Genomic DNA, 72089 nt, shown 5'->3' with positions numbered 1-72089 from the left:
TGACCACCGGGGGAGCCCAGAAACCAAATTCACAACAGCACAGCCGACCGCACTCAGCACAGCCACGCACAGCCGCCGCCCTCAGCACAACCATGTACAGCCAAGCACAGCCGACCGTACTCTGCACCGCCATGTACAGCCGCCGCACTCAGCACAGCCACGTACAGCCGCCCGCACTCAGCACAGCCACGAAAAGCTGCCCGCACTCAGCACCGCCACGTACAGCCACCACACTCAGCACCGCCGCACTCAGCACCACCATGCACAGCCGACCGCACTCAGCACCTCCACACACAGCCGACCGCACTCAGCACCGCCATGTACAGCCGACCGCACTCAGTACCACCACGTACAGCCGCCACACTCAGCACCGCCGCACTCAGCACCGCAACGCACAGCCGACCGCACTCAGCACCGCCACGCACAGCCGACCACACTCAGCACCGCTACGTACAACCGACCGCACTCAGCACCACCACATACAGCCGCCGCACTCAGCACAGCCACGCACAGCCGCCCGCACTCAGCACCGCAACACACAGCCGCCGCACTCAGCACTGCCACGTACAGCCGCCACACTCAGCACTGCCGCACTCAGCACCGCCACGCACAGCCGACCGTACTCAGCACCGCCACGTACAGCCGACCGCACTCAGCACCGCCAAGTACAGCCGCCACACTCAGCACCGCCGCACACAGCACCGCCACGCACAGCCGACCACACTCAGCACCACCACATACAGCCGACCGCACTCAGCACCGCCAAGTACAGCCGCCACACTCAGCACCGCCGCACACAGCACCGCCACGCACAGCCGACCACACTCAGCACCGCCACGTACAGCCGCCACACCCAGCACCGCCACACTCAGCACCGCCACGTACAGCCGACCGCACTCAGCACCGCCACGCACAGCTGACCGCACTCAGCACCGCCTCGTACAGCCGACTGCACTCAGCACCGCCACGCACAGCCGCCTCCCTCAGCACAGCCACGCACAGCCGACCGTACTCAGCACCACCACGTACAGCCGCCGCACTCAGCACAGCCACGTACAGACGCCCGCACTCAGCACAGCCATGCAAAGCCGCCCGCACTCGGCACAGCCATGCACAGCCACCGCACTCAGCACAGCCATGCAAAGCCGCCCGCACTCGGCACAGCCATGCACAGCCACCGCACTCAGCACAGCCATGCACAGCCGTCGCACTCAGCAACAGCACGCACACCTGCCACACTCAGCATGCCACACTCAGCACAGCCACGCACAGCCGCCGCACTAAGCAAAGCTACCCAAAGCCGCCCGCACTCAGCACTGCCACGCACAGCCACCGCACTCAGCACAGCCACGCACAGCCGCCGCACTAAGCACAGCTACCCAAAGCCACCCGCACTCAGCACTGCCACGCACAGCCGAACGCACTCAGCACAGCCATGCACAGCCGCCGCACTCAGCACAGCCACGCACAGCCGCCCGCACTCAGCACAGCCACGCACAGCCGCCCGCACTCAGCACAGCCACGCACAGCCGCCGCACTCAGCACAGCCATGCAAAGCCGCCCGCACTCGGCACAGCCATGCACAGCCACCGCACTCAGCACAGCCATGCAAAGCCGCCCGCACTCGGCACAGCCATGCACAGCCACCGCACTCAGCACAGCCATGCACAGCCGTCGCACTCAGCAACGGCACGCACAGCCGCCACACTCAGCATGCCACACTCAGCACAGCCACGCACAGCCGCCGCACTAAGCAAAGCTACCCAAAGCCGCCTGCACTCAGCACTGCCATGCACAGCCGCCGCACTCAGCACAGCCACGCACAGCCGCCGCACTAAGCACAGCTACCCAAAGCCGCCCGCACTCAGCACCGCCACGTACAGCCGACCGCACTCAGCACCGCCACGTACAGCCGCCACACTCAGCACCGCCGCACACAGCACCGCCACGCACAGCCGACCACACTCAGCACCACCACGTACAGCCGACCGCACTCAGCACCGCCACGTACAGCCGCCACACCCAGCACCGCCACACTCAGCACCGCCACGCACAGCCGACCGCACTCAGCACCGCCACGCACAGCTGACCGCACTCAGCACCGCCTCGTACAGCCGACCGCACTCAGCACCGCCACGCACAGCCGCCTCCCTCAGCACAGCCACGCACAGCCGACCGTACTCAGCACCGCCTCGTACAGCCGCCACACTCAGCACAGCCACGTACAGACGCCCGCACTCAGCACAGCCATGCAAAGCCGCCCGCACTCGGCACAGCCATGCACAGCCACCGCACTCAGCACAGCCATGCAAAGCCACCCGCACTCGGCACAGCCATGCACAGCCACCGCACTCAGCACAGCCATGCACAGCCGTCGCACTCAGCAACGGCACGCACAGCCGCCACACTCAGCATGCCACACTCAGCACAGCCACGCACAGCCGCCGCACTAAGCAAAGCTACCCAAAGCCGCCCGCACTCAGCACTGCCACGCACAGCCGCCGCACTCAGCACAGCCACGCACAGCCGCCGCACTAAGCACAGCTACCCAAAGCCGCCCGCACTCAGCACTGCCACGCACAGCCGCCCGCACTCAGCACAGCCATGCACAGCCGCCACACTCAGCACAGCCACGCACAGCCGCCCGCACTCAGCACAGCCACGCACAGCCGCCCGCACTCAGCACAGCCACGCACAGCCGCCGCACTCAGCACAGCCATGCAAAGCCGCCCGCACTCGGCACAGCCATGCACAGCCACCGCACTCAGCACAGCCATGCAAAGCCGCCCGCACTCGGCACAGCCATGCACAGCCACCGCACTCAGCACAGCCATGCACAGCCGTCGCACTCAGCAACGGCACGCACAGCCGCCACACTCAGCATGCCACACTCAGCACAGCCACGCACAGCCGCCGCACTAAGCAAAGCTACCCAAAGCCGCCCGCACTCAGCACTGCCACGCACAGCCGCCGCACTCAGCACAGCCACGCACAGCCGCCCGCACTCAGCACAGCCACGCACAGCCTCCCGCACTCAGCACAGCGACGCACAGCCACCCACTCTCAGCACAGCCATGCACAGCCGCCTGCTCTCAGCACAGCCACGCACAGCCGCCCGCACTCAGCACAGCCACGCACAGCCGCCCACACTCAGCACAGCCACGCACAGCCGCCCGCTCTCAGCACAGCCACGCACAGCCGCCTTCTTTCAGCACAGCCATGCACAGCCGCCCGCACTCAGCATAGCCACGCACAGCCGCCCACACTCAGCATAGCCACGCACAGCCGCCCGCACTCAGCACAGCCACGCACAGCCGCCCGCACTCAGCACAGCCACGCACAGCCGCCCGCACTCAGCACAGCCACGCACAGCCGTTTGCACTCAGCACAGCCGCCCGCACTCAGCACAGCCGCCCGCACTCAGCACAGCCGCACTCGGGCAGTAGAGCCTGAGAGAGAAAGATGGGAGCAACATATGGCAGAATGGGAACAGGAACAGGCAAAGTGGGTGCAGCATATCACAACAGAATGGGGGCACAGGATGGGAGCAGCACATGACAGAATGGGGGTGCAGGATGGGAACAGCACATGACAGAATGATTGCGCACGATGGGAGCAGCACATTACAGAATGGGGGTGCAGGATGGGAGCAGCACATGACAGAATGGGGGCACACACATGACAGGATGGGGTGCAGGATGGGAGCACATGACAGGATAGGGGCGCAGGATGGAGCAGCACATGACAGGTTGCGGGCGCACACATGACAGGATGGGGAAGCAGGATGGGAGCACATGACAGGATGGGGATGCAGGATGGAGCAGCACATGATAGGATGGTGGTGCAAGATGGAAGCAGCACATACCAGGATGGAGACCATATACCAATATAAATGCTCGCCACCCGGGCGTAGAATGGGTTCAATAGCTAGTATATATGGTCATATAAGGGCCTGATGTACCAGATCGTTTTTTATTTCTGCACTAGATTCAATGTGGTTATGGTGTTCTGCAATTATTTATCCATATAGTTTGAGGTAAGGTTGGATACCTGTATGTGTATGGGATTTAAGGGTAGGGGTACTACTTAGGAATCCCCTATTGGTGTGCACACTAGGGTTTTTTAGGGATAAAAGGGCAAGCCGCCGAGGAGCGGGGGCGCCATATTGCGTTCAAGAGGGTGCCAACCTCCGCAGGTAGGCAGGGATCAGGCAGGGATGGGTAGGACACAATAGGGACACCCATACCCCTCCTTCCCCCTGCCACCTATCGTGAGTGTATTTAGTGTAGTGGTATGTTTGCCTGGTGTTAAAGTTTTAGGACATTGTTGCATTTTACTCAATCTAAATAAAATAATTATTTTATGGCATTAGTTTTTTTGTAAGACGAAAGGAGTACAGGCTTTCAATGAGATGAGCCCTGGTATATGCGGACTCTCTAAAGACAGCCAGGCCAGGGAACGAGAGTACCAACTGACCCTCATGTCTCCACAGCTAGTTTTAGTTTTGTAAATTCTAGGTTGTTTTAAGTGAGTTATATAAATAAACAAAAAAAACATGTAAAACGCCAAAAAAAATACAAAAAAACAGTGTTTTATTACTCCTCCCTTGCCTCTTCCAGCCATACTGCCACAACCACATATTCCTTCACTTGTACCTACTCCTCCTTATTCTAGATAGTTAGTTTTAGCTTTGTAAATTCTAGGTTGCTTTAAGTGAGTTACAAGCATAATAAATAAAAATAAAAAAGCATGAAAAAAGAAAAAAGTACAAAAAAATTCAAAGAAACAGTGTTCGATTACTGCTCCTTTGCCTATTACATCTATACTGCCGCATCCATCTTTTCCTCCACTTGAGCCTTTGACTTGTTGTTTTAAATAGCTAGCTTAGTTTTGTAAATTGTAGGTTATTTTAAGTAAGTTCCATGACAAAAAAACTGTGCTGGATTACTTCTCCTTTGACTACTTATTTGTTTTACTCAGCTATATAGCGCCATTAAATCCACAGCGCTTTACAGATAATATTGGCACTGTCCTCTTTGTGGCTCACAATCTAACTTCACTAATAGTTAGTGTTGAGCGATACCTTCGATATTCAAAAGTATCGGTATTGGATTGGATCGGCCGATATCCAAAAAATATCAGATATCGCCGATACCGATACCCGATACCAATGCAAGTCAATGGGACACAAATATTGGAACGTAAATAAGCCCTTTCTGTCCTTCTACTGTATATGCTGTTCTGGAGGGGGGAAGAGTGTGGGCGGTGCGTGGGCGGAAACTGTGAATGTCTGTGTGTTCGGGCGGGGTCTGTGCGGGCCTGCCTGGGACTCTATGTGGCGTGCCGGGGCTGTATGTGGGCTGCCCGGGCTCTATGCAGCATGGGGGGGTCTCTGTGCGGCGTGGGGGGTCTCTGTGCAGCGTGGGGGGGTCTATGTGCGGCGTGGGGGGTCTCTGTGCGGCAAATCGGGGCTCTGTGCGGTGAATCGGGGCTCTGTGAGTGTGTGCAGGCATCGTCTGACTACAAGTCCCATCGGATGATTCCTGCTACACTGACAGTGATTGATACATTAGCCAATGATGGGCTAATGTGTTGAATGAAAAAAAAAAAATACTCCATACATACTCCATACATACTCAATACATGCTACATACATGCTACATACATGCTACATACATACTCCATACATGCTACATACATACTCCATACATGCTACATACATGCTACATACATGTTACATACTACATACATGCTACATACATACTACATACATGCTACATACATACTCCATACATGCTACATACATGCTACATACTACATACATGCTACATACATACTACATACATGCTACATACATACTCCATACATGCTACATACATGCTACATACATGCTACATACATATTCTATACATACTCCATACATGCTACATACATACTCCATACAAATTCCATACATACTCCATACATGCTACATACATGCTACATGCATGCTACATACATACTCCATACATACTCCATACATGCTCCATACATGCTACATGCATACTCCATACATACTCCATACATACTACATCCATACATACTACATACATACTACATCCATACATACTCCATACATACTACATCTATACTCCATACGTACTCCATACATACTACATCCATACATACTACATACATACTACATACATACATACATACTCCATACAGTACATTCATACAGTACATACAGTACATATAGACATACAGTACATTAAACATAGATTACATACTTACCATTACTTGTCATTTTGATCACCGAAGCCAGTGTCAACCTGTAAAAAAATATGAAAAAAACAAACAACCAATATACTCCCTGTCCGCAGAAATCCAAGAGTGTCCCACGACGATCTCCCGTGGAGAATGGCAGCAACAGCTGTTGCAACCGCTCTCTAGGGGCTCCAGAAACACAATGACGGGAGGAAGGTATTCCTCCACCGCTGTAAAAAAAAAGTCCCTAGTCTGACTTATGGCATTGCTGTATGAGAAATTTTCCCAGGCAGCAATTGCCATAATGTGAGACTTTGAACTATAGTAACCTCAGTGATGCACTGCAGGAGCCAAAACAAGGGAGAGAGAGAACCACTCCAAAAAACTACACACCACTATACAATACAAGCGAATAAAAAGGTAAACTTTATTGATACACCAATAATAAAAAGATCTAAAAAGGATATCACACAATCCCCAAGATGATCCCGCCAAGATAGTAGAGGTCAAGAAAAATGCATGTCCTATATACACGTGTTATAACAAAGCAAGATATAATGCAAAATGACCATATATCACATGACCCTTAAGGTTAACAAATGTTTCATAATAGAAGAGGATACAATGCAAAAATGTCCGTGAATCACATGACCTCTTAAATATACAGATCGTCAATAAGCCCCCCGGGGGTTAAAAATATATATATAGTACATGTTTGTACCAAGGGTGAAAGGGCACGACCGAATAGCTAAGTAGCCAGTAATATACCCAGACAAAATATTGAATATAGTTTGTACCTGTATGCCAAAAAAATATCAATACGCCTATGGTATAAAGAAAGTGGTGCCAGTAAATGCTCTGCCACAATCTGTGACACAATAACCATATCACAGCGGCATCAAACTAGGTCCTGTGCCAAACCATGTGCAACTCAGCGTATATAACAATCTATAACCACAGACACCACACATGAGCGGTATCAATCAAGGTCCTGGGTCCGGCCATATAGGGAGCCCAAGGCAATAGGATGCTGCCACCGGGGGAAAAAATACCAGAAGGCAGGGATCAGCGTGGGGAAAGACCCAACGCGTGTCGCCGTTACTCGGACGGCTTTGCCAGGGGAAAAGTGCTAGGAGAGCGATCAATACTGGTTAAATACCTTTCAGTGCAGTCAGGTAAACGAGCGAGGTACGCCAGAGGCCGGAACCGGATGTGACGCATGAAGGGCAGAGGAGTGTGTGCAGGCAGATGTCTCTGCCAGTACTGCACAATGCGCATGCGCCAGATTTTTTCAATGCAGCGCATTGTGAGTCAAAATTTACTTTCATAGCCACATGTTATGTTTATTAAACAAACAATGAAGCACAAATAAATGACAACTCGGAATCTGTATGAAGGAAAAACACATAAAATTATGTGTAAATCCCTCAAGAAGGGAAGTACATATGCCATAAAGACGGATGCCAGGGTAATCAAGAGACATGACCATAAAAAGGCATCCACGTAGGTAAGAGGTCTCCGAGTATAGAGAGGACCCCAAGAAATGCCCCAGACCAAGGTATAGGTGTTATGGAAATATTAGGGTTGGATAAATATATCCCTGTGTGTGCTGCGGCCGCTCCCAATTAGACTGAGTATTTTGAGCGCTCATCAAGAATGGACTGTACACAACTGTGACAGAACAACATTCCATCAATACTGATACTTTATTGTACATACATAGTTTTATATTTTCACATAGAAAGGAGTGGTTAGGGGTTGTCAGGGGTGGTTAGTTAATTATCATATTGTCTAGCTCCTCTGTCATTGGTTATCTAAACATATATGGAATATTGTGATTAATGCTCATATGACTGCTGATCAAGCAACTAAACTCGAGTTCTCTGTCTAGGACAAAGTGGAGACACCTGACCAGCAGTCACCAAACATCTGACTCTCTTCTGCTTTTAGGGATGGAAAACCCCATATGATCTGTCTGGGTTATATCAGTTCAGTTCGTGTCAGCCATTTTAAACCATTGATTATAATGTATATATTAGATTATAGAGGAGTATACATGCAAGTGAGATCTACATGATATATATATTTCTATCACAAGCCCCCCTTAGATATCACTTGCCCTAATCCTAGCCTCCTGTCCCAAAGCGCTGCAACTCTTTTGTGCTGTTGGCGAACTGACACAAGCCTAACGCCTGTGCCCCACTCCATACAGACTTTTCGCAAATGGGCGGTCAGGAGATCTGTCCCTAACGGGGGTTCGTTGCAATCAGTCTCTTAGTCAATAGCATGTGTAGTGAGCGATGTGTAGTCTTTATCAGGGAGGTCATCTGTTCGGTCAGGCAGGGCATCCACGACATCATTCTGGCTTGGGTGTCATCTTCTGGTAGGGGAGCTTTCTTGCCATGCGATGAGTGGATCCAAGTGGGTCTTCCATCCAGTTTCACAGAGTTTGGTGTCATCAGCAGCACTTGAGCAGGATCATCAAATCTGGGATCGAGTGGTGTTCTCCTTACAAGCTTTTTCACCAACACCCAGTCTCCTGGCTTCTAGGAGTGCATACCGGACACTGAATCTGGATCTGGCAATGAAGAAAAAAACTCGAGAATGGATGTTAGCAAGTTTCTTGGTGATTTCAATTACAAAAGCAGACAAAGTATCATATTACATAATCAGCTGCTAAGGGAAAGGATACCCCTAACCTGGGACTAGACACAAACAAAATTTCATATAGTGACAGCTTTGCTGGGCCTCTGGAAGTGTGCCTAACACTGAGTAGTGTGATTGGGAGTGTGTAGGCCTAAGTCTGACCCTACTGCTGACTAGATCTCTCATGTGAGGTTTGCTGTGAATGTGGGTCCCTGGTCACTCTCTATCACTTCTGGGACCCCATAGCTGCATATCTCGTATCTGAGAGTAGCTTCTTTGCAGTAGTCTTTGCTGACCGGTTCTTCACTGGGAAAGCTTCTGGCTGTCATCCTGAGAACATGTCCATGGCCACAAGGGCATATTCGAATCCTCCACTTGGCGGCATCTTGATGTGGTCTATCTGGATCCTCTGGAAGGGGGTACAGTGGTCTGGCAAGTTGATGTGTGGGAACTTTCTTCATTCTTCCAGGGTTGCATTTGCCACAGGTCAGACAGCTGTTTATGAACTTGGCTGTTAGGGTGGAGATTTCTGGAGTGAACCAGTAAGCACCAATCGGATCATTCATCTGTGTCTTTAATCTGTGTGTGGGCCCATGTGCCCACTGGACCACCATAGGGTACATGCTTCGGGGTAAACAGGGTTTGTAGTCCATTTAGTATACCCTTCCTTCTTCATGTGTTGCTCACTTCTGCATCCAGCATTCCATCTTGTCCTTTGGGGCTTGCTCTTGCAACTTTTTTGAGCAGATCCCAGGATGTCATCTTGTCAGGTTTCCTGTCTTCAGCCGTCCTGTAGTAGCCGTCCGGCTCTACGACCTCTTCCACTTGTCCATATTGTCTTTCCTTGACTGTTTCTTTGGCTGCCATATCCGCCATGTTGTTGCCTCGTGCCTCTACTGTGCTTAGTTTTCCATGCGCTTTGACTTTTAGTACTGCCACCACTTTTGGAAGTTGAAGTGTGTTCAGCAGGTCCTTAATGGCTCCATTGATGCTTCACGGTTGTTCCGCTTGCTGTGAGGAAGTCCCTTGCAGCCCAGATGGGTCCGAAGTCGTGTGCTATGCCATGCAAGTACCTTGAATCGGTAAACATTTTCTCAGTCTTGTCTTCTGCCATCTGGTAGGCCTTCATCAGCGCTATCAGTTCTGCTTCCTGGGCTGACAGACTGGGCGGCAGACTTCTGGACCACAGGATCTCTTGATTGCTGGTCGCTGCACCTCCCGTGTGGAATCTTCCTTCATCATCTGCAAATCTGGAGCCATCCACATAGAGGATCAACTCTGGGTTGGTCAGTGGCTCTTCTGCCACCTTGGGTAGTCCTGCTGTTTCCTGTTGCATGATGCTGAAGCAATCATGGTCATCCGTCCGGAGCAAATTCAGATCCCTGCAGAAGGTATCATGCAGATTTTGATCAGACTTTTTATCTGAGGATCCGTATCTGTATCCCCCCTTGGGAGTGGGAGTAGAGTGGGCGGATTGAGGACTGTGCATCTGGAGATGGTGACATTGTTGGGCAGGAGTAGAGAGCACTGGAGGCGAAGATGCCTGGCGGTGGAGAGATGTTTTAGCTGGGTTTGGTTGAGGATTGCTGAGATGTCATGCAGAGCTGGGATTTCCAATGGTTTTTCCACTGATGTCAGTAGTCCTGTCCAGGAGGGCGTGTGCTGCAACTGCTGCTCTCATGCGGGAGGAAGAGGCTTCCCTTGCAACTGGATCCAGGCAAGCTGAAAAGTAGTCCGAAAGTCTCTGCTTTCCCCCCTGAAGCTGTGTCAGGACTCCAGTAGCAAGGCCTTCTCTTCTCATCAAGTAGAGACGGAATGGCTTCTTGTAGTCAGATAGGCCTAGTGCTGGCGCTGAGACTACAGAGCCTTTTAACTTCTTGAACGAACTGAAGGCCACATCTGTCTGGAGGAACGGGGTCACACTGACGTATTCACACAGAGGCTGCATTAGGACGGAAGCATCAGGGATCCAGGCTCTGCAATATGAAACTAGACCAAGGAAGGCCTGTAGCACCTTTGGAGTTGTCGGAGGGACCATCTTCTCCACTGTGGTCTTCCGGTCATCTGTCAGGTGTTTCGCCTGGTGAGCAATACAGTGTCTCTGGAACGTAACTTGCTTCAGACACCACTGGACTTTGTTCTTTGAGATCTTGCAGTGCTGCTCCGCCAGGTAGAGTAGGAGATACAAGGAATGGGCTTTACACGTGTCAAAGTCAACTGCACAAAGGAGTAGATTGTCCATGTATTGTAGCAGGGTTACTTCTGCTTGTTCTGTGACTCAGTTGGTGAGAACTGTGGACATTGCTTTGGTGAACTGTGAAGGGCTGTTCTGGGCCCACTGTGGCATCACTGTCCATGTGTGGTGTCCCCCCTGGTGCATTAAGGCAAACAGGATCTGGTCTTCCGGATGAACTGGAACACTGGAGAAAATGTTTGCCAGGTTGTTCACTGTGAACACTTTTGCTGTGGCAGGCACATTTGAGAGCAGAGTGTGCGGATTCGGCATAATTGCAGTTTCAAACACTGTGGCGTCATTCACAGCTCTCAGGTTATATACCATTCTGAACTTGGCTGGCTCTCCTTTTACAGTCTTTTTCTTGACGGGGAAAAGCGGGGTATTGCAAGGCGATGTGCGAGGAACAATTATTCCTATTTCCAGGTAGACCTTCAGTTGGTCAGAGGCAGCTTGACTCTAGGCCTGGCCTGGGCCTTACGAGGGTACGGGGTACATGGCTTGAGTGACACCCGTACTGGGGCAACTTGAGGTTTTCTCACGTGCTGGGGTCCCTTAGACCATAGACTTTCTGGTACTACATCCAGTACCTCCTTGGGTAGGCCTCATCGATTGTTTAATGTTCTTGTAGGGCCGCCAGCATGACTCTTCTCGGGTCAGGGATGAAGAAAGTGTCACTGTCCCATCTTCCTGGAACACTGTGGTTGCCTTCAGCTTCTGCAGTAGGTTCGCTCCCAGCAGGTTGAGTGGCAGGTCCTTTACACCACAAACTGGGACAGGATAGAGTGTCCTGGCTGAGTGCACACGCTCAGTGGCTTTGTAAACTGAGAATGTCTGACTTGACCATCAATGCCCATGCGAGACACAGAGGATTCTGATAGGCAGGTGGGATCAGCGAGTTCCACAGGTGTCATCACACTTCTGGCTGCACCACTTTGGATCTGACAACGCCATCCATTTTAAGGGTAATTTGAGGTACTGGTCTTGCAGATGAAGTTTTACATGTCAGGAGCGTAGTGTCTTGCGGACCTGGCTTGCTTGCCCCTGTCCTTTGGATGGGGTACTTCACTGCTTTCTGCACTTCCTCCTTGACCTGTTTCTCTGGACCAACTCTTGGATTGCATGGGTCCAGTCTCTTCGGGGGCGTGGGTGCCCTGCACTGGTTCTGGAAATAGCCAAACTTGCCACAGATGTAACTCTTGACACTTCTTCTGTCTTTGTAGGGTGGTTGCTCTTCCAGGTCAGTGGTCACCATGAGAGGGGCTGTCTTCTGCACCCCTGGTTGAGACTCAATCCCTTTGGCTACTGTGGACAACGGCATGATGGGTACTGTAGCGGCAGCGGGGTCCGGCCTGCTGGCTGTGGCTGCGGTGGTAAGATGGGGCCTGCAGGTGCATTCGTGGTGAGGCCCGGGGGTGCCATGAGACTGGCGGCTGCATCCAACCCAAGGTCTTGGGGCGTTACAGGGGCTGTGGCTGCATCTGCCATCACTTCTTCCCCCTGCTCCAACATAGCTTCTCCCCTTTGCTACCCTTATTGAGGTCGGTGTCTCCTCTCTGGAGTCTGCAGCGGTTCTTCCGGTGTGTTGATCGGCACTTTGCAGCATCTTCACCTCTGGCTTCTCTTCTGGTGTTCTCAGCAGCACGGCACCCGTTTCCTTCTTCGCGCTCTTTGCGGTGCTATAATGGCGGCAGTTTTGGTGACAATCGGCAATAAACAGTCTCCTAGGCGCACATAAAACATTTTTTCTGGGTCAGTCCACTGCTATTGACCTGTTCCTAGGCCTAGCCACTATCAGTGGTTTCCTGATTGGCTGTCTCAGTCCATGCCCAAAGGCCTGTGTATCTGGTCATGAATGGTGAAGCCCAAGTCTTGGAATACTTGCATTACTCTGCAATGAAACTTCTTTACAGACTCTGTCTTTTCTTGGCTCATGTCATGGCTCACTCTCTGAGCTGTTCAATTAGCTGTGGCCCTGACTTCCAAGCGTGTATGTCTGATTCTGCTGGAAGTTTGAATTGTTCCTTCATGATTGGCCAGAGTGCATCACCTGCTTCTATTTTCATTCATGGCCCAGAGATCATTCCAGCTGGCTGCATATGTTTACTGCTTCTGCTACATTCTTCGGTAAAATGGCATGGGATGCATCCCTGGGTCTGGAAGATTGTCATCTGACTTGAAGTGCAGTGCACATAGTGTAATGGTGGTGCCTCTATCTGCCCCTGCATTCTTGGTGCCTGTGGGTTTCTTTTCTAGTACTAGACAGCATGTATGATGTTCCCTCTTCATCTTCATCAGAGGAATAGTTGTGATAGCTTGTACTGGGGTTGTACACTGACTGATTTTGAACTTAGAAGTTGCTTTTTTATGTGAGGATGTCTCCCCCCTTGCTGAAGCTATGATGGATTAGGATTATAGTTTCATGTTGGTGTGAATGTGGATGTAGGCAGCTCTGACCGGTGCTGAAGCTGTACATTATCAATACATGGTGATATCAAAGTTCATGTAAAACCTTAAGGGTTACAATATTGTTGACTGTGAAATGAGGTAACGGAGGATCTGTCAGTGAGCTCCTTCTGATATCACTCCTCCCCCCTCTGCACCCAGGGCTGAGCTGACTGCTGCCTGATATGTCTGGGGCTGCCCACTGTAGGGGGGGCTTTCACCTTCTTTCCCCGATATCACAAATGGCAATGGCTAGACTGTGCCAGGGACATGGAAAGGGAACCTTGTGCTGTAAGCACCATATTGTTTGAATTGGGCGTTGGCCCAGCCGGCAACAAGGAGGGAAAAAGAGGAAGAAGAAGGGGGAGGGGTTGAGGAGTGAGACAAAGGAATAGTAGGAAGGGAGAGAGAGAGAGAGAGAGAATGTGGAGAGAGAGGGAGGAGAAGAGAGGAGTGGGAAGGAGGGGAGAAAGAGGGTGAGGAGAAGAGGGAGTGTATGGAGGAGAGAGATAGAGAGGGGAAGAGAGAGACAGAGAGAATGTGGAGAGAGAGGAGAGAGAAAGGAGAGAGAATGCGGAGAGAAAAAGACTGACAGAGAAAAAAAAAGGAGGATAGATGAGAACAACAAGAATAATAGAGAGGAGCAATTATGCCTTCTCCCTGTAGGGAGAGACGGGGCGCACCACATACTGTGCAAAAATAACTACCTATACCATGGATTCTGCTAAAAGCAGACTGCGCAGATTCTCCCGTCTCATACCCACAAAAATCACTTCCTGATTTGCTCACATAACTTTCTGTACCATCTAAACGATGTAAGCTCTGCTGCCACTTCATACCATGTATTAGTATTCAGCAATCTAACATCAGCTACTGTAACTTCCCTTATTTTCCTTTCTACGTCATGCCACTCCGCAGCTTGAAATCTGCCATTCTAATGAATTTCACGTACTTTATACCTTCCAAAAATCTTCACATACTTAACACCTTCGTGTCCTGTCACTATCTAGGGGCTGTTTTCTCATCAGGAAGTAAAAAGACTTTCCTGTTGCTCGGCCACTTTATTCCCCATAGCAAAAGCAAAAAATGAAAATGAAAAACACACAAAAATGAAAAAAGAAAACAGTACAAAAAAACTTCTAAAAATGAGTATATAAAACACTAAGAAAAACTCAAAACGATAAGAAAAACCGTCAAAAACTTAGTTCACAACCAAAAACTCAAAACTTTGATACAAGAGTAAAGAAAAAAAAACTTTTTTCAAAAATATATATAAATAAAAAATAAAAAGGTAAAGAGATTGAAGATTGAGGAAAACTTAATTAAAAAACTTTAAAATGCCGCAAAAAGAAAAAAGACCCCCTAAGAGAGTTAAAAAAATTAAAAATGAAAACGGCTGTCAGTCAGAGACACACTTCCTCTTTATTCCGTATGCCATTGCAATAATATCAAATGTCACTAAAATCACATTTCTGAAAACACGTAGGTCACATCAAAAAATGATAGATACAATTTAAATTTCACTTCTTCACAAAAAAACTACACATACCCAGCATTTCAGCTGAAAACAGTCAGAAAAAAAAAAAACTGTGACAGTTTGATTTACAATGCATATCTCTCTGCTAAACAGCACGGAGAAAGAGGAAGTTCGGACAAGAAAACTATTTCTGCTTCTTAAAGCGGCAATAGTACATGACACAAACAGATAGACAATCCGAGAGATGCCCTTTTAAATTCTGTGACACATGCAGGCTGCGCTGGGAACAGACTACTGCCAATCGCACTGGACGCACCTGCGCCCGGGCCACCTGAGTGCTTGAGAAGCACAACAAGCGGGAAATCTACCACCCCGGTCCGGACGTCCTGACTGGATCGCCGGCACTACGGGAATCTGCAGTAGCCCTCTTAAGTTATCACTACCCGTGCCTGGAACATGGGACTACCTGCCCCGGAACTCTGCGTGTTCCTCCTATGCACGGGAATCCTGCAATAACTTATCGAGCGATTTGACCTCCTGCGGTCTGTTTCTCAGCAACCACAAACAAAAGTCACTTTTTCCTTCTTCTCTCGGATTTTACACAAATACATATACACGGTACACAGCAGACACCTCCCAGGGTGGATTCGTGGCTACGGATTTTTTACACTACCTGGGAATTTGTGACCACATCTGACTGGCAAGAGGCATAGACAAGGACTGGGCACAGGGGACTTTCAGGTAAGATGATAACATTTTCTTACCTTACTTATGGAGCTGCGCAGTCTCCTGCCCCTGTGCCAGGCCACGCTACGACTTCCGTATCTCCAGTCAGAAGGATCCCTTGCGTTTCATCCGAGCCGTTGGGCGCCATTTGTTATGGAAATATTAGGGTTGGATAAATATATCCCTGTGTGTGCTGCGGCCGCTCCCAATTAGACTGAGTATTTTGAGCGCTCATCAAGAATGGACTGTACACAACTGTGACAGAACAACATTCCATCAATACTGATACTTTATTGTACATACATAGTTTTATATTTTCACATAGAAAGGAGTGGTTAGGGGTTGTCAGGGGTGGTTAGTTAATTATCATATTGTCTAGCTCCTCTGTCATTGGTTATCTAAACATATATGGAATATTGTGATTAATGCTCATATGACTGCTGATCAAGCAACTAAACTCGAGTTCTCTGTCTAGGACAAAGTGGAGACACCTGACCAGCAGTCACCAAACATCTGACTCTCTTCTGCTTTTAGGGGTGGAAAACCCCATATGATCTGTCTGGGTTATATCAGTTCAGTTCGTGTCAGCCATTTTAAACCATTGATTATAATGTATATATTAGATTATAGAGGAGTATACATGCAAGTGAGATCTACATGATATATATATTTCTATCACATAGGTCCATTGGTATAGATGACTGCCCATGGAAAGGAGTAGCCCGCAAAGAAGGCAAATTAGAAGCCAAACTAAGCCCTATGGTGGATACACCACATAACGGATATTAGAATAAAGAATGTTCCACCAGAAGTATAGGGGCCATTCGGAGGGTGAGAACGACTAATTCAGGACCCAAGCACATTGTTAATGAAACCTATGGCATACAGGTACGTAAAGCAAACCTGTCCCTGTTTCAGGATGGCAAGAAATAGTTGCAAGAGGCATACCAGATAGCCAATTGTAAAAAAATCATTATTGTAAAGATGGTGATAAAAAAACAAACAAACAAACAAACAAAAACCCTCTCCCCCGCTAGGGAATAACAATACCTATAGCATATGCAAGCACCAACAAATTTAAAAAATACAAATAGATTTAGGGTGCGTAATACATACATAGCCCACTTGAAGAAACAAGAGTCCTTTTTGATTCTCCTTTTTTTTTCCTCTCTGCGCAATGCCCGCACATATTGCCCAATTGGAGTCACAAATTTCACGTGAGTATAGCAAAGTCTTTTTCATCTCTCCATTTTTTATATAATATTCCACCCCCTCTTCCTTTGTCCAGGCTTGCACAAATTTGTACTGAAGAGCATGTATGGGTCCTCAACCATAATTTTCTCCATATATTGGAGATGGTCACTCTGTTCAGAGACCAATGGAGATCAGTAAAGACCAAAGCCAGTCCTGGGAACAACCTAGAATGGACATATAGAGAAGGTTATCCATCAGTGATTCAACCCAAAAGCCCGTAAAGAGGAGATCCTCATTTATGCCAGATGGAGCTGTAGAATGCAGCAAAAAAATCCATCGGGCTTCTGCTTGTAAAAGCTTGTTCTCAAGCGATCCACCTCTGCCCGAACCCCTGACATGCTCCAGATCCACTATCCTGGTGCCAGAGCATCTGCCCGCATGATGTAATAGATAATGATATGCCACTGTAGTAAGATCTTTGCTCTTGCGAGAGTCCGCAGATGCAGTATTGATGGTAGAAAAATGTTTTTGAATGCGTCGGCGTAGCTCTTAGGACGTCTGTCCCACATATATGAGTGGGCAAGGAGAGATGATTGCATAGGTAACGTTTGTAGTCTTGCAATTGATGTAGGCCTTCAAACCATGTTTCGTCTGATCAGTAGGGTTATAGAAATTATCCCTAACGGGATGCATGTACTGGCAAACGTTACAGTTACCACAAGGAAAGGAACCCTTGAGTGAGATACCCTGATTCAATCTTGTAGTAGGCCTGGTGTAATGGCTTCTTGTGAGAATATCTCTCAGGTCGGGTGCCCTCCTAGCAGTTATCAATGGCCGTTCACTGACAATCTGTGATGTCACTAAATCTGTTGTGACTATACCCCAGTGTCTCTGTAGAATTTGTCTTACCTGAGACCAGTGTCAGGTGGTTTCTTTCTGGACTCCAGGAGGGAGACTTGTGACTGAAGATTAGCTCTCTGATATGCTTGAGAGATGCATTTGTGAGGATAAGTCCTCTTCTTAAACCTCAAAGTTAGGTCCTGTGCTTCTTTACGAAAATCCTCGTCAAACGTACAGTTCCTCCTGGCTCTCAGGAATTGCCCTACGGGAACACCCTTCTTTGTGTGGGGTGGATGGAAGCTGCAAAACTCCAATAGATTGTTTGTGGCGGTAGGCTTACAATATAAGCAAGTGGATAAGGTACCATCCTGACATTCAACATTGAGATCCAGAAAGTTCACTGAGGAGGAAGAACACGAGGAAGTCAAAAAAATATTGAACATGTTGTCATTTAGTGAATTTATAAAGGTCCCAACCTCTGTTGTGAATTCTGTTTGTGGGCTCCCTCTGGTGGCTACTGGTGGTACTGGTTGACTTTTGTCTCCCATCTCCAGTGCACCTGTTTCCATCAGGAAATGGGACTTTCCTATATAGTCTGGCTTCTCAGTCATTTACTTGCCGGCTATCAATGTTACCAGAGCTCCTCTGTTACTTGCTACCTGCTCCAAGTCTGCTGATTCAGATAAGTTGGATCTTTTGTATCTTTTTGTCCAGCGTGCATTTATATGAACCTTGCTGCTGGAAGCTCTAGTGAACTGAAAAGACCACTCCGGTGTCATGAGTTGATACCGGAGTTTAAAGTCATTTCAGGATGGTATTTTGTAGGGTTTTGAGTTGACCGCGTAGTCCACTTTTGTATTTTCTGCTATCTAGTTAGTGGGCCTCTCTTTGCTGAACCTGTATTCATACTGCGTATGTGTTTTCTTCTTAACTAACCGTCATTATATGTTGGGGGCTACTATCACTTTGGGGTTTTCTCTGGAGGCAAGCCAGGTCTGTGTTTCCTCTATTAGGGGTAGCTAGATCTCCGGCTGGTGCGAGACGTCTAGGGATAAAACGCAGGTACGTTCCCCGGCCACTGGTAGTTGTGCGTGAGGTTCAGCATCGCGGTCAGCTTAGATTCCATCTTTCTAGAGCTAGTCCCGTTTTTGCCTATGTACCTGCCATTGGGAATCATGACAAACCTCATCCTGGGATCCTGACCATATGAAAAAGACATCATCGATGTACCTGCGCCAACATCGTACCTTCAATGTATACCACCTGGAATTGTAGACAATAGTGGACTCCTACCACCCCAAGAAAAGGTTCGCCAGGGCCGGGGCACAGCGGGCCCCCATTGCCATGTCGGAGACTTGGAGAAAAAAATTCCTATCAAACAAGAAAAAATTGTGTTTAAGAATGAAATCAAGGAGGTCTACAATAAAAGAGTCGTGCATCCTGTCACAGTTCTGTTGTAAATCTAAGAAAAGTACCGCTCGTAGACCATGATCATGGTCAATATTCGAGTATAGAGACTCAACATCACATGTGACCATGACCTCAGTGTGTCACTGAGGGTCCTATAGAGCAGTGACATCACCCGATGTCACTGTTCTATAGGGGAGATTGTCGTGGGACACTCCTTATTAATTGGACTATGGCAGACAGGTAGTGTACGGTTTATTATTTTACGTTTTTTGCAGGCGCTGAAGTATGGTAAGTATGGTGAAATAAAGAATATTAAAATACTTTTTCCTAATGTGTGCGTGTTTTATTAACCCTTTCTTACTATTGGATTAATAATGGATAGGCGTGTTATTGACGCCTCTCCGTTATTAACCCGGCTTAATGTCACCTTACAATAGCAAGGTGACATTAACCCCTTATTACCCCATTTTCCACCGCTACACGGGAGTGGGAAGAGAGGGGCTAAGTGCCGGAATTGGCGCATCTTGCAGATGTGCCATTTCTGGGGCGGCTGCGGACTGGTATTTGTAGCTGGGGGGCAATATCCATGGCCCCTCTCTAGGCTATGAATATCAGCCTACAGCTGTCTGCATAGCCTTTCTGGCTATAAAATATAGGGGGACCCCACATCATTTTTGGGGGGTCCCCCTATTTTAATAGCCAGTAAAGGCTATGCAGACAGCTGCAGGCTGATATTCATAGCAGGCTACAAATATTGGACCCCGGCCGTCGGCTTTTCCCCTCTGGCGCAGAAAATTGCGCGGGAGTCCACACCGTTTTTTTCCATTTTTTTTTTTATTCAACGCTCATAAAAGGCCTCTTTCACACCTGCGTCGGTACGGGTCCGGCTATGCGTCGGACCGACGTACCGACGCACGTTGTGAAATTTGTGCACGACGTGGGCAGAGTATGCAGTTTGTCAACGCATCTGCTGCCCATTCTGAAGTGCGGGGAGGAGGGGGCGGAGTTTCTGCCACGCATGCATGGTAGAAAATGGCGGACGCGACGGACAAAAAAACGTTCACTTGAACTTGTATGTAGCATGTATGTAGTATGTAGCATGTATGTAGCATGTATGTATGTATGTAGTATGTAGCATATATGTAGCATTTATGTAGCATGTATGTAGCATGCATGCAGTATGTATGTAGCATGTATGTAGTATGTATGTAGCATGTATGTAGTATGTATGCAGCATGTATGTAACATGTATGTATGTATGTAGCATGTATGTAGCATGTATGTAGCATGTATGTAGTATGCATGGAGTATTTTTTTTTACATTCAACACATTAGCCGGATGATGGGACTACTACTGTCCAATCATTGGCTAATGTATCAATCACTGTCATTGTAGCAGGCATAGCCCGATGGGACTTGTAGTCCCATCGGATGATGCATGCACAGACACAAAGACCCCAGGCAGGCCGTACAGACCCCCCGGCAGGTAGCACAGACCCCAGAGAGGCCACTCAGACCCCCCCGGCAGGCCGTACAGACCCCCCGGCAGGCCGTACAGACCCCCCGGCAGGCTGTACAGACCCCGGAGAGGCCACACAGACCCCCCAGCAGGCACGCACAGACCCCGGAGAGGCCGTACAGACCTCGGAGAGGCCACACAGACCCCCGGCAGGCCGTACACACCCCCCGGCAGGCACGCACAGACCACCCACGGTCCCGCACAGACCCCGTCCACACAGAGACACGCAGTCTCCACTGTTGTGAATTCCGTTCTCGGACTCCCTCCTGTGGTCATGAATGATACTTTGGTTAGTTCTGCTCTTGGACTCCCTCTGGTGGCTTTGAGCGGAACTGCTGGTCACTGAGGTTGGCTTTGTCAGCTGCTCTCGTTTATTGCTATGCTGGCTTCCCTATTTAACTCCACTCAGATCGTTACTTCATGCCAGCTGTCAATGTTTCAGTATTGGTTCAGATCTCTCTTGGACTTCTCTGAGGACCTGTCTACTCCAGCAGAAGCTAAGTCTTTGCTAGTTCATTTGTTGTTACTGCTTCCTGAATATATTTCTTAGTACTGCTAATTTCTAGTCCAGCTTGCTATCATGATATTCCCTTGCTAGCTGGAAGCTCTGGGGGTGCAGAGTGGCACCTCCACACCGTGAGTCGGTGTGGGGAGTCTTTTGCTTACTCTGCGTGGTTTTTTGTAGTCTTTTGTGCTGACCGCATAGTTCCCTTTGTCTATCCTCTGACTATTTAGTTAAGTCTGGCCTCCTTTGCTAAAACCTGTTTCATTCCTGTGTTTGTGACTTTCCTCTTAACTCACAGTCAATATATGTGGGGGGCTGCCTTTACCTTTGGGGAATTTCTCTGAGGCAAGGTTAGGCTTCTATTTCTATCTTTAGGGGTAGTTAGCTCTTAGGCTGTGAAGAGGCGTCTAGGGAGAGTTAGGTACGCTCCACGACTATTTCTAATGTGTGTGATAGGAGTAGGGTTTGCGGTCAGCAGAGTTCCCACTTTCCCAGAGCTTGTTCCGATTACTAGTTTACTGATCAGGTCATTCCGGGTGCTCCTAACCACCAGGTCCATAACACTCCGCCCACGCACTGCCCACACTCAATTATACTGCATTTTTGCACTGTGGCAACTTCTGATTCTGGTATCCGATATCGCAAAAATATCGGAACTCAGTATCGGAATTCCGATACAGTGAATATCAGCCGATACCCGATATTTGCAGTATCGGAATACTCAACACTACTAATAGTATGTCTTTGGAGTATGGGAGAAAACTAGAATACCTAGAGGAAACCCCCACTAGCAAAGGGAAAAGATACAAACTCGTTACAGATGTTATCCTTGATTGGATTTGAGATTCAGTGAAATAATTAGGACCAGTAGAGATGAGCGAATTAGGAAAAACTTGATTTGAACTAAATGTCCCTTATTATGCCTTTGGTCCTCTCTACATCCTAGAGCATCATAAATGTAATATGTAAAATAAAAAAATAATTATACTCATCCTCAGATCACTTCTCCAGCGACCCACCCCATCTATGCTTGCTGAATCTTCTAATCCAACACCACTCACATTGGAATCTTTGGTTTTCACGGTGCCCGGGAGGGTTTTGTACAAGCGTCTAGGAGGTCAGCTTTGTTGTGACATCAAAAATTTGTGCCATGACCTTCCATGCACATGCGCAGATCCCTACTGGGTGGTGTGACACCCAGTAGACTGGCACAGTGCAAGAGGCCTGAAGATTGAGTTGAGGATTGGACAGGTGTTAGTGAGTAGCAGAGGGGCTATGCATTTATTGAACACATATTTTTAAACAATTTTGAATAGAATTAAATTGCAGTTGAATTCATTTGCCCATCCCTAAAGACCGGTATAATGCAATGTTTTTTAGTCTTTGCTTGATATTTTGATATGAGGAAAGCATGACATCATTGCATACATAATTTATGAATACCCTATGAATGCGTTGAGCTGTGCCAACTTTCTTAACTGTCAATTAGCACTCAACTCCTTAGAATTGTTCTAATTTCATCTTGATTTTTGTAGTGCTTCTAAAGGCAGTTTCTTGACAGACACCTAAGTGTGGTTACAACAGAGGCATATTTGTTATGTACATTCCATATGTATAGTAGATGTAAACAAGTCTATGCACCTCTGCTAAAATGTCAGGTTTTTGTTATGTAAAAAAAGTGATGGCAATAAGAATCATTTCAGAACATGTTTCATCTTTAATGTATAATTAAATTGAAAAACAAGCTGAAATCTTTTTGGGTGGAAAAAGAAAAATAAAGAATTAAATAGTGTGGCAAAAATGCTCAAAATTCCTGCAGCTCCTTTAATGTTGCTCAAAATTATTTTTGTCTTTTCATCAATTTTTGAGGAATGTCTGGTTCTTAGCAAAATCACTGTTGTGCCAAATTTAAGTCACTTCTTGATGACTGTCTTTACAGTGTTCCACTAAATATCTAATGCCTTGGAAACATTTTTGTATGTTTCTCTTGACTGAAAACTTACAACAATGAGATCCATTTGCAAAGGTTGTCGTAGAGAAAGAGCATGAATGCAAACTTAAACAAGAAAAGCAACCTTATATTTCAGAACTCCGCTGTAGGCATGATGCCAGAAGAAAGCTTGTATATATGCTCTTTTTCGACTGCAATCTGTGCATCTGATTAAGGTCAATGATTTGACCAAAACTTTATGCTTTTACTGCGGATTACACCTATGAATGAAACACCTTGAATTGCATTTCTTTTTGCATGCCAAGTTCTTCACAATTACCTTTATTAAGAATAAATATTGACTATGCTTGCTTTTCCACTTAAGATCAGCTTAATACAAAGAACTGCTTTCCAGATATTATTGCTAACACTATATGGTAACATACTTATAATAAAATATAGATATATTTATAGCCTTGCATTACTATTATTCCATCAAATACCATTTTCTTTATTAATAAATATAAATGTGATGGTGACACAACCCTTCCAAATACCACCATGCAGATGTGTTTTCCCTTACCATTCCTTTTGCCTTAACCCCTTACTGACCTTGGACAGGATAGTACGTCCGAGGTCAGCTCCCCTGCTTTGATGCAGGGCTCCGCGGTGAGCCCGCATCAAAGCCGGGACATGTCAGCTGTTTTGAGCAGCTAACATGTGCCTGCAATAGCGGCGGGTGAAATTGTGATTCACCCGCCGCTATTAACTAGTTAAATGCCGCTGTCAAACCCAGACAGCGGCATTCAACTACCGCATCCGGCCGGGCGGCCGGAAATGACGTCATCGCCGACCCCCGTCACATGATCGGAGGTCGGTGATCCTTCAGAATGGTAACCATAGAGGTCCTTGAGACCTCTATGGTTACAGATCCCCGGCAGCTGTGAGCGCCACCCTGTGGTCGGCGCTCACAGTACACCTGATTTTCTACTACATAGCAGTGAACAGCAGATCGCTGCTATGTAGCAGAGGTGATCATGCTGTGCCTGCTTCTAGCCTCCCATGGAGGCTATTGAAGCATGGCAAAAGTTAAAAAAAAAATTAAAAAAAATGTGAAAAATAATAAAAAAATATAAAAGTTTAAATCACCCCCCTTTCGCCCCAATCAAAATAAATCAATAAAAAAAAATCAAACCTACACATATTTGGTATCGCCGCCTTAAGAATCGCCCAGTCTATCAATAAAAAAAAGTATTAACCTGATCGCTAAACGGCGTAATGAGAAAAAAATTTGAAACGCCAGAATTACGTTTTTTTGGTCGCCGCGGCATTGCATTAAAATGCAATAACGGGCGATCAAAAGAACGTATCTGCACTAAAATGCTATCATTAAAAACGCCAGCTTGGCACGCAAAAAATAAGCCCTCACCTGACCCCAGATCACGAAAAATGGAGACGCTACGAGTATCGGAATATGGCACTTTTTTTTTTTGCAAAGTTTGGAATTTTTTTTCACCACTTAGGTGAAAAATAACCTAGTCATGTTAGGTGTCTATGAAGTCGTACTGACCTGGAGAATCATAATGGCAGGTCAGTTTTAGCATTTAGTGAACCTAGCAAAAAATCCAAACAAAAAAACAGTGTGGGACTGAACTTTTTTTGCAATTTCACTGCACTTGGAATTTTTTTCCCATTTTCTAGTACAGGACATGGTAAAACCAATGATGTCGTTCAAAAGTAAAACTCATCCCGCTAAAAATAAGCTCTCACATGGCCAAATTGACGGAAAAATAAAAAAGTTATGGCTCTGGGAAGGAGGGGAGTGAAAAACAAACACGGGAAAACGGAAAATCCCAAGGTCATGAAGGGGTTAATATTCCATGAAGAGTTTTGTGAATTGATCAGCTTTGAAAAAAGAATGATTTGACGTTAATCTGTAGCAAAATGTTAAGCTAAATGTGTCAATATGTGGCAACTGAGCAGTTGTTATGTGAGTTGCAGCCTGTCAAGAATGTTGCTAACATTCTACAAATGCATTGAATTTGTATGTGAAATATTAAATATTTTTGGGGGTTTTGGAATACAGCTTTAGCAAAAATTAGGAGACTACCACATCAAATCCCTGTCATGGGCAGCCCAATCTCCAGACCTGAACCCCATTGAAAACCTCTGGAATGTAATCAAGAGGATGAGGGATAGTCACAAGCGATCAAACAAAGAATGACTGCTTAAATTTTTGTGCCAGAAGCAGTGTGAAAGACTGGTGGAAAGCATGCCAAGACACATGAAAGCTGTGATTAAAAATCATGGTTATTCCACAAAACATTGATTTCTGAACTCTTCTAGAGTTAAAACATTAGTATTGTTGTTTCTAAATGATTATGAACTTGTTTTTGTTTCATTATTTGAGGTCTGAAAGCACTAAGTTTTTTTTAAAAAATTTTGACCATTTCTCCTTTTCAGGAAAAAAATACAAACTTTATTGCTTGGAAATTCCGAGACATGTTGTCAGAAGTTTATAGAATAAAAGAACAATTTAAATTTTACTCTAAAAAATATATCTATAAGGAGAAAAATCAGAGAAACTGAAAATTTTGCAGTGGTCTCTTAATTTTTGCCAGAGCTGTATTTCAACCTCCATTAAAATATATGTAGAAAATGCATAATAATACGAGCTCCTGTCAATAAAACAAAAATAAAACAAATTTTCATTGATTTGCTCATCACTAGCGTAATGCATATTTATCTTTCAATAACACAGGTCAACAAAAAAAATTTTTTTTTCTGGTGTCCAAAATATTTTAATGAATTTGGGGTATTTTTGGGGTGCTGATTCTGAATATGCTATCAGTTTTGCCAGATTGGCTCAAGTTTTTGACATTTTTGGTATCTTATTTATAGCACTTGTTGGTAAATGCGACGCATCATCTCATTAATTTCTTTGGATTAGTACTTGAACTGAGCAGTTCTCAATATAGTTTTGTGTTAATTAGTGTTCTAAAAGTTTGTTCATAGCTTGATTTTTGCACTAACTTTATGTTGTTATCTGTTTTCCAGTGAAAAGCATGAACTCATCAAGAAGAAGTTGTCTTATTGATCCAGACTCATTCTTTTACATTTGTGGTGAATACACACTGCCAAAACATAGAAGAAACATAACAGACTTCGTAAAAAAAGTGTATTTTGCCTATTTTGGGGTTATGCTTGGGGACCAAGACAAGTTTTGGGCACCACACATAGTGTGCAAAGCATGTATCGAATTATTACGAAAATGGAGCAAAGGACAAAGAAAAAGCTTCAAATTTGGTGTTCCAATGGTGTGGAGAGAGCCAAAAAATCATCATGATGACTGTTATTTCTGTGCAGTGCAAGTGCAAGGATTCAATAAGCATAAGAAACGAAAATGGGAGTAACATGGAATCTGCAAGAAGGCCTGTCCCTCATTGTGAAGATGTGCCTGTACCTGTGTTTACCATAAATAACAGTCATCATGATGATTTTTTGGCTCTCTCCACACCATTGGAACACTGTTATGGTTCTCAATGGCAAGAGAACATAGCCCAGCATACATAGGAACTAGCTCTTGGAAGGATGGAAACTTAAACTGACCATGAACTAAACCTGCCGCACAACTAACAGTAGCCGGGTAGCGTAGCCTGCGTTTTATCCCTAGACGCCCAGCGCCGGCCGGAGGACTAACTAATCCTGGCAGAGGAAAATATAGTCCTGGCTCTAGAGAAATTTCCCCGAAAGGCAGACAGAGGCCCCCACATATATTGGCGGTGATTTAAGATGAAAATGACAAACGTAGTATGAAAATAGGTTTAGCAAAATCGAGGTCCGCTTACTAGATAGCAGGAAGACAGAAAGGGTACTTTCATGGTCAGCTGAAAACCCTATCAATACACCATCCTGAAATTACTTTAAGACTCTAGTATTAACTCATAACATCAGAGTGGCAATTTCAGATCACAAGAGCTTTCCAGACACAGAAACGAAACTGCAGCTGTGAACTGGAACAAAATGCAAAAAACAAACAAGGACAAAAGTCCGACTTAGCTGGAAGTTGTCTGGTAGCAGGAACATGCACAGAAAGGCTTCTGATTACAATGTTGACCGGCATGGAAGTGACAGAGGAGCAAGGTTATGCACACAAGTTCAATTCCACCAGTGGCCACCGGGGGAGCCCAAAATCCAATTTCACAACAGTACCCCCCCCTCAAGGAGGGGGCACCGAACCCTCACCAGAACCACCAGGGCGATCAGGATGAGCCATATGAAAGGCACGGACCAGATCGGAGGCATGAACATCAGAGGCAGTCACCCAAGAATTATCCTCCTGACCGTATCCCTTCCATTTGACCAGATACTGGAGTTTCCGTCTGGAAACACGGGAGTCCAAGATTTTTTCCACAACGTACTCCAACTCGCCCTCAACCAACACCGGAGCAGGAGGCTCAACGGAAGGCACAACCGGTACCTCATACCTGCGCAACAATGACCGATGAAAAACATTATGAATAGAAAAAGATGCAGGGAGGTCCAAACGGAAGGACACAGGGTTAAGAATCTCCAATATCTTGTATGGGCCGATGAACCGAGGCTTAAACTTAGGAGAAGAAACCCTCATAGGGACAAAACGAGAAGACAACCACACCAAGTCCCCGACACAAAGCCGAGGACCAACCCGACGCCGGCGGTTGGCAAAAAGCTGAGTCTTCTCCTGGGACAACTTCAAATTGTCCACCACCTGCCCCCAAATCTGATGAAACCTCTCCACCACAGCATCCACTCCAGGACAATCCGAAGATTCCACCTGACCGGAGGAAAATCGAGGATGAAACCCCGAATTACAGAAAAAAGGAGACACCAAGGTGGCAGCGCTGGCCCGATTATTGAGGGCAAACTCCGCTAAAGGCAAAAACGCAACCCAATCATCCTGATCTGCAGACACAAAACACCTCAAATATGTCTCCAAAGTCTGATTCGTCCGCTCGGTCTGGCCATTAGTCTGAGGATGGAAAGCAGACGAGAAAGACAAATCTATGCCCATCCTAGCACAGAATGCCCGCCAAAATCTAGACACGAATTGGGTTCCTCTGTCAGAAACGATATTCTCCGGAATACCATGCAAACGAACCACATTTTGAAAAAACAGAGGAACCAACTCGGAAGAAGAAGGCAACTTAGGCAGGGGAACCAAATGGACCATCTTAGAGAAACGGTCACACACCACCCAGATGACAGACATCTTCTGAGAAACAGGAAGATCCGAAATAAAATCCATCGAGATGTGCGTCCAAGGCCTCTTCGGGATAGGCAAGGGCAACAACAATCCACTAGCCCGAGAACAACAAGGCTTGGCCCGAGCACAAACGTCACAAGACTGCACAAAGCCTCGTACATCTCGTGACAGGGAAGGCCACCAGAAGGACCTTGCCACCAAATCCCTGGTACCAAAGATTCCAGGATGACCTGCCAACGCAGAAGAATGAACCTCAGAAATGACTTTACTGGTCCAATCATCAGGAACAAACAGTCTACCAGGTGGGCAACGATCAGGTCTATCCGCCTGAAAATCCTGCAAGGCCCGCCGCAGGTCTGGAGAAACGGCAGACAATATCACTCCATCCTTAAGGATACCTGTAGGTTCAGAATTACCAGGGGAGTCAGGCTCAAAACTCCTAGAAAGGGCATCCGCCTTAACATTCTTAGAACCCGGTAGGTATGACACCACAAAATTAAACCGAGAGAAAAACAACGACCAGCGCGCCTGTCTAGGATTCAGGCGTCTGGCGGACTCAAGATAAATTAATTTTTTGTGGTCGGTCAATACCACCACCTGATGTCTAGCCCCCTCAAGCCAATGACGCCACTCCTCAAAAGCCCACTTCATGGCCAAAAGCTCCCAATTCCCAATATCATAATTCCGCTCGGCGGGCGAAAATTTACGAGAAAAAAAAGCACAAGGTTTCATCACGGAGCAGTCGGAACTTCTTTGCGACAAAACCGCCCCAGCTCCGATTTCAGAAGCGTCGACCTCAACCTGAAAAGGAAGAGCAACATCAGGCTGACGCAACACAGGGGCGGAAGAAAAGCGGCGCTTAAGCTCCCGAAAGGCCTCCACAGCAGCAGGGGACCAATCAGCAACATCAGCACCCTTCTTAGTCAAATCAGTCAATGGTTTAACAACATCAGAAAAACCAGCAATAAATCGACGATAAAAGTTAGCAAAGCCCAAAAATTTCTGAAGACTCTTAAGAGAAGAGGGTTGCGTCCAATCACAAATAGCCCGAACCTTGACAGGATCCATCTCGATGGAAGAGGGGGAAAAAATGTATCCCAAGAAGGAAATCTTTTGAACCCCAAAAACGCACTTAGAACCCTTCACACACAAGGAATTAGACCGCAAAACCTGAAAAACCCTCCTGACCTGCTGGACATGAGAGTCCCAGTCATCCGAAAAAATCAGAATATCATCCAGATACACGATCATAAATTTATCCAAATAATCACGGAAAATGTCATGCATAAAGGACTGAAAGACTGAAGGGGCATTTGAAAGGCCAAAAGGCATCACCAAATACTCAAAGTGGCCCTCGGGCGTATTAAATGCGGTTTTCCACTCATCCCCCTGCTTAATTCGCACCAAATTATACGCCCCACGGAGATCTATCTTAGAGAACCACTTGGCCCCCTTTATGCGAGCAAACAAATCAGTCAGCAGTGGCAACGGATATTGATATTTAACCGTGATTTTATTCAAAAGCCGATAATCAATACACGGCCTCAAAGAGCCATCTTTCTTAGACACAAAGAAAAAACCGGCTCCTAAGGGAGATGACGAAGGACGAATATGTCCCTTTTCCAAGGACTCCTTTATATATTCTCGCATAGCAGCATGTTCAGGCACAGACAGATTAAATAAACGACCCTTAGGGTATTTACTACCCGGAATCAAATCTATGGCACAATCGCACTCCCGGTGCGGAGGTAATGAACCAAGCTTAGGTTCTTCAAAAACGTCACGATAGTCAGACAAGAATTCAGGAATCTCAGAGGGAATAGATGACGAAATGGAAACCAAAGGTACGTCCCCATGCATCCCCTTACATCCCCAGCTTAACACAGACATAGCGTTCCAGTCGAGGACTGGGTTATGAGATTGCAGCCATGGCAATCCAAGCACCAACACATCATGTAGATTATACAGCACAAGAAAGCGAATAATCTCCTGATGATCCGGATTAATTCGCATAGTTACTTGTGTCCAGTATTGTGGTTTATTACTAGCCAATGGGGTGGAGTCAATCCCCTTCAGAGGTATAGGAGTTTCAAGAGGCTCTAAATCATACCCACAGCGTTTGGCAAAGGACCAATCCATAAGACTCAAAGCGGCGCCAGAGTCGACATAGGCATCCGCGGTAATAGATGATAAAGAACAAATCAGGGTCACAGATAGAATAAACTTAGACTGAAAAGTGCCAATTGAAACTGACTTATCAAGCTTCTTAGTACGCTTAGAGCATGCTGATATAACATGAGTTGAATCACCACAATAAAAGCACAACCCATTTTTTCGTCTAAAATTCTGCCGTTCGCTTCTGGACAGAATTCTATCACATTGCATATTCTCTGGCGTCTTCTCAGTAGACACCGCCAATTGGTGCACAGGTTTGCGCTCCCGCAGACGTCTATCGATCTGGATAGCCATTGTCATGGACTCATTCAGACCCGCAGGCACAGGGAACCCCACCATAACATCCTTAACGGCATCAGAGAGACCCTCTCTGAAATTCGCCGCCAGGGCGCACTCATTCCACTGAGTAAGCACAGACCATTTACGGAATTTTTGGCAGTATATTTCAACTTCATCTTGCCCCTGAGATAGGGACATCAAGGCTTTTTCCGCCTGAAGCTCTAAATGAGGTTCCTCATAAAGCAACCCCAAGGCCAGAAAAAACGCATCCACATTGAGCAACGCAGGATCCCCTGGAGCCAATGCAAAAGCCCAATCTTGAGGGTCGCCCCGGAGCAAGGAAATCACAATCCTGACCTGCTGAGCAGGATCTCCAGCAGAGCGAGATTTCAGGGACAAAAACAACTTGCAATTATTTTTGAAATTTTGAAAGCAAGATCTATTCCCCGAGAAAAATTCAGGCAAAGGAATTCTAGGTTCAGATATAGGAACATGAACAACAAAATCTTGTAAATTTTGAACTTTCGTGGTGAGATTATTCAAACCTGCAGCTAAACTCTGAATATCCATTTTAAACAGGTGAACACAGAGCCATTCCAGGATTAGAAGGAGAGAGAGAGAGGAAGGCTGCAATATAGGCAGACTTGCAAGTGATTCAATTGGAAGCACACTCAGAACTGAAGGAAAAAAAAAAAAAAAAATTTTTCAGCAGACTTCTTTTTTCTCTCCTTTCTCTGCCAATTAATTTAACCCTTTGTGGGCCGGTCAAACTGTTATGGTTCTCAATGGCAAGAGAACATAGCCCAGCATACATAGGAACTAGCTCTTGGAAGGATGGAAACTTAAACTGACTATGAACTAAACCTGCCGCACAACTAACAGTAGCCGGGTAGCGTAGCCTGCGTTTTATCCCTAGACGCCCAGCGCCGGCCGGAGGACTAACTAATCCTGGCAGAGGAAAATATAGTCCTGGCTCACCTCTAGAGAAATTTCCCCGAAAGGCAGACAGAGGCCCCCACATATATTGGCGGTGATTTAAGATGAAAATGACAAACGTAGTATGAAAATAGGTTTTGCAAAATCGAGGTCCGCTTACTAGATAGCAGGAAGACAGAAAGGGTACTTTCATGGTCAGCTGAAAACCCTATCAATACACCATCCTGAAATTACTTTAAGACTCTAGTATTAACTCATAACATCAGAGTGGCAATTTCAGATCACAAGAGCTTTCCAGACACAGAAACGAAACTGCAGCTGTGAACTGGAACAAAATGCAAAAAACAAACAAGGACAAAAGTCCGACTTAGCTGGAAGTTGTCTGGTAGCAGGAACATGCACAGAAAGGCTTCTGATTACAATGTTGACCGGCATGGAAGTGACAGAGGAGCAAGGTTAAATAGCGACTCCCACATCCTGATGGGAACAGGTGAACAGAGGGGATGATGCACACAAGTTCAATTCCACCAGTGGCCACCGGGGGAGCCCAAAATCCAATTTCACAACAGAACACCAAATTTGAAGCTTTTTCTTTGTCCTTTGCTCCATTTTCGTAATAATTTGATACATGCTTTGCACACTATGTGTGGTGCCCAAAACTTGTCTTGGTCCCCAAGCATAACCCCAAAATAGGCAAAATACACTTTTTTTACGAAGTCTGTTATGTTTCTTCTATGTTTTGGCAGTGTGTATTCACCACAAATGTAACAGAATGAGTCTGGATCGTTAAGACAACTTCTTCTTGATGAGTTCATGCTTTTCACTGGAAAACAGACAACAACATAAAGTTAGTGCAAAAATCAAGCTATGAACAAGCTTTTAGAACACTAATTAACACAAAACTATATTGAGAACTGCTCAGTTCAAGTACTAATCCAAAGAAATTAATGAGATGATGCGTCGCATTTACCATCAAGTGCTATAAATAAGATACCAAAAATCTCAAAAACTTGAGCCAATCTGGCAAAACTGATGACATATTCAGAATCAGCACCCCAAAAATACCCTAAATTCGATGAAATATCTTTGGCACCAAAAATGCTGTTGACCAGTGTAATCAATTTTATAAATCAATAATAATATTAATAGACTGTTGTGAGATGCATATCTGGTAACGCATTAAGCAATTAAACCCTTAGTCAAATAACATAAATCCTTGAAAACCATTAGTATGGTTTATATCTTCTTATTTCACTATAGCAGATTTGTTGGAAAATATTATAATCATTTGAGAATTATGACATAGCATAGATCTACAAAAGAAATGGAAAACATGTTTGCTTCAACTCTGCCTTAAGGGCAAAAAGCAACTTCTTTCAATTCTTATGTTTGCCTATGATTTAATTACATTACTTTGCTACTGGATACCTTGTCAAGCATCCAGAACTTCATAATCATCCCAATGTCCTTTTTCTAATAGGGACTTTTCCTGCAAACATGACTTCAAAGAAGACCCTGGGAGCTTGGATGAAACTGATCAAAGTCATCTGGGTCAGAGACTCACTGTCATTCTGAGCTTTGTAATTATAACTAATACATTCACATATGTTCAGATATAAGACTGACATGTGTCTTCTGCTTCTCCCTGTCTGACGACAAGCCCCTTCATGCAACATATAATTACTAAATCTTTTTCTGCTCAGTGACAACTGGGTAATGTTAGAATATATTATTTAGACATTTTTTCTGACTTCTTCCCTGCTAAATTCTATCTTGAAATTTAACTCAGAAATGTGATAGCTGTCATTTATAGATTTGCACATATAAAACAAATCCTATGAGAAAACAATATTTGGTAAATAAGAGACAGTTGTAGTGAATTCAATATTAATAAATACTTGAATCTTTTGAAATTTAAATTTGCTAGTTGTGTTGAAATTTTCCCCAAAATTTGATTTGCAGTCAATTGATTTGCTTCGAATGGCCAGTACTGAAAAGCATTTAATTGAAGAAAAGAAATGTAACAGTCTAAGTTACATTATGACTGTTTTGAACACCATAAGAGCTTTTTATTGCTAACATAGCCTTAGAAATGTTAAAGCGACCTCAGCATATGTGGCTATATATAAACTAATGTTATAGGCAGACCTTTTAGGCTTTTCAAATTTTAAAAAAGGTCCAAAAATTATCCCTTTTTGAGATAACATTCTTGCCTTACTAGTCTTTATACACAAGCCGTGTACACAAAAGAAACCATAATATTTTGACTAATGGTGGTCCAAAAATTGTTGCATGAAGAAGCTTTAAATTGTTAACAAGCTATTAAAAAATGTTTTATTATAGTTTGAGATCAGTAACAGGTTTTCTGTTTTGAAATAAAAGAAGCAAAGGCTTCTTTGCAAGCACTTAAATAATTATACTTCATATTATTGGAATAAGGAAAGAGTTTGCTATTTGCAACAGGAAGAAAGTATGAGTTTTTGCCAAGCAATCCAAAAATTATCCCATTTTTGGGGAGCAGGAATAGGTTTGTTGTTGTGAAAATGGAGAAGCAATGGCTTTCTAATAAAAACTGTGAAGAAATTATCCATTTTCTGAGAGCAGCTTCAATTTTTTGTTTACCCTGAACAGGATAGGGTTCTAAGAAGCAGTACATTATAATTATAGAACACAATTGAAAAGAAGGAGATAGCAATGTATTGGCAGTGGTGGTGAATGTGGCACCAAATACGCATTATTGAATGTGAAGAGGCAGACAAGTAGACTTCTGGCCAGCACTCACAACTTTAGCAGCAGCAGTGCAGTTTAGCTATAAAACATAGTGGACAGGCAGGAACTTTGTGGCTTGCATGGCTGTCAGCTGGGATAGTGGCAGCAGAATTCGAACAATAGAGGATAGGATGAAGCAGATAAGGAGATGTCTACCATGTTATATATATATATATATATATATATATATATATATATATATATATATATATATATATATATATATATATATATATATGCATGCCCCCATGCTGCCCACATTTATATAACGTGGAAAAAAGATCACAAAGATTTGACTGGTATTAAGCTCATGGTTCTTATGGCAAACCCCGCTCAAGTTATAAGACATAGAGATCAATTAAAACATGTTTATGTCTCCAAAATAGCTTTTATTATTACAGCCTAAGTCTGCAATGAGATAAGCAAGTTGGCTTGACATTTAATTTGCAAACTGCTTTGTTGGAACAACAGTAAGTATTTGTGTATTACAAATTAAAAAATACCATTTTTATGTAAATCACTCAAAGCTTCCTGAAGCAGTAAATTTAAAACAATTATTTGTTTGGCTAACATAAAGTATGAACAATTCTAAGAATTGGGCTGATGGCAATAATTGTCTAGTAGAAGGTTGCATGGTGGAAGATGGTGAGAATATTAAGGATCTACTATTTTTTGCTAAATATTACATATTAAAAACTGCTTACACTTTATCCTGATCTTCTGTTCTGTAAACATTGCATAAAAGGCTTTAATACACAGATTTTATTTTGAAGCTTAAATTTGACATGTATGTTTAAACCATTAACAGGTTTTAATTATTTTAGTGTTTTGAAATATTGAATTCTAGTTTTTTTGAAGGACTCATAAACATGGAATTGAGTTTCAGTTAACAATGTGAAGTGCTGTAGATAAAGTTAAATGTAACACATTCCTGCTACAGACAATTTTAAACTTTCTGTCCACGCCAAATTTTTCACATCTGATATAACCCTATATGTGGTAATCATTCTGCAATAGTGCTACATATCTCAAGCATTCTGACATTCCTATTATGACACATTCTACTACATGGCAGTAATTAATTTAGATTAGTAGGATTTGCATTGATTTCTGAAAACATTTGAAATTTGACGAGAATGTAGAAAATTTAGCAATTTTTGAACTTTGCATTTTTATGTCCTTAAAACAGATAGACAGTTCATAAACATAATTTACCATGTCTACTTTATGTCATCATTTTTTTTCTTTTAGTAGGATGCTAGAAGGCTTTTTGCATAAATTTTTCATTTCATCATGAAATTTACAAAACTTGTTTTTAGGGCCACTTCAGTTTTGAATGATGTAACTGTAAGAAAATACCCAAACAAGACTATATTTAGCAAAAACTGCCACCTTCAATGTATTCACAATTGCATTCAGAAAGTTTGCAGGAAGTTTGTGTTAATTGTTCGGGTGCTTTATAGGAATTAACAATGGCAACATGGAAGGTAACATTTAAAAACTACATTTTTTTAACTAAAATATTGCTTTACCTCGACATTTTTAACTTTTACAAGGGCGATAAGAGAAAATACAGTATACATCACAAGTTCTAGCGCAGACTTGAAGCTATGTTTTAATACAAGTAATTTCATGGCTATGACGATGTGATCAAGGATACAAAATTGTTTGGCCACAGGTAGATCTAATCTTTTTTCTTTCATTGTTTGGTGATGAGAATTCATCCTTGTTTGAAGTTTTTGACCTGTCTCCACCACCTGGACATTTGGTACATGTGATTAAGTACACTACTGTACATTAAATGTTAGGCAGCTGAAAGTACCTGGGATCTTGTAGTCCTCATGGGAGATGGGGATCCCTGATCACAACATCATGGACATGAAATTACTTGTACTAAAAGGTAACTAGAAGTCTCAGAGAGACAGAAACATTTTAGAGTACAAACATAACAACCTTTGACACACTCAGTGCAAGAAACAATGTGTTGCATGGATTTATGTCAACTAAGGAATGTGCTACTCAGACCATTTGGGGCATCACAATCATGGACAAGTCCTCAATCACAAGACAATAAAACTTTCACACTCCTTATCTATGAACTGTTCCAATATTTACAGCCACAACTGCTTCTCTCTCTCCCATAGTGATAGTTCTTGCATTATCCTATGTACTGCTGTGTATAAATATGTGATTCTCCAGAATTTATTTTAGTCTATGCCTGATGAAGAGGACTGTGTTGTCTCAAAAGCTTGCAATTTGTTACCATTTTTTCAGTTAGCCAATAAAAGGTATCAACCACTGAGGACTCTCAAATTTTAATATTATTCAAAGAATATAAATTTAAAATACAATATCTTCTTAAGGAAATATTGTTACAGAAAATGTTCACTTTATATTCATTTACTTCAATTAGGTGGAGCAACATTTCTGTAGACAATATTTTTGCAGTTTTCCATAGTTATCTGATTTTGTTTTATGATGTATGTTTTGGGAATCATATTTACCGTATTTTCCGGCGTATAAGACAACTTTTTAACCCCTCAAAATTGTCCCAAAAGTCGGGGGTCGTTTTATACGCCGGGTACGGTGTGTGCAGGGAGCGATCCTGGATGTTCCCAGGGTCTGAAGGAGAGGAAACTCTCCTTCAGGCCCTGGGATCCATATTTATGTAAAAAATAAAGAATAAAAATAAAAAATATGGATATACTCACCCCTCCGAGAAGCCTGGCTGTCACCGCTGCAAGCGTCTGCCTCCGTTCCTAAGAATTGCAGAGCGTGAAAGACCTTCGATAACATCACGGTCAGGTGACCGGTCACATGAGCGGTCACGGACCAATCACAAGACGTCATCGAAGGTCCTCCACGCTCTGCAATTCTTAGGAACGGAGGCAGACGCTTGCAGCGGTGACAGCCAGGCTTCTCGGAGGGGTGAGTATATCCATATTTTTTATTTTTATTCTTTATTTTTTAGATGAATATGGATCCCAGGGCCTGAAGGAACCAGACCCTGGGAACCACACGCCGTATAAGATGACTGGGCGTATAAGATGACCCCCATCTTATACAGCAGGCATATCCCAAATTCCATATTTTATATGGAAAAGTTGGGGGTCGTCTTATACGCCCAGTCGTCTTATACACCAGAAAATACGGTAATGTTTTTTGGTTCTCCACTCATTATTATATATTTTGAATTTATTTCTTCGAACCTTTAATTACCCATTTATGAAAAACTAAACAGCCGCCAACAATTACACTCCAACCCTAACAGCTTGTACATGGAAGCAGTGCATTCTGCATACAGTACAGTGCATTGTGTATATTCTCTATTTTTTTCCTTATTATAATTAGGCTGCTTTGATTCTTTCTGTGTTCAATTTCAATACCTTTATTTCTTCAATTCCTATGTCTAAGTATGTGCAGAATTCAAATAGGCAATGTACAATTTGTTCCCCATTAGAGAGACTAATTATTCCTACATTAATTGTGCTATCATTTCTTTGTGCGGCACTCATTGTTATAAAATTATCTCTACACTCTGCCTGTATTGCACATTGGTTTTCCAATCTTTATACATACTAAATAGAACAATTATGAAGTGTGTTCATAATAGTGCCATTAAAACACAACGACTTGTCAGAAGAAAATCCTTCTAATGATGCTGGAGTAATAAGCATTTTCTAAGATATCATAGACCACAAATGATCCCTCTATCTTCAGCAGTACACATTTAATTAGGTCCCCTGTAATAAATCAATCACATTACATGCCCAACATGAAATCCTATTCATGAGGACACCACCAGGAAGTTTAGGAAATAATATATTTGCCTTTTTTTGGATGATGACACCAAAATTGCTTAGCTTCAGAGTTCATTTTATACATTATATTTATCTCCTATAAATATCATTATTTGTAGTGAAATTTTAAGCACATTATCCATTAAAAAGGACTGAATATATATATATATATATATATATATATATATATATATACACTCACCGGCCACTTTATTAGGTACACCATGCTAGTAACGGGTTGGACCCCCTTTTGCCTTCAGAACTGCCTCAATTCTTCGTGGCATAGATTCAACAAGGTGCTGGAAGCATTCCTCAGAGATTTTGGTCCATATTGACATGATGGCATCACACAGTTGCCGCAGATTTGTCGGCTGCACATCCCAAAGATGCTCCATACAAGGCAGGATGGATCCATGCTTTCATGTTGTTTATGCCAAATTCTGACCCTACCATCCGAATGTCGCAGCAGAAATCGAGACTCATCAGACCAAGCAACGTTTTTCCAATCTTCTACTGTCCAATTTCGATGAGCTTGTACAAATTGTAGCCTCAGTTTCCTGTTCTTAGCTGAAAGGAGTGGTACCCGGTGTGGTCTTCTGCTGCTGTAGCCCATCTGCCTCAAAGTTCGACGCACTGTGCGTTCAGAGATGCTCTTAGGCCTACCTTGGTTGTAACGGGTGGCGATTTGAGTCACTGTTGCCTTTCTATCAGCTCGAACCAGTCTGCCCATTCTCCTCTGACCTCTGGCATCAACAAGGCATTTCCGCCCACAGAACTGCCGCTCACTGGATTTTTTTTCTTTTTCGGACCATTCTCTGTAAACCCTAGAGATGGTTGTGCGTGAAAATCCCAGTAGATCAGCAGTTTCTGAAATACTCAGACCAGCCCTTCTGGCACCAACAACCATGCCACGTTCAAAGGCACTCAAATCACCTTTCTTCCCCATACTGATGCTCGGTTTGAACTGCAGGAGATTGTCTTGACCATGTCTACATGCCTAAATGCACTGAGTTGCCGCCATGTGATTGGCTGATTAGAAATTAAGTGTTAACAACAAGTTGGACAGGTGTACCTAATAAAGTGGGCAGTGAGTGTATATATATATATATATATATATATATATATATATATATATATATATATATATGTATATATTAGTCTCAAACAGTAAAGTAAATTAATAAAGCTAAAACTGATATACTAAATATATAATATCAATAGCGCAGAGTACAAGGTACCGCCTGTATGATCAATTACTGCTTGTGATAGCTGAGCCACTCTTTCATACTGGGAGAGATATTTGCCCAGTTGTTTCTCTTGTGTACCTATTCAGTGGATTTAGGGGTCTAGAGTGGATATGGGGTCACACACATGACTTATTCACCCTCCTACCTACTGTATCTACTTGTTATGCCAATGCCAAAGCACTAAGAGCACTTTAATCCATATGATCTGAAAAATTAGAGGTGTGAACCAACATAAGGATCTTTAATAAGTACATGGTAAGTAATAAGTGCCTAAAAATAAGAAAGTATGAGATAGCACCCACTAAGTAATCGTAGAATAGCAGGGTATTAAAGTATTAAGTCCTATAGATATTTTGTACTGTATCCTATTTTTTGTGCTGAAAACAGCATTTGAGACATTTTAGATACCACACACCCAACTGTCAATGGTTGATGGCACCTGGGTGCAAAAATGTGTTCTTTGTGTGATTTTGTGTTTTTTTTTAATTCTTAACATACCTATTAAATGTTACTTTTAAATCCCCATTCTTGCTATACTACTTGGCATAGTAAAGTAAAGTTTGCAAAATGTTCTCCTGATGAAACTTGGCATCCATTTGAATGTTGCTCAGACATGTAATGCCTGTAATGCCTATTCTACCTATCATTGCATACAAAGTGCAACGGCAATGGTATTCTGTAATATCTGTGATATCTTTCAGATGGATAATGTGCCCTGCCAGACTGACAAAAGTGTTCTTAAATGGTTTGAGAAACATCAAAGAAGTTGTCCACTGCTTGGACAACTTCTTGTCATACCCCATGCTTAGCCCCAATAAAATAAAAAAGCTTATACTCACCTCCCGTGTTGGTTACATTCCAAAGGTGTTGGCACTCCCTCTCTCTGTTGCTCTTGTGCTGTTGTGACATGTTACCTCGGCCCACAATCATCACAGGTGTCACTGTCTCTCCCTCCTGTCGAATTGAACATGAAAGTGAGGAGATAACCTGCAGCCTGTACTTCTTCATATTCGATTTGTCTGAAGTCGGTAACAGTGATGCCAGCGTTGATTGGGCGCCCCGGGCACATGTCACAAAAACTGCTCTAGAACCCTGGGAAGGTGAGTACCAACACCGCGAGAACTGTGCCATCACGGGAGATGAATATAGTATTATTTTATCAGGGCCAAACATTTAGATCAAAAAGGGTTGTCCAAGGCATTACAGTAACTTGGCATCCAAATTCCCCAAATTTCAATTCAATTGAGGCTCTGCAGAATGTGCGGAAAAAAAGTCAGATCCATGGGGGTTGCACTTTGCTCCACTTACAGAACTTAAAGTATTCTCTGATTTCTCATTATCACAGTACAGTAGCCTTTCATAGGTAATGTACACTTGTCTTAAAGGGGTTGTACACTACTCAAACAACCCCTTTTTCAATCACTGTTCCTCTCAGTAAAATAACAGGAATACTCATCTCCGGTGCCGGCGCCTCTCCAGAGTTATTGGTACTGGCTCTCTCAGGACTTTTGTAACATCATTATGTCATCCAACAGATGCTGCTAATCAGTGGCCATGTCACAGATTCCTCATTTAAACATAATTGACATCTGGAAGAAGTGAAAGAGTAGCTACAGCTTTGACTTCTTCCAGATATCAATTGCGCACAATGGAAGAGTTAGTGAATAGCCATAGGGACCGCATGACACAACAATGTCTTGTGAGCTCCGGGATAGCCAGTGCCAACACTGCTGTATCAGTGTCCACACTGGAGGTGAGTATAGATGTTATTATTTTACTAGGCAATTGAGAAGGGGTAGTCCAAGTAGTGGACAACCCCTTTAAATATTATACGTGCTCATATAAACCGATTTGGATGTTATACATAAGTTATTAGCTTATATAGATTTTTTTCCCATAACACACTATTAATGCTAATAAAGTAAAATATCAAAACTCAAAATATATCACAACCAATCCTATACCAATACAGTTGAAAAATGATTAAAAGAAGGCACAGTCTTTTCTTGTGATTATGAAGTTGTTAACATATGTTCTCAAAACTAAAACAAACCCAATTCCTAAAGGATATGCATTGAGATCCCACTGAAACACTGTGATCATTGGTATCAGCCATCATTAACACCATAAAGACATACGCAAGGTTGGTAAGGGCCAAGTTTATAATGAACTCATTGAAATTTTAATGAGGCTTCATTCAGTGTAGTGAATAAAGCAAGTTGTTTAGCTGCTTTAAGGAAGGTTATTCCCATAGTTACAACATAGGGGACATGTTGTGGTAAATGGAGGTTGTTTAAGGATGGAACAAGTTAATTTACAAGAAATATTCCTAGTCTGCTTTAATTAACACTAGTCATTATTAAAAAATGGTTGGTCTTTTCTAACTTATTGAAAATAAAATTAACAATTCTCTTCTTTTGCAATAGTTAGTCTAATACAAAAAATAATGTTTTATTCGTAAATATAAAATGTATTCAAGTTTATCCATGATCATGTTAATTATTTATTGTTTTTTTTGCCTATTTTACAAGAAAATTCTAATATCCATTAAACAGAATATTATAACACAATAAAATTATCATTCATCAACATAGCTTTCTATTTTAATGTTATATTTTTGAAAAGAAGTTGCTGTACAGTCCTAAATTGATAAGTAAGCAAAATGGCAAATATAATGTATATTACTGTAACAGTATAGTGTGTGCATTAGTTTAGAATATACGTATAAATTACACTACCATATAGCAATGCCAGATACAGACCATGAACAAGAAGTATGATTTTTGAAGAACGGCAACCTTTTTTTCTGATCTAATAAAACCTTTTTAATTTATTATTGGTACAGTCTTAATCCTTCTATGCATTTTGTACCAAAAGGGTCACACATCTTAAAGGGAACCTGTCACCCCCCCCCAGGCGTTTTTTAACTAAAAGAGCCACCTTGTGCAGCACTGATGCTGCATTCTGTCAAGGTGGCTCTTTTAGTTCTGGTCTGTCCCAACACTGCAATAATTGCTTTTATAATGTGCCCCCTCATACCTCGAATTAGACCTGGGGGCAGGTCTTTCCCTCCCTAACACAGATGCACCACAGCCGTCACTCAAGGCCTCTGCGCGCCGGGCACCGCCTCCTCTTCCTTCATTAGCATTCCTGGCGCCTGGTTGTTATTTTCTTTTTCGGGCATGCGCAGTTGCGCTGTCCTTCGAACTTACAGCGCAGGCGCCGGGGATGCTAATGAATAAAGAGGAGGCTAATGTTTACTTAATGTGTATGGGAACCTTAAAAATTAGGAAGAAGAGAGTGATTAGACTAAAATCCAATTTTAGAATGCTGGTTAAAGGGAATCTGTCACCAGTTTTTTTTCCAGCTGATCTGAAAGCAGCAGCATGTAGAGACTGAGATACTAATTCCAGAGATGTGCCACTTATTGGTCTGTTTGATGTAGTTATGATAAAAAACACCATTTTATCAGCAGGAAATTAGTACTAGAGGACTCGTAAAATTACTGCTGTGTAGTCCTCTATATTCATGAACTCTGTATAATTCCACCCCCACGTCTAAGAACATGTCCTGTTCGAAACCCATCCAGTGATTACATGTTTTTCCTCCCATGTTTCCCCCCTTTCTCCAAATATTTTTGGTAAATGTTTTTGGATACCCTCTTTTAAAAGAGCAGGAATAAATCTTCGATGTTATCCATAATGTATCGGGAACTGGATTACTTTATTTCCTGCATAATTCCACCCCCACCACAGATTGACAGCTTTCTGCCTTTGCACAGTGTATACTGAAAGCTTTCATTCACCCCCTGTTAGGGCTAGCGGAACGCACCAAATAATTAGGAAGATAGAGTAAGGTTCGTTCACAGCCTGGGGTCCACCGTGCAGAGATGGAACCTGCTGCCAAGTAATGACGGACTATATGGCGGTACAATGTGGATACACACACATGGGTTAACTTCACCCTGTGTGGAGGAAGCAAACCCTGTTGCGTCACAGGGCCGCGGTACCGCACCAAGAGCGCAAGCAAGGAGTCTCAGAACTCAATCCCAAGACACAGGATTTGAGATCAAATAGGCCTCTTGCGCTCAACACTGCAACTGGGGTGTCAGAGAGAAAGAAATAATATTAATAAAAATGCATGAGAGTGCGTGCGGTACCGCACTGGTGGATGCCACTAACCACCCAGGCTTGGGTCAGGAAAGCGCTGTGAAAGCGCACAGCGCCACACTGGCGGTCACAGTACTAGACGCTGTTTTGTGTGTTACGTGCTGATGGCTAAGTCGGGCGCTAGATATCAATCATCCACCTTACGCGAGCAGTCATTCAATAGGGATGGGATATTTAAGGACGACTTGCACTCATCAACACACACACATATACAAAAGTACACTTGCGCATGGCCGTGCGGTCATGCAAACCTTTTATAGCTGCAGCATGTACAGGCCCTTCCCAGAAGGACCAATGGGAAGCTGCCACAGAAGTTGAGCACCTTTAGGACCTTCCTGGAGGACCAATGGGATCTGCTGCAGTATCTGAGCATGTGACCCTCGATCTCCAATGGGAGATCTTGCCCTGGGCATACTCAGAAGGGGAAAAGTAGGACTTAGTCCCAAAAGCATCTGCTCGCCGCTGCCCAGCACTGGCTTCAATGGCAGAAGTTGGAAAAGCAGCAGTAGCCCTATGCATAGAGTGAGACTGAGCAATACGCTGGGACCGACGTCTCCGCTGAGCAGACTCCACTGCGGCTGGAGAAGAATGGGAGACCGCAGCGGAGATGGTTCGAGATTACCCCTGTGCAGAGGCGGGAACTCGACACCTAACACCCCCCACATCCGATCACTGGCTCGCTGTTGTCATCTACACCTCAAAAAAATTTCAAAAATTCGACCTTTTCTTCCTTTCAACAATGCAAAGACTCTTACTGTAGCTCTTATTCGTTCTCGTCTGGACTATTGTAACTCTCTACTAATTGGTCTCTCTCTTACTAAACTCTTCCCCCTCCAATCCACCCGAATGCAGCAGCCATGATCATATTCCTCACCAAACACTACACCGAGGCCTCTACTCCGTGCCAATCATTGCACTGATTACCCATTCACTCCAGAGTTCAATATAAACGTATCATTCTCACCCAAAAAGTGCTCCACAATTCAGCACCAGCCTATATCTCCTCTCTTGTCTCAGTCTACCACCCTTCCCATGCCCTCCATGCTGCAATAATTCTAAGTATACTATTATGGTCTCCATTGAATAATAAGGACTAGGTTAACTAGAGTGGGTACAGAGAAGAGCGACTAAGGTTATTAAGGAAATGGGTGAACTGTAGTACCAAGACAGGTTATTAAACTTGGGATTATTCATTTTAAAAAACTGAAGGCTTGAGGAGGATTTTATTAAAATGTACAAATATATGAGGAGACAGTACAGAGATCTGTATAATGATCTTTTTACACTTATGCCTGTGACGGGGATAAGGGGTCATAATCCAAGTCTAGAGGAAAGAAGACTGTCACGATCCAGGTTTGGATCTGTGGCAGATCTGGTTTCCCTAAGATTAAAACCTTTTTTCCTTTCAGGTCATCGGGGGTTAATGCAGTTTTCCTTCCCCAGTGGCCACTGGTGTTATTGCATTGCTTTGCATTGCTGCTGGGTCAGCTGATGTTTGTGACCACTCCCACCATCCTTCAAAAGGTCACCTGATGCATCAGCTGACAGTTGATTATACAGGTCCTTCTGGGGATCAACCAAGTTGGAGAAAGAGCTTGCTGAGTGCTGCGGTTCTTCATCTGTATTCTTATCTGGTGCCTCACTCTGCTGTTCGGTGCATTACAGCAGAGAAAGGTGAGTTTGGTGGTATTGTTTATTTGTCCCTTTGTTTTCTGTATCTTCCCCAGTGTTGTATTAGTGCAGCGGTGGGACCAGTGCTCTCACCTGCCAATTCCCTACTTAGGGATAGGTGCAGGGCAAGTGAGGGACTAGGTATCCAGCTCAACGACAGGTTGAAAAAACCTGTATAGGGACATCAGGCAGATCAGGGCACATCCTTAGGAGAGTGCCGGAGGTGTCCATTTCCCCGTACCCTATCGCAGGGCCCACCATTGTTAAAGTGTCCCCGGTGTTCTCCTGTGTGTTTCGCCATTTTGTGAGCGACAACCCGTTGGGTCATATCACGACAGAACAGTCACTTCATGACAAATACTTAATCATAATCAAAGATGCAGATTCTTTACTGTAAGCGCAATGACACTATGGAACTCTCTTCCACATGATGTTTTAATGGTTGAATCACTACTAAAATTCAAGGGTCTAGATGCCTTTCTTCAAAAACATAATGTGAATGATTATGGGCACTATATTCTGTGATGGGATGTTGATCCAGGGAACTAGCCTGATTGCTCTATGTGGAGTTGGAAAGGAATTTTTCCCCAAATATGGAGCTAATAATGTCTGTCTGAATAAGGACCAACCCTTTTCCCCCACCAAAAAAATAAATACATTCTAGTGTTCTATCGCAAGATTGGCCAGCAATCACTAAATAGATAGTTCAGACAGGTTTTTACCTATTGGCAAAATAGTTAATTACTGTTAGATTGGTGTAAGTTTCAATACAGAGACCCCAATGAAAGACAGAATGAGAAACATGTGTCCCCCATTTTCCCCTTACATTGAGAATGCTGCAGTAAGTGAAGAATAGGGAGAAAAGTCCCCCACAGAGATCTAACAGTTGTTACCTATGCAGTGAATATGTGTTAACTTGTTTAATCTGGAGATTAAACTATTTCACCCCACCTACAGTGTACCATACCAAACAACCATATTTAACTTTTTTTGTGAAATCTAATAACTAAGCATGATGTAGTGTGACGGAAGTAAAGTTGTGCGTTCAACCACCATGATCTAGGATTGTTTTATGTGGAATCTTTTCTAGAAAGGATTTACATAGCCCTGGGAAAAATGAACAAGTCCATACCATTATCCTTTCATCATGAAATTTTACATACTGAAAAACTTCACAGTTCTTGTGACAATGTCATTTTCAGAGGCTGTTTGTAACAATATAATGGGAGACATAACAAACAATTCAGCACTTAGCACCCGCCACAATATTTATTTGCATAGTTCCTTTTTGGTTGAGCGAATGTTACTGGTACACAATTTTGGACAGTTTTTTGCATCAGTATTTGAAATCCAAAACCGACATGAGTCCAAAGCTCAGAAAAGGGATAAATCTGTCAATGATAATTATTTTTTATATAACTCAAAGCCTTGGCATATACACATGGATGCAAAATAGTGATGAGAATAGTGCCATGTGGATGTCACCTTGAAACAAATTCAAAACCTCTAAGTAAGCATAAACGGAATAATCCAACTTTCTAAAACATTTTCAAAACAGTTGCAGATGTTATATGACATGTGAGCTCTTTGTAACGTTGTAAAGAGAATGAAAAACAAGAAAAGCAAACCCAAGGTTATGGATGCAGCTGACCTTATATAGTTGTGCTGGGCAGGCACAAAGCTTTAAATAGTTAAAGTATAGCCACGGAAAGGGCAGAGCACTGACCATTGGCTCCAAATATAGAAACTTGATTAAAGCTCATCCACCTGGGGCTCAGACACTGGCCTCGCCCTGGCCTGACATCAAGGATAATACAAAAAATTGTAGTCTGGCTCAACAGAACTGAATTTTCCTTTTCTTTTTATTTTTCAAAAGAAAATATGGTGCATAGTAAATAAAAATTTACATGGTCGACATGACCCAGTCAACTCGTTTTGACTGCACTAAGCAGTCTTACTCATGACTGCTTAGTGCAGTCAAAAGACTGACTGCTTAGTGCAGTCAAAATGCGTCTACTGGGTCATGTCAAACATGTTTATTTTTTTGTATGCACCATATTTTATTTTGAAAAATAAAAATAAAATGAAAATCCAGTCCTGTTGAGCTGGACTACAATTTTTTCTATTATCATTGGCTCCAAATACCTAAACATGGAACTAAAATTTGAGCCAGACAGAGGAAAGTTACGGTGTCATTCGGGTGGGGTTGCCGTTGATGGAGACTAGCAAAGCCAAGGTAGGAGAAATGTTTTATTAGACTATGTGTATTAGGACTAGGAAGTGGACCCTCTGGGTCACAACTTCAGAGCCCCAGAGGACGAGTGAACCAGATGGTACCACCCCCTGTACAGGGAGTGTTAGGCTGGGGACACACACAACATATAAAAAAAGGTCCGTTTTTCACGGACGAGAATCGCACAAATGTTTCCAAAACAGTGATCCATGTGCAGTGCGAGGATGCTATTTCCTCGCATCAAATGATCCCTTTGACATCCGTGTGACATCCGTATGGCATCCGTATGCCGAGATTTTCTTGCAGGCTTGCAAAACCGACATCTAATGGATTTATGTGCTCAAATGTTCGTTAAAACATATATACAGTATATATACAGTATATATATACACTCACCGGCCACTTTATTAGGTACACCATGCTAGTAACGGGTTGGACCCCCTTTTGCCTTCAGAACTGCCTCAATTCTTCGTGGCATAGATTCAACAAGGTGCTGGAAGCATTCCTCAGAGATTTTGGTCCATATTGACATGATGGCATCACACAGTTGCCGCAGATTTGTCGGCTGCACATCCTAAAGATGCTCCATACAAGGCAGGATGGATCCATGCTTTCATGTTGTTTACGCCAAATTCTGACCCTACCATCCGAATGTCGCAGCAGAAATCGAGACTCATCAGACCAAGCAACGTTTTTCCAATCTTCTACTGTCCAATTTCGATGAGCTTGTACAAATTGTAGCCTCAGTTTCCTGTTCTTAGCTGAAAGGAGTGGTACCCGGTGTGGTCTTCTGCTGCTGTAGCCCATCTGCCTCAAAGTTCGACGCCTACCTTGGTTGTAACGGGTGGCGATTTGAGTCACTGTTGCCTTTCTATCAGCTCGAACCAGTCTGCCCATTCTCCTCTGACCTCTGGCATCAACAAGGCATTTCCGCCCACAGAACTGCCGCTCACTGGATTTTTTTTCTTTTTCGGACCATTCTCTGTAAACCCTAGAGATGGTTGTGCGTGAAAATCCCAGTAGATCAGCAGTTTCTGAAATACTCAGACCAGCCCTTCTGGCACCAACAACCATGCCACGTTCAAAGGCACTCAAATCACCTTTCTTCCCCATACTGATGCTCGGTTTCAACTGCAGGAGATTGTCTTGACCATGTCTACATGCCTAAATGCACTGAGTTGCCGCCATGTGATTGGCTGATTAGAAATTAAGTGTTAACAAGAAGTTGGACAGGTGTACCTAATAAAGTGGCCGGTGAGTGTATATATATATATATATATATATATATATATATATATATATATATATATGTCATTGAGACACATATATATATTCTGTATTTATATTTAATTCAGCACGAGATATGTTAAAAGCCGCTAATTTAATTGCCGGCTTTTCATTTCTCCTTCCCAAACCCGACAGGATATGAGACATGGTTTACATACAGTAAACCATCTCATATCCCTATTTTTTTGCATATTCCACACTACTAATGTTAGTAGTGTGTATGTGCAAAATTTCGGCGCTGTAGCTATTAAATTTAAGGGTTAAATTGCGGAAAAAATTGGCGTGGGCTCCCGCGCAATTTTCTCCGCCAGAGTGGTAAAGCCAGTGACTGAGGGCAGATATTAATAGCCTAGCTCTAGAGGGTCCATGGTTCTTGGCCCCCCCCCCTGGCTACAAACATCTGCCCCCAGCCACCCCAGAAAATGCACATCTGGAAGATGCGCCTATTCTGGCACTTGGCCACTCTCTTCCCACTCCCGTGTAGCGGTGGGATATGGGGTAATGAAGGGTTAATGCCACCTTGCTATTGTAAGGTGACATTAAGCCAGATTAATAATGGAGAGGCGTCAATTATGACACCTATCCATTATTAATCCAATTGTATGAAAGGGTTAAAAAACACACACATTATTAAAAAGTATTTTAATGAAATAAACACACAGGTTGGTTTAGTATTTTATTGTTCTCTCAATCCATCCGGAACACCCTCGCTTGGCAAAATAATAAACCAACAATATACATACCCTCTCTGATGAACTGTCACGTCCCACGAGGTAATCCATCTGAAGGGGTTAATTATTTTAAAGGCAGGAGCTGTGCTTATGCACTCGCTCGTGTCTGTATGCCCCGGGTGCTGAAAGGAAAGCTGAGTGATCTGTTGTGAAATTGGATTTTGGGCTCCCCCGGTGGCCACTGGTGGAATTGAACTTGTGTGCATCATCCCCTCTGTTCACCTGTTCCCATCAGGATGTGGGAGTCGCTGTTTAACCTTGCTCCTCTGTCACTTCCATGCCGGTCAACATTGTAATCAGAAGCCTTTCTGTGCATGTTCCTGCTACCAGACAACTTCCAGCTAAGTCGGACTTTTGTCCTTGTTTGTTTTTTGCATTTTGTTCCAATTCACAGCTGCAGTTTTGTTTCTGTGTCTGGAAAGCTCTTGTGATCTGAAATTGCCACTCTGATGTTATGAGTTAATACTAGAGTCTTAAAGTAATTTCAGGATGGTGTATTGATAGGGTTTTCAGCTGACCATGAAAGTACCCTTTCTGTCTTCCTGCTATCTAGTAAGCGGACCTCGATTTTGCTAAACCTATTTTCATACTACGTTTGTCATTTTCATCTTAAATCACCGCCAATATATGTGGGGGCCTCTGTCTGCCTTTCGGGGAAATTTCTCTAGAGGTGAGCCAGGACTATATTTTCCTCTGCCAGGATTAGTTAGTCCTCCGGCCGGCGCTGGGTGTCTAGGGATAAAACGCAGGCTACGCTACCCGGCTACTGTTAGTTGTGCGACAGGTTTAGTTCATGGTCAGTTTAAGTTTCCATCCTTCCAAGAGCTAGTTCCTATGTATGCTGGGCTATGTTCTCTTGCCATTGAGAACCATAACAGTTTGACCGGCCCACAAAGGGTTAAATTAATTGGCAGAGAAAGGAGAGAAAAAAGAAGTCTGCTGAAAAAATTTTTTTTTTTTTCTCCTTCAGTTCTGAGTGTGCTTTCAATTGAATCACTTGCAAGTCTGCCTATATTGCAGCCTTCCTCTCTCTCTCTCCTTCTAATCCTGGAATGGCTCTGTGTTCACCTGTTTAAAATGGATATTCAGAGTTTAGCTGCAGGTTTGAATAATCTCACCACGAAAGTTCAAAATTTACAAGATTTTGTTGTTCATGTTCCTATATCTGAACCTAGAATTCCTTTGCCTGAATTTTTCTCGGGGAATAGATCTTGCTTTCAAAATTTCAAAAATAATTGCAAGTTGTTTTTGTCCCTGAAATCTCGCTCTGCTGGAGATCCTGCTCAGCAGGTCAGGATTGTGATTTCCTTGCTCCGGGGCGACCCTCAAGATTGGGCTTTTGCATTGGCTCCAGGGGATCCTGCGTTGCTCAATGTGGATGCGTTTTTTCTGGCCTTGGGGTTGCTTTATGAGGAACCTCATTTAGAGCTTCAGGCGGAAAAAGCCTTGATGTCCCTATCTCAGGGGCAAGATGAAGTTGAAATATACTGCCAAAAATTCCGTAAATGGTCTGTGCTTACTCAGTGGAATGAGTGCGCCCTGGCGGCGAATTTCAGAGAGGGTCTCTCTGATGCCGTTAAGGATGTTATGGTGGGGTTCCCTGTGCCTGCGGGTCTGAATGAGTCCATGACAATAGCTATCCAGATCGATAGACGTCTGCGGGAGCGCAAACCTGTGCACCATTTGGCGGTGTCTACTGAGAAGACGCCAGAGAATATGCAATGTGATAGAATTCTGTCCAGAAGCGAACGGCAGAATTTTAGACGAAAAAATGGGTTGTGCTTTTATTGTGGTGATTCAACTCATGTTATATCAGCATGCTCTAAGCGTACTAAGAAGCTTGATAAGTCAGTTTCAATTGGCACTTTTCAGTCTAAGTTTATTCTATCTGTGACCCTGATTTGTTCTTTATCATCTATTACCGCGGATGCCTATGTCGACTCTGGCGCCGCTTTGAGTCTTATGGATTGGTCCTTTGCCAAACGCTGTGGGTATGATTTAGAGCCTCTTGAAACTCCTATACCTCTGAAGGGGATTGACTCCACCCCATTGGCTAGTAATAAACCACAATACTGGACACAAGTAACTATGCGAATTAATCCGGATCATCAGGAGATTATTCGCTTTCTTGTGCTGTATAATCTACATGATGTGTTGGTGCTTGGATTGCCATGGCTGCAATCTCATAACCCAGTCCTCGACTGGAACGCTATGTCTGTGTTAAGCTGGGGATGTAAGGGGATGCATGGGGACGTACCTTTGGTTTCCATTTCGTCATCTATTCCCTCTGAGATTCCTGAATTCTTGTCTGACTATCGTGACGTTTTTGAAGAACCTAAGCTTGGTTCATTACCTCCGCACCGGGAGTGCGATTGTGCCATAGATTTGATTCCGGGTAGTAAATACCCTAAGGGTCGTTTATTTAATCTGTCTGTGCCTGAACATGCTGCTATGCGAGAATATATAAAGGAGTCCTTGGAAAAGGGACATATTCGTCCTTCGTCATCTCCCTTAGGAGCCGGTTTTTTCTTTGTGTCTAAGAAAAATGGCTCTTTGAGGCCGTGTATTGATTATCGGCTTTTGAATAAAATCACGGTTAAATATCAATATCCGTTGCCACTGCTGACTGATTTGTTTGCTCGCATAAAGGGGGCCAAGTGGTTCTCTAAGATAGATCTCCGTGGGGCGTATAATTTGGTGCGAATTAAGCAGGGGGATGAGTGGAAAACCGCATTTAATACGCCCGAGGGCCACTTTGAGTATTTGGTGATGCCTTTTGGCCTTTCAAATGCCCCTTCAGTCTTTCAGTCCTTTATGCATGACATTTTCCGTGATTATTTGGATAAATTTATGATCGTGTATCTGGATGATATTCTGATTTTTTTCGGATGACTGGGACTCTCATGTCCAGCAGGTCAGGAGGGTTTTTCAGGTTTTGCGGTCTAATTCCTTGTGTGTGAAGGGTTCTAAGTGCGTTTTTGGGGTTCAAAAGATTTCCTTCTTGGGATACATTTTTTCCCCCTCTTCCATCGAGATGGATCCTGTCAAGGTTCGGGCTATTTGTGATTGGACGCAACCCTCTTCTCTTAAGAGTCTTCAGAAATTTTTGGGCTTTGCTAACTTTTATCGTCGATTTATTGCTGGTTTTTCTGATGTTGTTAAACCATTGACTGATTTGACTAAGAAGGGTGCTGATGTTGTTGATTGGTCCCCTGCTGCTGTGGAGGCCTTTCGGGAGCTTAAGCGCCGCTTTTCTTCCGCCCCTGTGTTGCGTCAGCCTGATGTTGCTCTTCCTTTTCAGGTTGAGGTCGACGCTTCTGAAATCGGAGCTGGGGCGGTTTTGTCGCAAAGAAGTTCCGACTGCTCCGTGATGAAACCTTGTGCTTTTTTTTCTCGTAAATTTTCGCCCGCCGAGCGGAATTATGATATTGGGAATCGGGAGCTTTTGGCCATGAAGTGGGCTTTTGAGGAGTGGCGTCACTGGCTTGAGGGGGCCAGACATCAGGTGGTGGTATTGACTGACCACAAAAATTTAATTTATCTTGAGTCCGCCAGACGCCTGAATCCTAGACAGGCGCGCTGGTCGTTGTTTTTCTCTCGGTTTAATTTTGTGGTGTCATACCTACCGGGTTCTAAGAATGTTAAGGCGGATGCCCTTTCTAGGAGTTTTGAGCCTGACTCCCCTGGTAATTCTGAACCTACAGGTATCCTTAAAGATGGAGTGATATTGTCTGCCGTTTCTCCAGACCTGCGGCGGGCCTTGCAGGATTTTCAGGCGGATAGACCTGATCGTTGCCCACCTGGTAGACTGTTTGTTCCTGATGATTGGACCAGTAAAGTCATTTCTGAGGTTCATTCTTCTGCATTGGCAGGTCATCCTGGAATCTTTGGTACCAGGGATTTGGTGGCAAGGTCCTTCTGGTGGCCTTCCCTGTCACGAGATGTACGAGGCTTTGTGCAGTCTTGTGACGTTTGTGCTCGGGCCAAGCCTTGTTGTTCTCGGGCTAGTGGATTGTTGTTGCCCTTGCCTATCCCGAAGAGGCCTTGGACGCACATCTCGATGGATTTTATTTCGGATCTTCCTGTTTCTCAGAAGATGTCTGTCATCTGGGTGGTGTGTGACCGTTTCTCTAAGATGGTCCATTTGGTTCCCCTGCCTAAGTTGCCTTCTTCTTCCGAGTTGGTTCCTCTGTTTTTTCAAAATGTGGTTCGTTTGCATGGTATTCCGGAGAATATCGTTTCTGACAGAGGAACCCAATTCGTGTCTAGATTTTGGCAGGCATTCTGTGCTAGGATGGGCATAGATTTGTCTTTCTCGTCTGCTTTCCATCCTCAGACTAATGGCCAGACCGAGCGGACGAATCAGACTTTGGAGACATATTTGAGGTGTTTTGTGTCTGCAGATCAGGATGATTGGGTTGCTTTTTTGCCTTTAGCGGAGTTTGCCCTCAATAATCGGGCCAGCTCTGCCACCTTGGTGTCTCCTTTTTTCTGTAATTCGGGGTTTCATCCTCGATTTTCCTCCGGTCAGGTGGAATCTTCGGATTGTCCTGGAGTGGATGCTGTGGTGGAGAGGTTGCATCAGATTTGGGGGCAGGTGGTGGACAATTTGAAGTTGTCCCAGGAGAAGACTCAGCTTTTTGCCAACCGCCGGCGTCGGGTTGGTCCTCGGCTTTGTGTCGGGGACTTGGTGTGGTTGTCTTCTCGTTTTGTCCCTATGAGGGTTTCTTCTCCTAAGTTTAAGCCTCGGTTCATCGGCCCGTACAAGATATTGGAGATTCTTAACCCTGTGTCCTTCCGTTTGGACCTCCCTGCATCTTTTTCTATTCATAATGTTTTTCATCGGTCATTGTTGCGCAGGTATGAGGTACCGGTTGTGCCTTCCGTTGAGCCTCCTGCTCCGGTGTTGGTTGAGGGCGAGTTGGAGTACGTTGTGGAAAAAATCTTGGACTCCCGTGTTTCCAGACGGAAACTCCAGTATCTGGTCAAATGGAAGGGATACGGTCAGGAGGATAATTCTTGGGTGACTGCCTCTGATGTTCATGCCTCCGATCTGGTCCGTGCCTTTCATAGGGCTCATCCTGATCGCCCTGGTGGTTCTGGTGAGGGTTTGGTGCCCCCTCCTTGAGGGGGGGGTACTGTTGTGAAATTGGATTTTGGGCTCCCCCGGTGGCCACTGGTGGAATTGAACTTGTGTGCATCATCCCCTCTGTTCACCTGTTCCCATCAGGATGTGGGAGTCGCTGTTTAACCTTGCTCCTCTGTCACTTCCATGCCGGTCAACATTGTAATCAGAAGCCTTTCTGTGCATGTTCCTGCTACCAGACAACTTCCAGCTAAGTCGGACTTTTGTCCTTGTTTGTTTTTTGCATTTTGTTCCAATTCACAGCTGCAGTTTTGTTTCTGTGTCTGGAAAGCTCTTGTGATCTGAAATTGCCACTCTGATGTTATGAGTTAATACTAGAGTCTTAAAGTAATTTCAGGATGGTGTATTGATAGGGTTTTTAGCTGACCATGAAAGTACCCTTTCTGTCTTCCTGCTATCTAGTAAGCGGACCTCGATTTTGCTAAACCTATTTTCATACTACGTTTGTCATTTTCATCTTAAATCACCGCCAATATATGTGGGGGCCTCTGTCTGCCTTTCGGGGAAATTTCTCTAGAGGTGAGCCAGGACTATATTTTCCTCTGCCAGGATTAGTTAGTCCTCCGGCCGGCGCTGGGCGTCTAGGGATAAAACGCAGGCTACGCTACCCGGCTACTGTTAGTTGTGCGGCAGGTTTAGTTCATGGTCAGTTTAAGTTTCCATCCTTCCAAGAGCTAGTTCCTATGTATGCTGGGCTATGTTCTCTTGCCATTGAGAACCATAACAGTGATCTGTACTTACATTGAGTTGCGGTGAGGCGCCCCCTGGTGGATGAACTCATATGAACTCGAGCGTGGGAACTTTTCTAAGGCTGCAGTTCATGAGAACATCCACCAGACGGCGCCTCACCGCAACTCAATGTAAGTACAGATCACGCAGCTTTCCTTTCAGCACCCAGGGCTTACAGACACGAGCGAGTGCATTAGCGCAGCTCCTGCCTGTAAAATAATTAACCCCTTCAGATGGATTACCTCGTGGGACGTGACAGTTCATCAGAGAGGGTATGTATATTGTTGGTTTATTATTTTGCCAAGCGAGGGTGTTCCGGATGGATTGAGAGAACAATAAAATACTAAACCAACCTGTGTGTTTATTTCATTAAAATACTTTTTAATAATGTGTGTGTTTTTTAACACTTTCATACAATTGGATTAATAATGGATAGGTGTCATAATTGACGCCTCTCCATTATTAATCTGGCTTAATGTCACCTTACAATAGCAAGGTGGCATTAACCCTTCTTTACCCCATATCCCACCGCTACACGGGAGTGGGAAGAGAGTGGCCAAGTGCCAGAATAGGCGCATCTTCCAGATGTGCCTTTTCTGGGGTGGCTGGGGGCAGATGTTTGTAGCCGGGGGGGGGGGGCAATAACCATGGACCCTCTCCTGGCTATTAATATCTGCCCTCAGTCACTGGCTTTACCGCTCTGGCGGAGAAAATTGCGCGGGAGCCCACGCCAATTTTTTCCGCGATTTAACCCTTTATTTTACACGCTACAGCGCCCACATTTTGCACATACACACTACTAACGTTAGTAGTGTGGAAAATGCAAAAAAAAGGGGGATATGAGATGGTTTACTGTATGTAAACCATGTCTCATATCCTGTCGGGTTTAGGCAGGAGTAATGAAAAGCCGGCAATTGAAGTACCGGCTTTTCTCTAACACCGGTGCGTATTTCTCACAATGCACACGCATGGTCCGTGTGTAATCCGATTTTTTCTCGCACCCATAGACTTGCATTGGCGAGTCTCGGCCGAGATACGCTGACAATCACAGCATGCTGCGAGTTCCCTCGGATCCGAAATACGGTGGAGAAAATATCGGATGATGGGAGCTGGACCATAGATTAACATTGGGCCGAGTGCTATGCGATTTTTTATCGCATAGCACTCGTCCGTATTACGGTCTAGTGTGACCCCGGCCTTAGGGACAGGCCCAAGGAGGATGAAGCCGCAACAGCCGGAGCCGAAGGGACAACTGAGGATAGCGCAGAGGGAACAGGAGAAGCTGGAATGGCAGAGGTACCGGACAGGTGGAGGAAGCAAGGACTGAGCACTAACCGGTAGGATGCTTGCACTTGACAGAAGGAGACAACGGAGACTCGGGACTGGCAGGATATGGCAGAACCACAGGGCCGACTAGGTATGGCAGGAACGCAGAGCCGACTGGATATGGCAGGAACGGTGGAGGCAGGAACGCAGGACTGACAGGACACGACTGGAACATAGGACTGTCAGGACACGGCAGGAACACAGGACTGGCAGGACACGGCAGGAACACAGGACTGGCAGGACACAGCTGGAATGCAGGACTGGCAGGACACGGCAGGAACACAGGACTGGCAGGACACGGCAGGAACACAGGACTGGCAGGATACGGCAGGAACACAGGACTGGCAGGACACAGCAGGAACACAGGACTGGCAGGATACGGCAGGAACACAGGACTGGCAGGACACAGCAGGAACACAGGACTGGCAGGACACGGCAGGAACACAGGACTGGCAGAACACGGCAAACAGAGAAGGTAAGAGACACAGAGACGGTAGCAGGGAACAGAGCCAGGGAACCTAAGGGAATGCTGGCGGAAAACCAGCAAACGCAATAGACGCAAAGGTGTCTTACCCGGTGCGATGCAGGGGAGAAATACCCAATGGGCGCCACCATATTGGGGGCGGAGCCAGCGGGTCACGACCTCCCAGAAGTCCCAGGGGTGAGAGGTGCACGTCTGCGCATGCGCGGACCGCCGAAGGGACGAACGCCAGGGAATCCAGACGGAGAGGAGCGAGGAGGAGCGTCGGGAGCGCGCCGGCCGGACAGGTAAGTATCGTGTGGTGTAACAACGTGTTTCAAGGATGATCCATCCTCTTCATCAGGTACCTAATAGAGAGGACCCAATGACGGATTGCCCACAAAGAGCATAGTCCAAAGTGCTTCTCCTATCTTGACTCTAGTCTGCATCCACGTCAGCGCCCAGACGACACCACAACTTTTCTCTGTTTGACTCATGTGACCTCTTTTGCATCTAAATAGCTGCATTAGTCATGCATCTGCCATTTCTAAACTAAACCCGAGAGCCCAGCTGGAAAGTCAAAGCTGGATCATCAATGGAAAGAAAAGGTAAGAACTCAATTTTTATTACACCTGCAATTGTTGTTTTTTTTTGTTTTAATTGGATAACACTTTTGCGTTAATTTTTGGATAGTAACATTTTTGGGGATTTTTTTTGCAAAATATTAAAAAAACATTCTCCAATTGATGAGATCAGTGCTACTATATGTGTGTATCTGAGTAATACATTGCCGTGGGTTATAAATTGGTCTGTTGAGTCATCTGTAGCAGAAAGCTTTTTACTTACTAAATACAGCAATTTTCTTTATCTTACCAAAACTATCCAGTTGAAAATTTAAAAAGTAGCATATTAGGCATGTAATTATTTCTGCAAATATTATTAGCGATGGGGATCATGTCTTTTCATTAGCAGTAGTAAAAGTTCTTAACAAGAGTTAGAGCTAAGTTTAATTATTCATCTATTGAAAGCATAATTCTAGCCGTACAGAAAATCGCTTTTAGAACTAATAAAAAGGAACACAAGATTTGAATGAAATCAAAAGAAATAAAAATAATAATCTAATAAAACTGCTAAACATATTTACGTGGAAACATAAAGGTTTTAAACAGATAATATGATTAAAGGTAGAGAAGCAATAACCTCATGCACACAAAAAAACCTTATTAAAATTCTTTATTAAGAGCATATGTCTTATTCTTTACAAGTCTGTTACAAGGAGTTCTATAATATAAAACAGGCTTTTGGCATGTTCATAGCAAAACAAAAACCAGCTACAATGAGAAAGGTTAAAAGGGGTTTCTGAACATGAAGTAAGGTGGTCTTTAAGGTGACCACTATGTGGATTTAACTAAATTAAATTATCTGTTAAGAAACCATCATGTGCATAATGCTATTCAAAGGTATACAGGACTGAATACTAACAAAAGCTATGAAGCGGTATTGTCAGAACATAAAAGTTAAGAAAAAAATAGTTCTCTAAATCACAGTGGTTCATGCTTGGTTATACATCTTGTGCATCTTTAGACTATCTGTAGGCATCATAGTGAAGCCCATGGTCTTGTGATCCTTCTCTGTAAAGTGAAACCTGTTGGAGGCTATTTTAGGCAATTCAAGCAAAGCAAATTGTTCACTTTTTTGGGATCAGTGAATCCCAAATTTTCCATGAATTAAATCTGCATTTAGTTGATTTAACCATTTGTTGCATTTTCAAGGAGTGCCACCAGAATAGAAATAAAGCATTCCAAGGTTGCATGTTGTTTTTAATTAATGCATGGGTGTCATAGATCCTCCAAAGTGAGAGATGCTTTATTTTCTCTATCAACCTGATGATAAATGAGGCTTTCAATATGGGATTAAAAATGTTTTCTAAATCTGATGCATTTTAAGTTAATCATTAATGTCAATTGAAATAAACAAATGTAACTTAAAAGGGAGGTTCAAAGTATTTTTTTTTCCTGGATCCCTATCTACTTAGTGCCATCATCTAAACAATTTTCAAATATGCTTGAATTAAACATTCTCTATATTTGTCTAACTACACAAATTGCTTTTCTTTTTTCACTTCCTTTTTAATGATGTTTTGTTTGATAATCCTAGTGCATGCTGGGATGCATAAAGTATCATAATGGGGCAGAGGTTGCAGTAAATGTCACAACCCCTGCCTCATCTCTGAAATGGAGCGTCACCAGTGGTGCTCGTTTCAGGGACTGGGTTAGTCTCTGCATAATGTGCACTGTATGATGTGCACTATGATAGCTCGCTCTCACATCAGCAGTAACAAGGCAACAACAAAAACCATTGTCAGAACATCTAGCACACAGAGACCTGTGCCGTCACTTGTGTGGGCGGTGCGGGACTCTGCACACCGAGTATTCTGACAATGAGATTTGTTGCTGGCTTGTTACTGTTGATCTAAGTCAGCAACAGAGAGTGAGCTGTCATTGTGCACATTATGCTAGCACTAGCCTAGGTCCTGGAACTAGCGTCATTGATGATGCTTCTTGTCAGGGAGGATTCAGGGCCTTTGACAGTGACTGCAACCTGTTTCCCCTGATGACGCTTCATTTGAATGTTCCTGTATGCACTGGGATTCTTAAATGAATTGTCATAAAAAAGAATAGAAAAGAAAGTAAATCAGGTAGCTAGTGTAGTTAGGGAAGGATATATTATTTTTAATTGAAGAATATTTGAAAATAGTTTAGATTATGGCAAAGATAGGCACTTAGGTGGAAAATTACTCCAGACCACCCCTTTAAATTGTATCATCATGTGAATTTGTAAATTTATCATCTCTTTAAAGTTGCACTGTTTCTAAGCTATGTAAATAGAGAAAATAAAAAATAGAACATCTAACATGTTTGCATAACTGAATATGCAGTAGGTAAAAAAAATATATATATTATGCGATACAATAAGCTCAAAATGATTCTAGAAGAATCAATTTCAATAAACGTTTCCCCCCAAAATTGTTTTTATTAAATTCTGTGATTAAATCTGTGGTGGCTTAGTCAGTGGCTGGGCCAGAAGACCTAGAATGAAAATTAAATAAAAGAGGCGTAATTGGAGGACCGGTTGGAGAGCTGTAGATTTGGACAGCTATGATAGGAACAAGGAGAGGTGAATGTAATGTTTTATTATTTTTTTAACCTCTATTCGACACTGCTGGAATGACACCAGAGCTAAGCACAAGTCATTTTATTGTAACAAGGGCAAACATTAAGATTGAGAAAAGGTTCACCTAGTAGTAGACAACCCACAGATTTATATTCCCAATATATTTATTAAAATAAAGATAAAGTGGACAACCCTTTTAGGTTTCTCTAATAGGAGACTATCATTTGACAGGAATAATTATATGTAATGAGAGGAGCGCGTAGAATATTAAAAGGTATACTAAACATGATGGATTGAGTCTGATGTATAAACATTAAAATATTAAAAATGTCCAATATGTACTTACACATCTAATAACGGTATACTTGGGTACAATGTGTGTTCTTATTGAGGCCATTAAACATTATATATTAAATGTTTCATTTTCAGCAAAGTGAGAAAAGTTTGAAATGTGGCGATGCAATGTAACTTTCAGAGTGATTTAACGGCAAACAGATGCTCCTTTTGTTCGATGAATGAAGTGAAACATTTATTGATGTCATTGCGACTGAATGAAGGTTCATTGCTTTCCCCCAGCTGGCTACATTAATGAAATAGGTTGCACAGAAGTGCCTGTTAGTCTTTTACTGTACTATTTAGGACATTATGCTGTAGTTGAAAAGACTGGCTGGGAGATGTTAAGAGATATTCACTCAGAATAAATAATGTTTGCTACAAGTAGGAGGCAATTAGAAAAGCCTAATCAAACTGCGCAATAATAAAATGAAAGCCCTGAATCCATTCAAATGGTTCAATCATTCAAAAAAAAAAAAGATCCAACATCATCAGAACTAAGAAAAAGAAAAATGCATAAATGTTCTCCCATTCAGGACTGGCCCTAGTTTATATGGTAACGTGTGCAGGATTTTTTTTGTACATAACCATTTTTAGATATGTAATACCCAAAGAATAATTCCAAACAGTAGTAGCTAGGGACATTGATATATAGTGCCTAATGAGTAGCATTACAAAATGTATACATACCGCTACCATGCAGTCTAAAATTAATAGTGCCACATAGTGCTTGAGCTTGTCTACGTATTTCCGCCATATTATACTATTTGTAATAATAATGACCACACAAACCTGGAAAAGGTGAGGTGCCATACCCTGGCAATTTTATTAGGCTATAAAGTGCCAAAATTAAATAAATGTCTGAAAAACATCCTTAATAAGATGTATGATAGATACCTCTTTACAGTGTAAAATAAAGTTTGTTTACTGGGTGTTGGGGGTCGAGTTCCCGCCTCTGCACAGGGGGAATCTCGAGCCATCTCCACTGCAGTCTCCCATTCTTCTCCTGCCGCAGTGGAGCCTGCTCAGCGGAGGCATCGGTCCCAGTGTCTCGCTCAGTTTGACACTGTGCAAAGGGTTACTACTGCCTTTCCAGCTTCTGCCATTGTAGCCAGTACTGGTCAGCGGTGAGCAGACGTCTTTGGGACTAAGGCTACTTTCACACATCCATCTTTTTGTTTCAGGCTAAATCCGGCTCTTTAGAGAGAAACCGGAACTGGAAAAAATAAAAACCGTTACCGGTTTTTCCCCCATTGACTTGTATTAGCGCCGGATCGCGCCGCATGGCCCAGCGTTCCTTCCGTTTTTTTCCGGATCTGGCTAAAATTCCGATTCTGGCGTCTGAAAAAAACATCTACTGCAATGTTTTTTGTCTCCGGCGAAAAAGTTTGCTACAATGAAAGCCTGTGGGAGCTGGAAGGTGCCGGATCCGGAAAAAGGCAGATCCGGTGGCCTGATCCGGTTTTTTGAACTGAGCATGCTCCAAATGCTTTTTTTTATCCAATACTCTAGATAGGCTAGCCAGATCCGTAAAAAAAAACAGATCCGTTGCATCAGTTTTTCAAAATCTGCGCCGGATCCAGTTTTTCCAACATTCGCCGGATTTAGCCTGACACTGAAAACCTGATGTGTGAAAGTAGCCTAAGTCCTACTTTTCCCCTTCTGAGCATGCCCAGGGTAAGATCTCTCATTGGATATCAAGGGTCACATGCTCAGGTACTGCAGCAACTCCCATTGGTCCTCTAGGAAGGACCTGAAGTTGCTCAAGTTCTGTGGCAGCCTCCCATTGGTCCTTCTGGGAAGGTCCTGTAGTTGCTGCAGCTATAAAAGGTTCGCATGACCGCACGACCATGCGCTAGTATCAATCTATGTGATGTGCTTTGCGCCAGTGGGGTCTTGTGTGTATGTATTTAGGGCCCCAGCTGAAATAAGCCCCTAGAATACCGGCACCTCTGGTGAGGAGTTTTGTGCGTATGTATTCAGGGTCCCAGCTGAATCAAGCCCTAGAATACAGTCACCTCCGGTGAGGAGTTTAAGTGTGTGCAAGACCACTGACTGCTATCAGCTCAGCAGTTAGCTGTGTACTCCTGTGAGTCTAACAGGGTGCAGTGCTTTCTTTTGTTGGTGACTCTGTGAAGTAACAGAGTTCGCTTATACTGTCATATAGTGCCATTTGCTACCAGCAGGTTCCTCCTGCACGGTGGACCCCGGGCTGCGAACGCACCAATAACTTCATCTATTTACTTGGTGCATTCCGCTAGACCAAACACTGGGTAAGGAGCTTTTGTTAGAAATGTTCCTCTATCTCCAAGTTCTATATTGTAGGGATTTCACTCACTCAGGTGCGATGGCTGACACTTCAGGAGGCACGTTTGTCATGATTCTCAATGGCGAGAGAACATAGCCCAGCATATATGAGAACTAGCTCTTGGAAGATGGAAACTATACTGACCATGAACTAAACCTGCCGCACAACTAGAAGTGGCCGGGTAGCATGCCTACGTTTTTTAACCCTAGATGCCCAGCGCCAGCCGGAGAACTACATAATCCTAGCAGAGGAAAAGACAGTCCTGGCTCACCTCTAGAGAAATTTTCCCAAAAGGCAGACAGAGGCCCCCACATATATTGGCGGTGATTTAAGATGAAATGACAAACGTAGTATGAAAATAGGTTTAGCAAAATCGAGGTCCGCTTTCTAAATAGCAGGAAGACAGAAAGGACACTTTCATGGTCAGCAGAAAACCCTATCAAAACACCATCCAGAAATTCCTTTAAGACTCTAGCATTAACTCATAACACCAGAGTGGCAATTTCCGATCACAAGAGCTTTCCAGACACAGTAACGAAACAGCAGCTGTGAACAGGAACAAAATGCAAAAACACACAAGGACAAAAGTCCAACTTAGCTGGGAGTTGTCTAGTAGCAGGAACAAGCACAGAAGGCTTCTGATTACATTGTTGACCAGCAAGAAACTGACAGAGGAGCAAGGTTATATAGCGACTCCCACATCCTGATAGGAGCAGGTGAACAGAGGGGATGATGCACACAAGTTCAATTCCACAAGTGGCCACCGGGGGAGCCCAGAATCCAATTTCACAACAGTACCCCCCCCTCAAGGAGGGGGCACCGAACCCTCACCAGAACCACCAGGGCGATCAGGATGAGCCCTATGAAAGGCACGGACAAGATCGGAGGCATGAACATCAGAGGCAGTGACCCAAGAATTATCCTCCTGACCGTATCCCTTCCATTTGACCAGATACTGGAGTCTCCGTCTGGAAACACGAGAGTCTAAGATCTTTTCCACAACGTACTCCAACTCACCCTCAACCAACACCGGAGCAGGAGGCTCAACGGAAGGCACAACCGGTACCTCATACCTGCGCAACAATGACCGATGAAAAACATTATGAATCGAAAAGGATGCAGGGAGGTCCAAACGGAAGGACACAGGGTTAAGAATCTCCAATATCTTGTACGGGCCGATGAACCGAGGCTTAAACTTAGGAGAAGAAACCCTCATAGGGACAAAACGAGAAGACAACCACACCAAGTCCCCAACACAAAGCCGAGGACCAACACGAAAACGGCGGTTGGCAAAAAGCTGAGTCTTCTCCTGGGACAACTTCAAATTGTCCACCACCTGCCCCCAAATCTGATGCAACCTCTCCACCACAGCATCCACTCCAGGACAATCCGAAGATTCCACTTGACCGGAGGAAAATCGAGGATGAAACCCCAAATTACAGAAAAACGGGGACACCAAGGTGGCAGAGCTGGCCCGATTATTGAGGGCGAACTCCGCCAAATGGTGCACAGGTTTGCGCTCCCGCAGACGCCTATCGATCTGAATAGCCATCGTCATGGACTCATTCAGACTCGCAGGCACAGGGAACCCCACCATAACATCCTTAATGGCATCAGAGAGACCTTCTCTGAAAATCGCCGCCAGGGCGCACTCATTCCACTGAGTAAGCACAGACCATTTGCGGAATTTTTGGCAGTATATTTCAGCTTCATCTTGCCCCTGAGACAAGGACATCAAGGCCTTTTCCGCCTGAAGCTCTAAATGAGGTTCCTCATAAAGCAACCCCAAGGCCAGAAAAAACGCATCCACATTGAGCAACGCAGGATCCCCTGGTGCCAATGCAAAAGCCCAGTCTTGAGGGTCGCCCCGGAGCAAGGAAATTACAATCCTTACCTGCTGTGCAGGGTCTCCGGCAGAGCGAGACTTCAGGGACAAAAACAATTTGCAATTATTTTTAAAATTTTGAAAGTGAGATCTATTCCCCGAGAAGAATTCAGGCAAAGGAATTCTAGGCTCAGACATAGGTGCATGAACAACAAAATCTTGCAAATTTTGTACCTTTGTGGCGAGATTATTCAAACCTGTAGCTATACTCTGAAGATCCATTTGAAACAGGTGAACACAGAGCCATTCAAGGATTAGAAGGAGAGAAAGAGAGGAAGGCTGCAGTATAGGCAGACTAGCAAGTGATTCAACTAAGAGCACACTCAGAACTAGAGGAAAAAAAAAAAAAAAAAAAATTGTAGCAGACTTCTTTTTTCTCTCCTTTCTCAGCCAGTAATTTAACCCTTTTTTTGGCCGGTCAAACTGTCATGATTCTCAATGGCGAGAGAACATAGCCCAGCATATATGAGAACTAGCTCTTGGAAGATGGAAACTATACTGACCATGAACTAAACCTGCCGCACAACTAGAAGTGGCCGGGTAGCATGCCTACGTTTTTTAACCCTAGATGCCCAGCGCCAGCCGGAGAACTACCTAATCCTAGCAGAGGAAAAGACAGTCCTGGCTCACCTCTAGAGAAATTTTCCCAAAAGGCAGACAGAGGCCCCCACATATATTGGCGGTGATTTAAGATGAAATGACAAACGTAGTATGAAAATAGGTTTAGCAAAATCGAGGTCCGCTTTCTAAATAGCAGGAAGACAGAAAGGACACTTTCATGGTCAGCAGAAAACCCTATCAAAACACCATCCAGAAATTCCTTTAAGACTCTAGCATTAACTCATAACACCAGAGTGGCAATTTCCGATCACAAGAGCTTTCCAGACACAGTAACGAAACAGCAGCTGTGAACAGGAACAAAATGCAAAAACACACAAGGACAAAAGTCCAACTTAGCTGGGAGTTGTCTAGTAGCAGGAACAAGCACAGAAGGCTTCTGATTACATTGTTGACCGGCAAGAAACTGACAGAGGAGCAAGGTTATATAGCGACTCCCACATCCTGATAGGAGCAGGTGAACAGAGGGGATGATGCACACAAGTTCAATTCCACAAGTGGCCACCGGGGGAGCCCAGAATCCAATTTCACAACACACGTTCCTTTAAAAGTTCATAGGTTTATTACATCATAAACCACGTGGCAAAATAACAGCAAACAAATAGCCTTTAGTTCAGGAAAAGGGAAAACAAAGTGTCCAGTCTTTCAGGCTCAGACCTGGAACTTTAACACACTCTGGAGACTAGCAGCTCCACACATATCCACTGTGTTAAGTATTAGGCTTTCTTTTATAGGTCTAACCACACCCAGAACCCATCACATGATCAGGCATGTGGTTGTGACATCACCACAGGTCCCGACAGACATATAGGTAGCTATGGCTACATCACAGCGGCAAGCCATCTATGCGACACATATCTCCCATCGATTAGACACCCTTTAGCCACGCCACATACCTCCCCCCTCTGCCCAAAGCCGTGGGGCTTGGCACTTTCCCCCACTAGACAAGGGATTCTTGACAGGGCATCAGCATTACCGTGCAGCTTTCCGGCCCTATGTTCCACATGGAAACAGAAGTCCTGCAGGGCTAAGAACCAACGGGTGACCCTAGCATTTCTACCCTTCGTTTCCCTCGTCCACCTAAGTGGGGCATGGTCGGATATCAATCTAAATTTACGTCCCAGCAGATAGTACCGTAATGTGTCCACCACCAATTTTATGGCCAAGCACTCCTTCTCAACGACTGAGTAGTTCTTTTCAGACGAGGACAACTTCCTACTCAGATAGAAGACAGGATGCTCCTCCCCATGTAGCTCCTGGGAAAGGACTGCTCCCACCCCGACATCTGAGGCATCTGTCTGAAGAATAAACTCTTTTTTGAAGTTTGGGGCCATCAGAATGGGTTGCTTACACAAAGCCTCTTTCATTTCTTGGAAGGCTGACTCTGTTTCTTCGGACCACTTAACCATTACTAATTTTGTCCTTTTTAGCAGGTCAGTCAGAGGCACAGCCCTCGTGGCGAAGTTTGGGATGAACCTCCTGTAATATCCCACGATTCCCAGGAAGGCTTTAACTTGCTTCTTGGAAACTGGTTTTGGCCATGTTTGAATTGCCTCCACTTTACTGATTTGGGGTTTTATTTCTCCATGACCCACTATGTATCCAAGGTACTTAGCTTCTTCTTTACCCAAGGCACACTTCTTCGGGTTTATTGTAAATCCAGCCTCTCTTATAGCATCAAACACCGCTTGGACTTTTTCCAGATGACTCTCCCAGTCCGGGCTAAAGATGGCGATATCATCCAGGTACGCAGCAGTGTATGCCTTATGGGGTGCAAGGATTCTATCCATAGCCCTCTGGAAGGTCGCCGGAGCTCCCTGTAGGCCAAATGGCATCCGGACATACTGGAAACATCCATCTGGTGTAGAAAACGCCGTCTTCTCCTTGGCTTCCTGTGCCATGGGGATCTGCCAATACCCCTTCGTCAAATCCAAGGTGGTTATGTACCTGGCAGGTCCAAGCCTTTCGATGAGCTCATCAACGCGGGGCATGGGATAAGCGTCAAACTTGGAGACCTTATTCAACTTCCGATAGTCGTTGCAAAACCTCCACTCTCCATCAGGTTTTGGGACCAGGACAATTGGGCTCGACCAACCACTCTTGGATTCCTCATTGACTCCAAGCTTCAACATACACTCCACTTCCTTGGAGATAACTTCTCGACGAGCCTCAGGAATACGATAGGGCTTCACGTTCACCCGCACATGTGGCTCTGTTAGGACCTCGTGCGCTATGACCTTCGTGTGTCCTGGCAACTCTGAAAACAGGTCCCTGTTTTTCTGGAGTAACTCCTGGCACTGTTGTTTCTGGGTCTTCGATAGCGTCTCTGCTATAGTAACTGCTCCAACCTCACCTTCTGGGTTGCTTAACAACGATGGAGTTACTGTCGGCTCTCTATCTTGCCACGGCTTGACGAGGTTGACATGGTATACTTGGAATGGTTTCCGTCTTCCTGGTTGGTGAATTTTATAATTTACTTCACCAAGTTTCTCGACAACCTCATATGGCCCTTGCCATTTGGCCAAGAACTTGCTCTCCACCGTCGGAACTAACACAAGAACTCGGTCTCCCGGATTGAACTGCCTCACTCTTGCAGACCGGTTGTAGATTCTGGCCTGAGCTTCTTGTGCCTGGAGGAGGTGTTCTTTCACGATAGGCATCACCTTTGCAATCCTCTGCTGCATCAGGGCCACATGCTCAATGACGCTTCTGTGGGGCGTGGCTTCGGCTTCCCAGGTTTCCTTAGCAACATCCAGGAGTCCTCGCGGATGTCGGCCATATAGAAGCTCAAACGGCGAGAACCCTGTGGAGGCCTGTGGAACTTCATGAATGGAAAACATCAGATAGGGTAAGAGACAATCCCAGTCTCTTCCGTCTTTCTCTATAGCTTTTCTCAGCATGCTCTTCAGTGTCTTGTTAAATCTCTCAACAAGACCATCTGACTGGGAATGGTACACCGAGGTCCTCAACTGGGAGATTTTCAGGGCTTTGCATAATTCCCTCATCACCTTGCTCATGAAAGGTGTCCCCTGGTCAGTCAGGATCTCCTTCGGCAGACCTGTCCGGGAAAAGACATGGACCAACTCGCGGGCTATACTCTTCGAGGAAGAATTTCTCAAGGGAATTGCCTCAGGATAGCGTGTGGCATAGTCCAGGATGTCTAATATATACTGATGGCCCCGGGCTAATTTAACTAAGGGACCAACCAAGTCCATGGCAATTCTCTCGAATGGTACCTCAATAATGGGCAGTGGCACAAGGGGGTTCCGGAAATGAGGAGTGGGAGCAGTTAGCTGACATGTAGGGCAGGACCTGCAATAGTTCACTATTTCTCGTGACACCCAGGCCAATAGAATCTCTGAACAACCCGTTCCTGCGTTTTTTCCACCCCTAGGTGTCCACCCAAGATGTGTGAATGGGCCATGTCCAACACCTTCCGTCTATATGGACCCGGCACTACCAACTGCTCTACCAACTCCTCCCTTATTTTCGTGACCCGGTACAACAACTCCCCACTCATCAGAAAATGGGGAAACCTTGTGTCTGCCCCCGGCTCCTGAACCACCCGTCAATAACTGTGACATTATTAAAGGCTTCCCTCAGAGTGGGGTCCCTATGTTGGGCAGTCCCAAAATTTTCACCGGTTACCTCTAACTCCATAGTGTCAGATGCAGGGGACACTTCCTCCTCATCCCCAACCAGCACACAAAAAGGAAACCTGTCTGTCTCTGGGTGTGGTGACACCCTTCCAGGGTTCACTGGTTCCCTACTCTTGCTAGGAGCTCAGAACCTTTTCCCCACAAATCCCAAAACAAACAGAAATCCCGGCCAATAATTATAGGGTGCAACAAGTCCTGCATGACGCCGACTATGTGGGACTCAGTGCCACATGCCGTTTCAATGTCCACCCTAGCCACAGGGTAGTCCTTTGCATCACCATGGATGCACCGCACTCCGACCTTCTTTCCCGGGAGCAGGTGGAGAGGAAAAGTGGCCCTCACCAGGGTCACTAGGCTCCCCGAGTCTAACAGTGCCGTTACTGCTCGACCGTTCACCTTTACGGGACATGCTTGAGGTCCCTCGTTGGGCGGAGAGTTCACACTGCAGGCTGGATACGCATAGTATGAACAACGGCGTCCCATGCTGCAGTCCATCTGCTCAGTGGTCTGGGAACAACGGGCAGCTATATGTCCTGGCCTGTGGCACCTCCAACAAATAATATCACCCGTAGGGACCTTGGGCACCACCTCCCCCGCCCTTTGTGACCTTGGACGCACCACCCCTTTTTGGGACTCCGCTCCCTTCTGGGACCCCCAGTACGGCATGGGTTGTCTCCCGGAGGAGCCTTCCAACCCTTGGTATCTCTCGACCAGTCCGATCAGTTCGTCGGCATTCTGGGGATCACCCTGGGCAACCCAAGTCTGTATGGACTTCGGGAGGGAATGCACAAACCGATCCATCATCACTCGTTCTACCATCTGTGCAGGCGTAGAGGACTCTGGCTGCAGCCATTTCTGGACCAGGTGCAACAGGTCAAACATTTGGGAGCGAGGCGGTTTGTCCCGGTGATAAGCCCAGGAGTGAACTCGCTGTGCCCTAACAGTCAGTGTCACCCCCAAACGTGCTAGAACCTCGGCTTTCAATTTGTGATACTCTTTGGCATCCTGCAAGGTCAAATCATAATACGCCTTCTGGGGTTCTCCCGTCAGGTATGGCGCCAGTACCTCTGCCCACTGCTCTGGTGGGAGTTTTTCCCTCTCAGCGACCCTCTCAAACACCGTCAGGAAGGCCTCAACATCATCCCCGGGGGTCATTTTCTGCAATGCGCGTCTTACCGTCTTCCGGACGTGGGTGTCATCAGCCAAACCTGGGGTTGAGGCACTCATCTTGCCCTGGATGGCGGTTGCCAGGAGCTGCATCTGCTGCCGTTGCTCCTGCTGGTTCTGTTGCATCTGCTGCCGTTGCTCCTGCTGGCTCTGCCGTTGCTCCTGCTGGCTCTGCCGTTGCTCCTGCTGGCTCTGTTGTATCTGCTGCACCAACAGTCTGTTGGTCTCTTGCTGCTGTGACTGCAACAGCCTGTTAGCCTCTTGCTGCTGTGACTGCAACTGGACCAAGTGTTTCAGCAGTTCCTCCATTTTCCCCGGCTGGCTTACAACAGACTTGACCCAGGACATTCAATAACAGACTTTTCGTCTCCGCTGGGAATGCTGCCCGCACGTCTCCACCAATTGTAGGGATTTCACTCACTCAGGTGCGATGGCTGACACTTCAGGAGGCACGTTCCTTTAAAAGTTCATAGGTTTATTACATCATAAACCACGTGGCAAAATAACAGCAAACAAATAGCCTTTAGTTCAGGAAAAGGGAAAACAAAGTGTCCAGTCTTTCAGGCTCAGACCTGGAACTTTAACACACTCTGGAGACTAGCAGCTCCACACATATCCACTGTGTTAAAAAGTATTAGGCTTTCTTTTATAGGTCTAACCACACCCAGAACCCATCACATGATCAGGCATGTGGTTGTGACATCACCACAGGTCCCGACAGACATATAGGTAGCTATGGCTACATCACAGCGGCAAGCCATCTATGCGACACATATCTCCCGTCGATTAGACACCCTTTAGCTACGCTACAATATATAAAGAGATTTGCCAACGCCTCTCACTTTAAGGGTATGTTCACACGTTGTGGATTTCCTGCGGATCCACTGCGTTTTTTGCTTTGCAGAAACGCTGCAGATCCGCAAGTGATTTACAGTACAATGTAAATCAATAGGACAAAAAATGTTGTGCTAATGGTGTGGAAAATTCCATGCGGAAACGCTGTGGATTAAAAGAAGTAGCATGTCACTTCACTTGTGGGGATCTGCAGCTTTTTTGTACCAATTCCATTATAGAAATCCGCAGGGGTAAAAAATGCAGTAAATCCGCACAAAATTCGCAGTAAATCTGCAGCAAATCCGAACAAAAAACGCATCAAATCCGCACCTGCGTTTTCTGCCAGGAGATGCAGAATCCGCACCAAAAATTCCTGAGGCTAATCCGCAACGTGTTCACATAGCCTTAGACATCATGCATCTGTCTTGTTCAATAACTACTGCAGAGTAGAACGTGGACTACCCACTTATTTCAAGTCTATGGGAGGTCCATGTTTTACTTTGCAGTGACATTCTAAAGTGGCTATCAGATATAGCCATAGCCAAGCTCCCCATAGGGAAGGCACAGTTTGTTTACTACCGCTACTGCCTTCTTGATTACTAATAGCAACACCAGGCAGCATAATAAGACCCAGGGAAAATTAGTGCACTAAATTGTGCAGAAAAAACCCACAGCCAAAACAAAAAACCAACTCCATGCAAACTGATAGAGAAAGGAGTACCAATGGAGCATAGAGG

The sequence above is a fragment of the Ranitomeya variabilis genome, chromosome 2, assembly GCF_051348905.1.
Source record: "Ranitomeya variabilis isolate aRanVar5 chromosome 2, aRanVar5.hap1, whole genome shotgun sequence".
Classification (NCBI taxonomy): Eukaryota; Metazoa; Chordata; class Amphibia; order Anura; family Dendrobatidae; genus Ranitomeya; species Ranitomeya variabilis.
Note: the sequence above shows the minus strand (reverse complement) of the source record.